The 72089-nt window shown below is 32.4% G+C and overlaps 1 protein-coding gene and 2 long non-coding RNA genes across 3 annotated transcripts in view; all 3 read right to left on the bottom strand.

The window, feature by feature from the left end:
- Positions 1 to 15040, bottom strand: part of LOC127872559 (neurotrypsin-like) — an 18181-nt gene extending 3141 nt beyond the window's left edge. Inside the window, exons 1-4 of the mRNA XM_052415885.1 lie at positions 14866 to 15040; positions 10949 to 11093; positions 5268 to 5443; positions 1 to 78 (exon numbers count right to left, since the gene is read on the bottom strand). The exon at positions 1 to 78 is cut by the window's left edge and continues 73 nt beyond it. Of these exons, the coding sequence (XP_052271845.1) occupies positions 1 to 78; positions 5268 to 5443; positions 10949 to 11093; positions 14866 to 15040 (574 nt within the window). The remainder of the gene's footprint in view (positions 79 to 5267; positions 5444 to 10948; positions 11094 to 14865) is intronic.
- A 23813-nt stretch (positions 15041 to 38853) lies between these two features.
- Positions 38854 to 68598, bottom strand: LOC127871262 (uncharacterized). Its single transcript, XR_008045244.1, has 3 exons — positions 68047 to 68598; positions 39681 to 39932; positions 38854 to 39061 (listed from the first exon to the last, which is right to left on the bottom strand). It is a non-coding gene; the product is annotated as an uncharacterized LOC127871262 (long non-coding RNA).
- Positions 53588 to 57050, bottom strand: LOC127871263 (uncharacterized). Its single transcript, XR_008045245.1, has 2 exons — positions 56931 to 57050; positions 53588 to 55159 (listed from the first exon to the last, which is right to left on the bottom strand). It is a non-coding gene; the product is annotated as an uncharacterized LOC127871263 (long non-coding RNA).
- Positions 68599 to 72089: the final 3491 nt, after the last annotated feature.

Genomic DNA, 72089 nt, shown 5'->3' with positions numbered 1-72089 from the left:
AAATGTTGTTGTTGAAGACCTCGAGACGCCCCTCGCTTGGTCGGGATCCATTTACTAGTCGAATATTGATTTCTGAAACTAGACAAAACAGCAAACAAACTCAGCACCAGGCGGACATGGCCAGGGGAATCGAGAAAGAAACATGCAATAATTAAGGTATATATGATTAAGATTAACACTACCGACGCCATTTATGGATTCGGAAGTGTGTTTTGTATGTCAAATAATCACAAATTCAGGCCTTATATAGCCATCATGGTATAAAGTCAGTGACTATAACTTTATAAACCAACAATAAATTGGTATACGAGTACTAGATCACTTACTGCGTTTTTGATGTTGACATAACAGTTTCATCAAATTCCTTGCTTTAACTATCGAGATCTGTTACTGAAGGGATTTGATGCAACGAATAAATGTTTCAGTTATTGCGCAACCTAAACAACAATAACAATATACATCACTGACTAGTGCGGTACTTTTGAATCAATTTAATATTTTCAAGGTCATGTGACATAATATGTTATACTTAAGGAATTGTATGGAGAATTACTATTTTTACATGTAACTGTATAAAGTACGCACTTGACAATGGTCCATTATCACAACACAGTTCCGTGAAATATGATGATAATTGAGATACATTTTGAATGCCAAAGATTTGATATATCACTAAAACAAATATTTATGACATACAACAACTTTTAAAACAAATTATATATAAGTTTAACAGCAGTTCAATGTAAACTTATCAACTTGCTTGTTGAAGACAATCCTTTCTTTTTAAAGTTTTATAAAAATATAAGGGAATAAAGAAAACATATAAGAAGTTTATACTAATAAATTAGAATCCTGTTCAGAAGATGAAAAATACTCGAATATTGACTTCAACCATGTTGTTATTGTATTTGAATTATGCATGTATTAAAACAACTCTCCCGTAGATCTGTTATGGCGTAAGTGTAAGTTTCATAAGACGCATGAAGAAATTTATGTTTCCGCAAAAAATTATATTACTATTCACAAAAACCCAAACCTATTATTTTTAAGTACACAATATACTTTATTTGTCCTAGGGATACTTTGACTAAGTTTTGATCGTGTAGAAACAAGGGGATTTAATTAAGTACATGAAGTACTGTTCATCATTGTTATCTAAAAAAAATTGTGTGGGAAAAACGTCTTTTTTAATTACTATATACTGAATCCTTTAAGCAAATTCAACCCCAACAGACAAAAGACCTAATCATACCTCGGTTAATTATGTTCGTACGCGGTAAAAATGTTCGAAATAAGTATTTGAACAAAGCATTACATGTTAATTAAGTTATAGCTTGACTGTTTAAATAATTAATACTTTTTCAGATTGGGATTCATATTTTTGTGCAAGAACGTCGTTCATTTAATAACTTGTATCAATATGTTGTATTGTTTGGAACCAACTCATATTGAGTGCATTTGTGACTATAGTGACTAAAAATACTAAATACTAAATACTAAGTTAGCAAAGAGAACAAAAGAAGACACATTATATATTAACGTACCTTTTATGCCGTTGTTTTTTGTTTGCGCTTTTGCTAACAACGGAGCTCAAACATCACAAAAATAGGCTGAACGTTTTTGTGTTATGGTTTAAATAACCCTTGGCTTATATAACAATGAAAACAGTAGGGCAGAGTTGGCTATTGTCAATTTTCGGATAAAATTCATGATTTTGATCCAAGTAAGTTTTTCTTAGTTTTTCAATAGTTTTTATTCAGCCAATATCAAAGTTTGTCTGTGTGGATGGACTTTAATGTAAACATAATCCATTGAAGAAATCACAATGTCTGCATGAGTCCTTTTTAGCTGTCAAAATGAAGATTTAAGACAATATTTTACCCGAAAGTTGTCAAAATTTAACAACGTATCGTGTTATCTTTTGTTGCTGAACTTTTCTGTAATTACAGTAATAACATATCGCTAAGAATGTTTTGTGCATGTATTCTTATTTCTATTCTATTTTCACTTTATATATTTAAGATGATTGTATAATAGTGGATCAGTTGACAGCAGACACTGGAACTGAATAGAGTTAAAATTTAAGTTGCAAATTTCGGTGCAATCTCTCGCTGGTATGTAAGCAGTTATATTTACATTGGTAGTGACAACACAATAGTAAAACATTCTATTGGATGATGTTTATGAGTATAAATTTAAATGTTTCTATTCCTGTCAGAATTTTAAGCTGTGCATGTCAATATAAATGGTTTTGTTCATGATGAACTAGAATATATTTACCGATAAATTGATTGTTTTCTAAAGCTGCATCCTATCGGTCATGTGTTTCAGCCAAAAATACAGATCAAGCGAAACAACAAAGTGCGAACACGAAAACAAGTGCTCATTAATATCATGTATAATATGACTTAAACCATGTATTGTTTACCTTATATGTGTTTAACATTTAAACAGTATTTTCCTATGCAAAGTTGTTATTATGTTTCGTTTAAAAGAAAGAATTATGTATTTAAAGAAAATTGAATTATGTTACAGGATGGGCAACAGTTTAGGCTCTTGATGAAGTAGTGATGCCAATGAAGCGATAAGCTTGTTACCAAATTAGTTTATCATTTTTTTGAACATTTTGATGACACCAATAAATACATGTATGATCAATTTATTAAAAAGCAATATACATTATATTAATGTTTTATTTAGCACAGTGACTATGCTCTGGTCTCTGTGCATATCTGGAGGGTTCAGAGTGAATTATGAACGAATAAGAATATTTTTATTTTGATAATATAAATTGATTAATAATTAGTTGCATTATCTACACAATTATCAAGTTTGAAAATAATAAATAACACTGAAGAAAAAGATAGCATAGCATATTGATTGTAATTGCAATAAATTGTGGACAAATAAACGGTCTCCATTGTGTGATGTATTTTGTATGTGTTTGTAGAAGGTTACTTATAAGTAGTCAGTCATTTATATATTTTTTATTATTTCAGATCTTCATATATGATTTTTTTCAAGCCTGGTGCAACCTAAGCTTACCAGGTTTACATCTTACTCTCAGTTTGGACAGTGTGTGCAAGATAATATTGGCAATATATTGTGTTCATAATGTGTTGTGATTGACATTTTGTTAACAGATTTTATTCCAGACTTAACCGGTCATTTTTCATCAAGAATTAACAAAAATACATTTTGATTGATATGCATGAAATTTGGTACATAAATCAACTATGTGTATCTTGAATTATTTGTAAAATCACTCTTCATCCATAAGTCAACATGGTAAGCATGTTAAAGTATGTTAATCATAACGGAATATCATGTACCCTGTATTCATTTTTTGTTTTTTCGGAACGCTATACAATCGGATACAATTTTGACTATTATTTAATGAGTAATGATGATAAACTAACTCAGTGATATTCAAGGTAAAATATTATGTACAGCATAATAAATACACTGTATTATATTTCTGGTATGTTTTCTAATAATAATATCATTAGTACTGTTGTAGCTGATATTTGCATCCTTCAATAAATGTGATGTAAGTGTATGTGTTCATTTCATGTGTATCAGTATATTATTTTTTACCGGTAAACAAACATTTTATTGTGCTAATTTCAATATATGGTGATGTCTGTCATTTAGAATGTAGTGCTGATTGATTTAATTGTGTTTTAGTTGAAAAGCATGTTTTTGAACCTTAACGTATACAATTAGTGAATTTCATTTTCTATCTACCTTTTGGCTAAGATTAATACTTGATTGACTATAAATACATTGTCTATAACAAATATCATGTATATGCAATTGAACAATTACTGCTTCCGTAGCAACTGTTAATTAATTTTGTCTCATTAATTAAATATATTGTTGAACAAAAACAAAACAAAAATGTTAAATAATGAAACATATGGCAGTATAGATGCACAACACAAATTGTATTATGAGCAGTAATTGTTTTTCGTGTCAAGTTGGTAGATATACAAAATGTTCAATTTCTGAAAACACGCCTTTTTTAGTAGATGCGCATGCATGTTTATTATTATAAATATGTTAACGCTGTTTCATATTTTTCTATAACTTATTTTGTTGATACTGCCGTTATTTTTTGTCTTAAATACTTTAAAATTGTAATAAATATGAAAAAAGAAGAGTTTTCTTTCCATAGCAACCATTGGTATTTAATGATAAATAATACAACAACTAATTATGTACTTTGTAATAAATTATGTTCATCGACGTACGCGAACAATTGAGTTATGATAAAACAAACAGATCAGCATAGCATGTTATTATACTCATTAAATTAAAACGTCATTTCATACAATATAGCGCCATTTGGCGTTTGTTACATGATACACACATATGGCATAATTTCGTCAATTTTAGGAATCGGACGCTCAAATTTCAAATTTGTATTATTAAGATGTAGCACTTTCATATTATATGCTTAACTGAAAAAAGTAACTTTTGTACCCGACTGGTCAAAATCTCGTTCCCAGCTACAATTGATTTGTTTTAAAGGTACCCGTCAACCTTGAATGACTAAAAATAAAAACTGAAAATATGATTGTTTTTCAAGTAATGTTATATACCAGTCGTGATATTTCAATCAATACAAACTAATAATTGTAAAACAAAATACGGTATTTCACAACGTTTCTTTTCTTCGTAGTCGTGGTTGACGGTACCTTTAATACACAAATGTATCATTCCTTGCAAAATCGGTTATTCATTTTGAAAGTGATGGTATCATAGCTTTGTCATCACATTTCTCTGACTTATGCTATCGCCTGTTATTGTCTAAGTATTATAACAAGGAACGCATATCCATTAACCATTCAATTTACACAAACATATCAATGAACAAAGTGATTACTAAAATGATAATAATCTGGGTGAGTTTAGTTTTGAAATGGCTCTAATGAATTTCTTATATGTAATATGTGTGAGTAAATTGTGGTGGACAGGAGAAATTTTGAGACAAGCATAATGACACTATTACAATTGTACGAGTGTTATCCACGATATCAGTTTTCATCAAAAATTTAATATCTGGTTTCTGGTCACAAATTTAACGTATAACAATGATTCATATAATTAAATGTATGCTCTAATAACAAAGAAATTTGAAGAGTTAAATCAAAACTGCAATCCAACAAGGACAGTTCCAAAGATTCAATTAAATAAACATGATTTGTCTTCATGTTTGTGCTGGATAAATACAAACATAATCATACTGTATTGAATAAACTCACTACAATCCACTCCCACATCTCTGCTATGTTGACAGCTGTGATCAACGCCCCAGCGACTTGCTCTACAGTGAAAGAAACTCGACTCGGTACCGTTGCACCCCACGTGTGTTAGCCATATTGGTCCGGTACCCTGTCCATAAATGGTCGAACTCAAGGCTGCGGGAACAAATAGGTTCCTACCGAGAGAGCAGATATTAAAATAAGAACATCGACAACCTTCCAATACATTTTTACAGGCCGGCCTATATGTATCTATAAGACGGAAAGAACATTATTTTCTGTCACGTAACCAGCATAACAACAAAACATTTGATAACATAGTCAATTAAAATACAAATATAAATAACTCAATGTATGTTAAGAACGCAAAAGTTCTGTCTAGAGGGTGAGGAAATATATTAAACGGTATAATAAAGGATGTTATTTATTATAACTAAAGTTTCTGATATATAATAATTTTATATATGTACATACATTAAAGATTATTAATTTATCACATGAAAAAAAAACCTGTGGTAGTTATATACAGATGGGTTAATACAAAATAACGGCTGATTTTGTTTTCTTAAATAAGTGTTACAGCGGCATATACAATGATATGTATCTTCTAAATCAAGCTGAATTACCAACCATATGGTATTGATTAAATTAAACCTTCAAGTATAACTAAACACAATGCCTAATCTCAACAACTGCAATAGCATGACTTTTATTCATTATCTTTTAATCCTCTTCTATTCCGAAACACCATTATTTTCGTCTTTACAGTTTTAAAATTAAGTAAACAAGAGTTGCAGTATAAATATATTTCATCTATATAAGACTGGACTTCTGCAGTTAAATTGCCTAAAATAGCCATGTCTTCAGCAAATAATATTAAAATAACCACAATATCACCTAATCTCAAACAAGAGTTTATGCTATCTTGTACGTCAACAAATACAGAAAATATATTCGGCGTTACTATCTCCCCTTGCCCCAGTCCATAGGCATAATTAAAATAATCTGCATAAGATGAACATGGTTTTACACGTGACTTAACATTCGCATACATGGCATTCATTATTCTAAGCAATTTGCCTTGTATTCTAGACTTAAACAATTTCAAGCATAACTCATTGCGGAATATACTATCAAAACATGATAACACATAAACCATACAGGCGTTTATTTTCGTGTAAATATTTTTGTACAATCCACATCAATATATAAATAGCACCGCCAGTTGAAAAAGCTTTCCTTAATCCGAACTGCGCATCCGAAATAATATTACGTTCACTGCAAACATTTACAATACGTTTGTTTAAAATCGTGGTAAATAATTTGACGAGCAACTCACTAAAGTTATCACTTTTTAGTTATAAACGTCATTAACAGAACCTTGTTTATGCAATAGGATTATAATCCCTTTTTTCCATTATCGGGAAAACGATACAAAAATAGCGTTAAACATATCGCACAAGTTCAAGAAAATATTCATGCAAAATACAATCACTACCCGATTAAATATTGCGTTTTAAATGTTAACTTCTTTAATATATATAGTTAGCCCAAGTTCTTGAAATGCAGAATTGCCAATATCAAAAGCATTATGTAAACCAAACTCTTCGGCTTCATGATAACCATATAAGGCATATTGCTACTAAGTTTTTCAAAAAAGTGTAAATGATTATAAATGTATAATAATGTCTTTTTGGGATTATTTTATATTTGTAAACCGCCAAAAATTTATATTTTATCATTTTCGTTAATGTTCGATCTTAAGCAATGTGTTATCCTATAACAACAGGCTTTCTTCTTTTGTATAAAACCCTTATCCCTTATGATACCTCTTATTAATACATAAACATTCTCTGTTCATAACGTAAAGCATCATGGTAAAAATGTAGTGCTTTATTGCACCCATGATTGAACAATTGTGCATACTTGACACATTTATTTACAAGGAAATTAGGCTTTATTTTAAAAACAACAACAGCAACAACCTTTATTAGCATATACGCATAATACAATGCCTTTTTGCCACAAAACAGAAAGTTACGTAATGTGTATAATAATATCAATAAATTGATTCAATAAGAGAAGTTTACAAAAAAATATTAATACAGCAGTAATCGATATAATCATATCTATAACTGTAACACGAGCAAATTGTAGTATTATTAAAATTATACAAACATAGTCAATGAAAAAATCAATTAACATGGCTATAGTCTTGTAATAGTTAACAGTTATAACTGATTGTCTATATAATTACGCATTTCATTAGCATTAAAAATATATTTAGCAAGGTTTTTATTGTGGGTTTTTTGCCGACTGCATTAGAATGCAAATGTATTTAACGATGGTTTAAAATGTTCCTTTCTAATTTCTATATATAGAGGACAAACAAGCAGAAAGTGATACTCGTTTTACACATGGTTTAAAAAAATAACGGGTCAGCAAAACTGCGAAATGGTTTAAGTAAATCAAGTAAACACGTTATTAATTTACGTTCTACTTGAGAAACCAATGTGTTGAACAATGTAACCCGCCAGTCTACGCAGTCGTTGATTATTATACTATTCAATTAGATCCATGATACGTTTTCGGTGAAAGCGGTAGAACAGAAAATCATTCAAAATTTGTATTTACTGTTGTTTGGATTAAATATTACATAATTAACTATTTGCAAATCCCAACTGAATAAATATGCTATGGTCAGTCAGAACGCTCCGTTATAATAAAATTAACGCTTGGTCCTTAGGAGTTGACACTTGCTGGAGTTGGGAATGATTATAAAAAATCGTTGTTATCAGGAAATAACGGTTAATGAAGAGTTTAGTGTAATTGTGTGTCTATTATTTAGAGTACATGTCAGCTCAGTTTATATTCGTGCACACTTACGCTTATGTTTTATGCAATGTTTAACACATTATATAAATAGAATTTCAGTGCCGAGAAAATCATCTCACATAGGGGTAACCCGTTGACATATGGCTTTAACATGCTGTGACTAAACAGCTTTTTTTAATAATCGGATATTAGATAAATACAACATTTGGACTTGTCTTGACTTTTGTGCAGCACATACTTTGCTTTTGTTTAAATTGTTTTTTGAATGTAATGGTTACATATTAAAACAAGTTATCGGGGTTCATAATTGTGCGCCACTAAAAGCTGATCTAGTTTTATATTGTTATGAAAACGATTTTATGTTAGAATTATCGAAATTAAACAACTAGATTTGATTTAACGTTTTAACCTAACGTATAGATACATTGATGGCATACTAAATTTAGATAACCCATACTTTGAACAATATATTCTCAAAATCTACCCGGACAACTAGTCTTATATAGATCGTGTCATTCCAACACATATGCCGCGTATTTAGAAATACATCTTACTATTACTAATTATATTATTAAGATACGTTTATACGACAAACGGGATGACTTTGAGTTAGAAATTGTGAATTTTCAGGTCCTATATGGTAACATCCCTTAAGTTCCATCCTATGGTATTTACACTTCGCAGTTGGTACGTTACGCCAGAGCATGTTCATGTATTGGCGATTTTAATGATCGTAATCGTATGTTAACGATGGAATTGCTAAAACAATTTGTTTGTATCATAACCTATGAAGTAAATTCGCTAAATTTCACTCAGAGTATGGTGATTTAATTTCAAAATATAATGTTTCATAAACATTGCATTTAACTAATGGAAATCCCACCCATCATTTTATGGAGTTGTTTTTGAAGTGTGGTCGCAAATTAAAATATCTTCAAGAAAATGCTTATATTAAACTTTTCAATTTAAATAACCTTTTTTATCAATAGGATATGATGTTTACGTTAATAAAACACATGTTTGTTGGGTTTTTTTTCGATTCACTATATCTTTCTTTTCTTAAAATTTTGGATTATTAGTGGAATAACCATTTTATATGTTTCATTCTATAATATTTAATTTACAAAGCTGCATGTATTGGTAATTCTATTTAACAGTTCTGCCCCTTTCATTTTTTTTTTTATTTTACAGTTCTGTTGTTTGACGTCTTCGTGTCATCGCTTCTAAATAACGTCGTCCGAAACACTTTCACTGTGTTGGGCTACATGCATAGGCCATCGGGTTTATATCTTTTAACTTTATAAATATTTTTTCTCTGACGGGCGTTTCTTGTTTGATATATTATTTTAGCAGTCACATAAACAACAACCAAGCTATGTAATATAGATCTTTAACACCCATTGTTGCTGCTTCTTCACGATGATGATCTTAAATATTAACTATACGTTGCTATATGCTTAAACCTTTTTCTAAAAAGAAGGGATGTTTTTGACACTTGTTCATAATTTCATTTTATCGTTCCTGAACAAATTGTAACTCTGTTGCTTTGGTCCCCTTCCTACCTTTGAGTAATTAAATGGTAATTACACTGAATGCTTTTAAATTCCCTTTTATTTTTGTTTAATTTGAGTTGCAATGCTTTGAGGTTGAATTTTATGTACACTTATAATTTTTATGTAACATGGAATATTGCCGGGCCAAGTGTGAGGTTGAGCGCTCTAAAACCGGTTTTAAATACCCAATGCTTTGCATTGACCGCTACAAGGCGTTGACCCCATCTTTATTCTTCTATGTATGTATTTTGTTTCGTATTGTGCTGTTTCGTACTGTTTTGGCAATTGGTCACTTGCCTTAAATAAAGGACCAACTAATTGTATATAATGCGAATGCTATGCTGCTCCAGCAGCTGGAGTTTCACTTCTTTATATATTTAGGCATGTGACAGCATTTCACAGAATAGAATCAAAGAAGCAATGAGCGTCAATCTAGTACTGGCAACATGTTTGTTCTGTCTACGCTATCAATATTTAAGTAAAAACTGCATAATACTTAACCAAACAAATGCTAATAGCACTTGTTTATTACAACACGTGATAGTATTTTTACTTGTAAAAATTATAATCTCATTAAAAGAATCTTGCAAACAAGAACAAATGGGCCGTTATGATTTGACTGATTTGAACAAAGTGAGAACACGAACATCCTAGTTATTAAAAACCATATACAAACGTTTGGGTCGTTTGAATAAAACCATAAAATAACAATAAGTAACCACAAGACGGAATCGCTTGTGATCTTAGTGGCATGATTTAAACAAACTTAGTAGAGGCCTAGAGCATCGTGTTGCATAAAAAATACCATCACTTTGACATTTACCGTTGAAGAGGAGTACATTTTTCATGTTTCCACTATATAAATATAACGTTTTTGTTTTAAATAAGCCTTCCTTGTCATAGTTGTCTTAATATGTATTATATATATTAAGACAACTATGACAAGGAAGGCTTATTTAAAACAAAAACTTTGAAGATGACTAACATATATGGCTACATACTAACGTGTCGAATTTGCGTCGCAATTCCAAAGTAGATTTTGTTTTACTTGTACGTTTAAAAACTATGTTAAGCTCTAGTGACCTGTCAACAAGATTTAAACAATTATTAAACCGTACGCGGTAAAGAAGAATATGTTGTTTTTGGAAAACTGTTGATGCTACCAAACAAATAACAAACGTAGATGCCTATCGGGGAACAAACCACCATACTAACCCACCATGATTAATTCGTACTAAGAAGCAAAACAATATAATCATATGGAATATATTAACCCCATAATATGTTACAAACCCGGTGAATCCTAGCATGCGACAGACAACTTTTGCCGCCGATCCGTTAAACTGGCCATCACAGAGTGTACCCCAGTTGTTGTTATAGAAGACTTCGAGACGCCCCTGGCTAGGCCTGGATCCATTTGTTAGTCGAATTTCGGTGCCTGAAACAGGAACACCTCTATTTCAAGGAGGTAACGTGGGAAATAGCAAGGGCAATTGTACTGATAAAAGCAAGAGATAGTGATTCAAATTCTGAGTTAGTTTTGCATGTGGCATAAACTACAATGCAGATTAGCATTGTAACAAAGGCTAGTGAGTGTACACTTTTAAAACACTTGACTTAGATATTCCAAATCACCCATTGAATCCTCGGTGTGACTAAATATACATGAACATATTAAAAATGTATTAATTATTGTGTAATAAGGTGATCAGCTACTTTAAGGACTAGATGCTATCACGTTTAATTTTTTGTAACACGGAGACGTTTATAATGAGCATAAGGGATAGAGATTATATAATTCAATATAATAGAAAGCACTACAACAATAGTTTATGATGCCCTTACACGTCAGTTCGAACTGTCAACTGTTAATTAATTTTAAGAATGAACAGTATGTACTGAATGAAAGGAGTTACTTAGATATTGGGTCTCATACTATTGTTATTGCGTCTTCATAAGCTTTAAAACATTTTCATCCCTGGACGACAATAGTTCATCGGGTACTTTGGTATTGAGTACTGCACTTACAAGAATATATTAACATTATCTATGTTTGTCATTTTGGAAAATGACAAGATGTATACAACAGTTGCATCCATTTCTTGTTGTAATTGTGTATACACAATTATCATTCAACACTAGTCAAAAACGATCCTCTAAATATACCAAGTAAATTCTTCTGGATTGAAGAGTTTCTTTAGCAAAATGGTTCTATATCAATCTGAATACATTGAATATTTATTATTTATAACAACAGACCTGGCTTGGAAATCGTTTTGTCGTTGTATACGGTGTACGACTTATTTGCTAACTATATACTTATCGATTCGATATAAAAATATATAAAATGCACGGAGAAGATCCGAAATAACCAAATCAAACTGCACTAGAATTTTCATCATTATACCTTGTAAAAATGCTTATTTACACCTAACAAACAAAGTTCGATTTAAATAAAAATCATTTACATGACAAAATACAAAAACACCTGACATTGATGTTTTATTTAGTTTCATATTAACGAATTATCAAGTGATCGCCTTCGCTATATAACTCGCTTCTTAGAAGAAAAAATGCTTTGCAATTATTGCTGTAAATATAACGTAATGCGACAGGTTCAACGTGTGAAAGTTTGGACCGATTTCTATAACGTTTTCAAGTAAATAGTACTTATTGTCCTTTTATTGGTGAGGCACATTTTTTATGGAAAAACCCACTTCTAACATTAGAAAGTTACATCATCCAATTCTTTAAAAAAAATAGTTAATCACGGGACTAACCTATCGATACTGTCCAAGGTCTCCTGAAGTTTGATAAGCTTGCCCAGTACTTTCAAAGTTTTAGGGTTGCCTTATTTGTGACGCAATTGTAGTATTTGCCATGACGGTTAACCATGTAAAATCAGCTCAATTGTAAAATCCAAGAAAACGGTAAGCTATGTGCAACTGATTTACATAGGAGGCTTTGAAGAATATAACCAAATGTTTATGATTTGGGCAATCCTGAATATTCGTGACACAGTTAGTACATAGATTGATTTACTTTGAAAAAAAAACTTTATTTAAGTTCTCGAACCGTATTTTGTGAACTTTGATTATTAATATACTCCAATTATACCCAAGATACGGAACTCCGTTAAAGTCTGTAACATTTATTTTACTTGATTCAAATTGGCACTTCTATATTGATCTGATACATTTTGTTAGCAAACAGTTCCAACAATCTTTCATTGTTTATGTTTTTTTCTTAAAAGAAATACCCATGTACCCCTCAAAATAATATTAATATCGACACATTGATGTACCTTAATAATGAAAAACACAAATAATTGGATTATATAGATGTGATGGTTGGACTTTAGAGAACTCAATTATATATCGGTGATATACATTAAATAACAATCTGACCTGAAAGCATCAGAACGATTATTTCTTGTACGTATGCGATACTAGTCAATATATCAAATATTATGTAGGTTCCAATACACGAAAAAATAGCAATTGAGTCTCCAGACGTGTACAGCGAGGAACATCTGGTTTCATACTAGCCACTAAAACATTCCCAAAATAACGGGATAATATTGAAATTGTATTTTAATTACAAGACATATAGATTGAAGTGAGTAAAAAATATAACTAGTAGTTGAATCACTAATTAGAAACGTTCACGGGATAGGACAGGTTTACATGCTTCATGATGAGCAAACAAGCATAAACAAGTATCCCAATGTAAGTAAATGGATAATTGTTCGTATCTTGGTATCTGCCATCATTGTCTTAATAAGTGCAGTGTTTAGCCATTATGTGCATATTGTCCATACTCTACAGATTATTTGATGTCAAACACTGTAACAGATGTATACACATCATATCACAATATCAACTCAAGTCTCAGATTTTGTGAGTGATTTCAATCTACTAGACAAATCCCTAACAAGTGTCATATTGCAATTTTGTTTATAATCTATCAAATATTAATTTTGGCACTTTCAGCCGCGTACTTTCCAAGTTAACCGAACAAGTGCATGGTGTTCTTAATATTCGTATAATGAAGAAATGGCACACACGTAGAGAATTTGTTTTGCACGCAACGGAGCTGATAAGCACTTTATCCGTTAAAATATTCAATATTCACTTTAAGCAGAATCGGTTTAATGCGCAAATAGGAAAAAACTATGCATCCATGGTTAACAAGACACAGAAACAATACACGCTTTTTAAAACAATAAAGAAAAACATGGCAACATTTTGTCAGTACTAATAAAGTGCTTCATGGAATTTCCTCTTTTAATACCACGAAGTTACACAAGGACGCACTGCCAATGATTACAAGATATTGTGTATTAAAACGTTACCAGTGTTCTTGTTTGACATTCGTATAACTTAAAAATTAAAGAACTTTTTTCAACTTATAGGTGTATGAACTGTCGGAAAATTACACTTAATTTTAATACACGTATATGGAGACCAAGACAATATGCTCCATTACATTAAGTTTTAAGTTTAGTGGTCTTTCAATTGGAAAAACTGTATACTTTGAAAGACTATCAGAATTCATCGTTGACGCAAAAATGAAAACAGGTTTACGTATTTTGAAAAATATACCAAATGCGAGCCATTCCATGAACAATCGTGATTACTTATATAAATGATTGCTTTATGACAATTTAACTTAAGCATCGTTTTTTTGATGAATGGTTGTACAATCTGTTATCTTATTAACAACCTTTAGTATGAAGCAAATTTACATCGGTTCACCATTTTAGTAAAAAAAGACATGCGCAATAATGAAAAATATGCACAAATAAATATTGATTTTTGGCAGGTTGTTTCATGCAATGGCGCTCATGTACTGTTTATCTGCAAGGTATGGAAATAATGAGTGATGGAAAGGAAACAGTTTTGGAGAAATATAATTAAAATATAAATTTCAGCTTAAAAGATGTTTTGTCAAAGAGTGCTGCTGTCGTAAGTTCTTATCTTATTAATAAATTTTCAGTTACTTATCCTTGGTAATAGTTATAATTTTTGGTTATATAATAGTCCCTTATAATTTTATACATGTATATAAATGCCATAGGCAGTAAAAGATGTATATATATTTATATTGCAAAAACGTGAGGGGTTCCCCATTATTCAATGATTTGTTTATTTAATATATTGTGTGCTGGATATAGAAAACATCATAATAATACACCGTAGAATGCTCACTAAAGTTACAGTCAACTCCGACATCTTCGCCATGATTACAGTTTCCCTCGCCCCAGTTGTTGGCCTGGCAGTTGAACAAACTCGACTCGGTACCGATGCACTTCACGTCATCCAGCCATATCTTACCGGTACCTTGTCCATACGTAGCCGAACTCAAGGCTGCGGGTGCGAACATGTTCCTACCAAGAGAGAAGTAATTGCTGTAAGACGTTCGATCAAACGGGTCTTACATGTTCAATAATAACTAGTTATGTCAACGTTATAAGCCGATCTTTATGTAAGTGATCATCTGAGCAAGTCTGGCTTGAAATTTAGCAAGTCTTGCGGGACTGTTTTCCTGTTAACCATCGAGTGGAAAATAATCTCGAAATAAAATGAACTCTCGTCTTTCCGCTTGTTTTCAATTTGACTTATTCGAGGATATGGTGCGGTCATTAAAGACAAATCGGATTAAAATTCGGTTTCGGGGAAATCACGTTCGTTGCTAACAGTTGTTATTTGGAAGTTATTTGTACGTTTTCCTTTAACTATTTTATATATTTAGAAATAATATGCTATATTACAAAATCACTTTTTAATCATTAACGTGTTATTTCCCATCTGGAAACAAAACAAGTAAAATACCAAGAACACTAATAATAAGTGTTATTGTACTTAAAGACTTGTTGTTTTTAGATGGTCGCTTTTGCGACGGTCTAAAGAGCTTAGTGTAAAATTCAGGTCGGTACGGCCTAGGTATGATTAGCCCAATTCCCGCTTACTACGCGCGAAGAAAGAGTTGTATAATTTATGCAAGAGGTTTGAGTTCTCCATTTATGTGTATTCAAAAATGGAAACATTATTATAATATCGTGTTAAATGCAATAGTTTCGAATGGTGTTTTATAGAAAAGAATAAAAAAAACAATGATCGTATTGTACGTGTCGCGGAGGAGATTGTTTATGAATGATTAAAATAGTCCACTTTCTGCTGCGTCTGCGTGACGTAGTATTTTCGCTCATCTCATTCATAAATCTGAGGCTGGCGATAAACAAAGGGGAGTCCGGGTGAGAATAACGCACTAGTGTAAGGTTACGCTTGTTTATATTCACAGGTCTCAATTAATAATACGTTGACCACGAGTTCAACAACTATTACAGGGATACGATAGACAACATAAAAAAATGTTTCATTATCGCTGAAACTGTTAAAAAACATTTAACTATAACAAGAATATTCTCTAAAAAATGTAGTCTTGCTGTTTTGAAATAAGGTTTGGAATTTGGGTTTCTAAATAACTTAATTCAAAACAAAAGTTTAATTATAGTGTTTTTTACTTTTTAGTCGCATATTTACCGCATTATAATGTGTGTTATAATAGGCAAACCATACATTAGTAAAATTCAATCTGCCTTCGCACATAGAAGGAATGGGTCAATTAGGTGCTGCGTTTCCTTTGCTTACTTCAGTAAGAGGTCAATTCTTTACGTAGTAGCAATCACAAGGCCCCGGCTTCAAAGGAATTGCGGAGCGTTCTTACATAATAAAAGTCGTAGTCGCATAGTATTTGCGTTTAGCGTCCTATTTGGTCACGTGGTTCTTTTTCGCGGGTGTTTTGGCATTCATGATATGAGGCTTTTAATAGATGCGCCTGTCGATAAACAAAGGAAAGTTTACGGGCGATAACAACGCAATAGGTTACGCTCTCACATACAACTCAATGACGTAGTACACGTCGTAAATTGAGAGATTTAGGAAAAAGTTGACGCTTATTTATATTCTCAATTTATAAAACGTTGAACATAAGTTCAACAATAACTTCAGCGATACGATAGACAAAAACAAAAAAAATGTTTCATAATCGCTAAACCCGAATATAACAAACAATTTATAATAATAATACGAATGACCTGTTTCATAACCTCGTTCATTCTACTACAGCGGGTATTTCTGGAAAACGTTCTTTGGTTCTCAACAGATCAGCGGCGATCTTTTGTATTTACGGGTGCTAGCAACGCAATAGTAGAAGGTTAGTAGAAGGTTTAGCTTGTTTATATTCACAGTTCTCAATACATAGACAGTTGGATATGAGTTCATCAATTTATACAGGCATACTATAGGCAACCTCGGACATGCTTTATAATCGCTTTAACCGAAAACAACTAAATATATTATATTAAATATATTTATAACAATAAATGTCTTTTAAAAATGTAGTCGGCGTATACGCTGACTTTGAAATAAAGTTAGCAATTTACTTTTCTAAATAATTAAATACAATTAAACAAAACTTAAACTATTGTGTTGTGTTTTTCACTTGTAAGCTGCATATTCACCGCATGAAATGTGTGTTTGCATTGTCAAACCACACATTAGTGTGAGTAAATAAAAAATATACTACGGGAGAGCACTTCATATGTGTCCTCATATGACTTGTTATGAGTATCTTTCTTCACTATCGAAATATATCGTATGTTTATATTTGATTTAAACGCAGTTTTCTTTCGACACAATTAAATCACACGTCAATAGCGCCGTCATGCGAAAATGGGTCTTATGCGTTTCGGCAAGTGTTTGTTTAACCCAACATGTGCTCTTGCGCAGGCAGGCCATAGGCGATGCTGTTCGCTTTAAAATCACTCAATATGTTATGTTTCTCCTTACCAGAAGGAGGGATAGCTGAGTGGGCTATCTATATGATGGGCGCATCTGGAATAAGACCCATTTTCGCATGACGACGGTCATTACAAATCTCATTGCGAATTGAAAATGCCACATTTAAGAACAACGCTTTTTGATACAAAATTGAATTAAAAATAGCACACTTGTTAATAGTGGCAGCTATCCACACATTAAGGAATGATTTCCAGACGTGCTGACCAAGTACGGCAAACATTGTGGTATGAAAATTAAACGATTTTCTCTTATCGTGACACTATACTATTTCGCTTATGATTGTTTTCTCATCTTGGAGGCGAAAGTGAAATTCTGCAAGATGGATTATAACGCGTAATTGTAACAGAGCCACAATTTGTGTCGTTTGAGCATACAGAGAGTAGACCGGAATTCCTTACACTGAACAGTGGTACATCCTTTGAATTGAGCACATACGCAGTGATGTAGCAAAAATTCAGAGGTTGTATCTCGAATCAGCTTATTAAATATTCGAAAATACTCATGCGTGTCTGTTGGCGTTATGTAAAAGTCACTAAGATGAAAGCTGAAACAGCTTCGCCTAAAAGCGCATTAGTGCTCTATACCTATGTTTATGTTAGCGTTGTTGACACCGTGTGAACTGCTCGGGTAACAAGAAAAGCATAAACAGCAATGTTTATGTACTTTTATTCCTCCATATACAAGATACGAAGATTAGTGTATATTTTGAATTTGTATATGGTGTCAAACATCAAAAGTTTTGTACACGGAACATTCATTATGAATTTATATTCTTGGTGAGATAGTCATTTGATATTAGAAAAAATATTCCTTAAATATGATGGTGACTGCAAATTTTCTTTATATTAAGTTCTCATTACCATTTTCATCATACTTTCTATGCTTTCAGAACTTCCAAAAAAGCATGCTGTTGTTATTTTGTCTTAGTTATTTCTATGAAATAATAAGGATGATAAAAAGTGCACACAAAACTCGACCCGTGCGCTATGACACACACTTTATAAAGTTAAATGGCGTGTGTTCATTTCAAGCTTGCGATTGATTTTGAAAAATGAATTGCGTGTTAAATTATGCAATAGCGAACATCTTCAGTGCCTTCAGCGCTTTGATTTATCATATTGATCGTCAATCTTCTACAAATAAAATATCACCACGCACATTCAAGCACGAAGATTTTCAAAGTCAGTATTTCTATTGATGTTGTGCATTTCTGTGTTACCCCTGTGGGTGTATTGCAAGTTTCGACCACAGGAACATACTTTGTTTGAATACTTTGTATAAACTTACAACGACGGGACCAACCTATCGATACTGGATATCAGGACTCTTACCAATACCTATGCGTTAAATTTTTTAATTAACGGGAAGTTATACTTAATTTTTTTATTAAAAGAGAGACATTTTATTCCAGGAAAAGAAACATTTCACCCTAATCAATTATTGGAACAAACTTAATAGAGGAAAATCCTATGATATAACATAAAATACTCTTTTTCTAGGCATTTCGGTTTCAGAGTAGAATTATACAGTTTATAAGTTTTGCATTTGAAGAAAACAGTCTATCCAAGGGTAAGGCCAACTTTGCCCGTAAGATGGGATTTAAAAAAGAAACTTGGTAGATATATATTGTTTTAAATAAAGGTTTGGTCTCATGATAGCGATAACTACATTTAAATAAGTATGTTATTGTATCCATGGAACAAGGGTTCAGCCGAAAACAGCTGACCAACGCTGTATAGCTACGTAAAAGGTCGCGGTACGAATTTAAATGGTGTAGAAAAGATTGTTTGTAATCTTAATAATACGATATTGATATCAAATGCAGTAAATAAAGCATCGCTCAAAAAAAAAAAAAAATACCGGACTCAACATTTTCGGCTTTTTAAACGTTTTAATATCCCAAATTCTATAATGTTCGTAAATGAACACAACTTTAAAAATATGTTACTGACATTATTTACGACATTTTATTGATTGATTTATATCTTTATTTCTTGTATAAGTTCGACAAATATCATAAGATTGTTAAATTAGGATTGTCAAAATGTATGAATATGTACGTACACTGACTTCTGGTCCCATACATGAGATGTGGGTGTTCAAACCGATACCACCATGTCAATAATACTTTAAAACGCGTGTAATTTCAAAGCAATTGTAAGTTTTAAATAGACCTTCTTAATACAATTATTATCTCCGTAAATGGCACTTTTTAAAGTTTCTCCCACGTTTTTATTTCAATGCAACAATGAATCAATTATGAAAATCTGAACAGAATAATTGCAAGCATGTCAAATATACTTAATAACTGTGTTCAAATGACTAAACCAAGGAGTGGGAAACTATGACAAATTCAAAGCGTTACCGTCTTCGATTATATTTCAGCAATGATATGTCAGTCAGTTACATTAAACAAATATTGTGTTTTCTGTGGAATTTAAACAAACTTTATTTTTTGTGATTTGCACAGTATGTGATGTTGCAGTTTTAATAAAGCCTACTTTTCAGCGTTAAGTTAATCTACTTATATTGTTATGGAAAACTTAGTCATGATAAATAAATGTTGTTAGGTACCAAAAAAACAACGAACTCTTTCATAATTTCATGTTTTAAAACTTCTTGGAACAAAATTGTGACGGCACTTGTCCAAAGCGGTATCCACAGTTTTAAGTAGTGCTGTTAGTTTTTTGGCAAGTTTGATTGCTTTCTGTCTAATTAAATGGCACTTGCATTGACCTCAATGTCTGGTAGTGGTGATGACCACTGTATTATGCTCTAATTTCTTTGTTTTTGAATGCCGCAATGTTTGTTTTGTGCATTATGGTTGCATATGTTCATATCTCCGTAAATGGCACTTTTTAAATATTCCAGTCTTAGAGGCTTTAAGCACTAGAATATCTTCGTATTATAATACTGAGACCTTAAATAATGTATGGGCATATATGCATAGAAAACAAAACAACTAAATACATTAAAAATATTTTTTTGGGCGCACAATTGAGATTGTCAAACCACCCGATTTTAGCTGTAATTATGGTTTAATATAATACACAACTATTTATGTTTTCAAGTCATGAGATTAACAGTTTTGTCTCATGTTTATCTTATAACAATATGGATCTTTGAATAATTACAAAAAAGATGTTCAGTACAGATCGCCCATTTTTTGTTGTTCTAATGCGCCTGTTGTTTAACTTGTCCTGGATATAATATATATCTATATAAATCTCATTTGATCTACACGTATTCATTATATGTGGAAGGAAAATGCATATGCTTTATTTTGAAATATTTTTGGTAATGTACTTGCTTAACGTTTAAAGATATAGTAACATTTTAATGTTGAAATATTAATTGTGCAATCATTTTACCGTTAAACTAATTGCAAGGGGATGAAGCAAAACGAAAGTGGTATCTGTAATGTCATTGTCAAATTTTATTTATTCATGTGATTTTTTCGCGAAATGGATTGAAGACTACAGGGCGGATCATTTCTGACAATAAAGGCATACTTTTAACCGACTTGAGGGAGTATCGCCATATCATATAACAAATACCAAGCTTATTTGGAACATTTTTACCCATTGAGCAAGGAAAAATACATTAAATAACACATACCTCTGGACCAAACGTGTTCAGATGCGAAGATTTTTACAGGTTTAACAATTTACTTTTAAGTCATAAACATTATCTTACGGGTGGATCATGTTGACCGCAGTGACATGAGTAGACTAAACTTAGTTTATGAATCTTTATAATGTTGAAACAATAACAAGCCTCTGGATAGTGTGATTTCAAAAGAGCGTATTGTTACGCGTATAAGAACAAAATAATTGCAGACACTTGTTGAAACAAACCGGCTATACAATACTCCATGAAACCAATGGGCATTGAGGTTTAAGAAAATAAGATTTGTTATTTAGAGTGTTCACTTTACATAAAACAGTAACACGTTACCCCTTGGGACAGCTCATTTGACCATAGGGAATTATTTGAACGCACTTGATAATCACTGTTCACTGTTAAATAAACATATACAACTTCCGTGCCTTGCGGTTTAAGTAAAATATATTGTCTGAATTTACACTACACAAATAAAAAATTACCCGATGGCAAAGCAATGTAAACTCCCAAATTAACAAATTTGACGAAATTTGATAGGTTGCCACAATGTGATGTTATATATAAACAGTACACCTCTGAGCTGTTGGGTTAAGTAGAAGAGGATCGTTTAAAGTTGTCACTTCACTCATATAAGGAATATAAGTTTTCCCTAGGGAGGGACCACGTTTTAACCCAATGTGCATAATGTAAAAAGTCTTGTTGAAGACCCTCTTTACAGTGTAAGATTAAAATTACATATTCAATCGGTGTTCGTGTTTAAAATTTGAACTCTGCTGTAGAATGTGTGACTTTCAACATTATCAACGCCTCTGCAAGAAAATTACCTACCACAATTGATCACCATTAATACATTCGTTTCTTGTGAGGTAAAGTAAGATTATCAGATGCCGGATAGAACTCAAAAATCATTTAACAAACCCGGTAAATCCCAGCATACGACAAACAACTGTTGCCGTCGATCCGTTAAAGAAGTCATCACAGACTGTACCCCAGGTGTTGTTGTAGAAGACTTCGAGACGCCCCTGGCTAGGCCTGTTTCCGTTTACTAGTCGAATATTGAAGCCTGAAACTGTTGAAGACGACGTATTTCAATAATGTCGGAAGTGGAATCGCTAGGATAATATAACTGATGAGAGCATTGGTAACACAGATGGTGGGTTCTTAGCATTGTTTTGGATGTGGCAAAATCAACACTGGCTACCAACATTTTAGATGAAAGTCAGTGACTCAACATTAAACATGTTCTCCTGATTTAAGAATTTGAAATCATTAACTGTATGCCGGCTGTTACTAAACGTGCATGATGATATTTTCAAATGTATTGATTATTATGTTATTATCAGATGAGCAGTTACTTACGGAACTTATTGCTATCACAATTTAATTGTTGTCACACAACACACACAGTTGTATCTTTACAATGAACATAAGTGCTACTATATTTAGTAGAATTTCATTATAAGAAGCAGTCACTTAAATGAGCATCAAAGACTTGTTCTTTATAAAAAAAAAATTTATCCTAGCGTCAGTAATAAACAATGAAATGATTTTGTATTTGTTTAAAGTGTTTTATTACTGAAAAAAAAATCGGCAGCATTCCTAAACATTGACATGTAAGATTAGTTTAAAGTATTTTTGCTTGAAAATGTATATTGTCCATCTGTTTTATGGTCCATTGTGAAAACCCAGTGAGTTAAAGTACGTAAACTACTTTTTAAATATTCAATATAAAAACGAAAATGTTTGGTCATTGAATTAATTAAATTTCTTCTAATAGGCCCGGGCAAATTATTTGCATCATACACTTATGCATTATAATGGTATGCATATTCTATAACTAAAGAACGTTAAAGGTAAACGCAACAATTGAAATCTAACGAGTAGTTTCAATAGATTCAATGGCAAAAGCAGATTTTCCATCATTTTTGCGCTCCATCAATAAAATATGTTAAAAAATATCAGAGGGGGTAATCAAGTGATATTCTAAACGGATTCAAGATGGCGACGACCTTGCCGAAATCTGTATTTTTGCTGTTTTCTACCCTTTGTTGACGGAATTTAATTTTTTAAGGCTGCCCACTTTACAGCCACATTGCTAAGAAAGGTATTAGCGTTTATTTTGTGTTGAAAATCGATCTAAAACTCGACTTTACTCGGTGCAAATTTTTTAAGCGAGGACTGTTCGCCATGTATTATGTGATCTTTGCTGGGTTTCACAATGTAAAATTCGCACTCGTGATGAAAATATAGCAATTTCAAAATGAAAACCTTGTTTTGAGTGTTTAGTTAATGTTAATTTATGTGTATGATTAGTTTGGGGCATTTAAAAATCGTTTTTAAATGTATGCACGCTTAAAATAATTTATGATCTAAAGGGGTCCCGTATATTTCATGATCTAAGAGGGGTCCCGTTGTTTTATAAGTCGAACATAAACGGAAATGAATAAGGTATCAAAACGGTTAAACTTGCATACCTTGCGGACCAGTTGTTGGAACCATGATGATAATGCGCGAACAAACATATTTTTGTCATATCTTGATAATTTGTCGTTCAAAACATTCAGCGATTAAAACCATACGGTTACTTATGTGCTTATAAATGATTAGACAAAGACACGATTTAAAAATGTGAATTTTGCGCGATAGTACTATTTACACAAATATTTACAGAAACATGACTTAATTGTCCTTTTATTTATACAAAGTGAAATCGATACAATATTTCGAATGGACTTGTAGTATTTAATTATAGCATGGCTTTTAATTACACCAATAAGGGTACTTCTCGTAACAATTAAATCGTATCGTTTACAATACACCAAACATTCACGATTCACGATTAATTACCGGTGAATTTATAAATCAAACTGAATTGAGCATATACCTTGAACAAAAATGCCATGCATTATCGTGTACTATAGACCATTAATAAGACATTTATTAAGTTTAAGTTTTACAAATACACACAAATATGCGTTTATTAAAGGTTTTCACATACTAAGTATATCAAACTATTGTTGCTGTAAAGTCGTGTGGGTGGTCCATATAGTTCGAACATCTGGTCCGTATTGCAATATTTTCAAGTGAATATTAAAAAGAAAAAGTTATGTGGATATTACTCACAACAAATTGTTATGAGAATTAGAAGCTTTCCTTAATACAACCCATCAGACACTATATATTTGTTGTATCGTGTTAAGAAATTTTTTATTTTTTTTTTCAGCATTCTCCAGAATAACATATGAGGAATGAATTCCAAAGGAAAGAACGTTTTACAGACTTACGGTATAAATAATTCTATGTTGTTTTTGTGTTGTATATGTTCTATGAATTAGATATACAAACGTTGTTCATAAAATATATGCCTAAGCTATTAATTTTGTTTTTATTCTTTACTTTCCTCAACACGGCATTTTAATGTTGTTGATTTTAAATGCGGCACTTATACATTACTTAATTTTACAGCGCCCACGCTTTCGATTTGCCTGGAAGGAGGCGACTGCCAGGTCGGAAGAAGGTTGACCACGTCGCCACGGAAATACACGGATGTACAGACAATGGCGCTTGAGGTGCGGTGGGAAAAGGCACGGACAAACTACAGCAAAATGCTACAACCAAACGAATGGGCATTGAGTTGTAACGTTCTGGACAGTATACTTTTAATTCTGATTGAAAGTCTTGATAATAAGGTTGGTCTATTACTTATATATTGCTTGCATGTTATATTTAAAATTTGATTTAAAAAGCAATTTGATCGATCTTTATTTTATGTAAACATATAAATTGTGGTTTTGTAAACTAAAAAGCTATTGATGTAATGTATAGCGTGTATTTCAAACGAATATGTGATGCGTGCCTATGCTTTATCTATGACATATACCTGTTTATTAAGGAGTAAAAAATACTTAAGGGTTGTTTATTAATGTGTTTGTTCATATCGCCCGCCTGATTTTAAGCAACTCTGTAAAAAACATTCTGCTTTTTTTCGGTTGCTCTGTCCAATATGTATTTTTTTCAATGAGATATGAACAATACCTAATTTGTTAAATACAACCGTAATACTACCAAAGGTATTTGTAAGATATTCTTGTAAGGTAAGAAATATGCAACACTATGTATCAATTCGTCACCAGGAAACAAAGACTAATTTGAATTTTGACACTAATTTTGACATTGCGACCTGTTTACTACATAATGTGAACTACTTGTAAATTAAAATTTAAAAAAAGACCTTGTGCGAGTTATATATTTTATCTTCAAACATATAAAACAATATAGCTCAGGGTAAGTATTTCAAAAATATTTTTACATTATTTGAGAATAATACTGAAATTAAAATTGGAGAAAATATTTAATTGTTTTATATCCAGTTTGAGAGTTTGTTTTAATAGCAGCAGTAAATTGCAATCGCAATAGCCGAAAAAAGATAAGGTCAGCGCATGATTACCTTTTACACTCTAATTTCAATGCTTTGAGTATCGCAGAACTTTATACTTATTGTTTTCATTACGACGCCGAAACTAAAACTGTGTCTTATCATTTGACAATTGCATAATTAAACGTTAAATCACAGTTTCTAATCTGAAATATATATATATATATATATATATATATATATATATATATATATATATATATATATATATATATATATATATGAGATAGCAAGATAGCAAGAAATTGATACTAAAAATTAAATTACGACGAGGATTACAAGTCAATCGCAAGTCCAAAGTTAATGTTTGGATGATTTTTGTGTCTCTTAGGATTTGTAGCGCGCATGTAAGTCTTGCCACAGTGACAGGCGTACACTTTGAAAAAAATTGCGCATAAACTATATTATATGTTTAAACTATACTATAAAACTAGCATGGAGCAATTATCGGGAATACGTTTTAATTTTGCCTTACCATGTATAAAACCTTAATAATAATTGGGTTAACGCATAAACGTAATTGGTTTCAGGCTAAATGACATCACATGTACATTTTGACGGCATGATGTTATACAGCCACAATTATTTACATGTACTAGGTAAAAACGGATGTTAACGAAGTAGTGTACAAAATAAAAACAACACAAACCAATGACGTAATAATCCGACGTTACGTAACAGTAGCTTTACGTTAATGTTACATATTGACCACCACATTTAAACCGAAAAGTATTTTGTTTTGGCTTTAATATGTGACGTAAAAATATAAACCCGGTTGCTTAAGCAGAAACCACATACGATACCTATCCCTACTTACAAGCGTTTTAGATAGGTCAAAAATTTCCAAACCATTACTGCACAAAACAAACGATGACGGTACAGTTTATAAACAAAAAATACAGGCGAGTATCAATTTTATTATACAATATAATTTAATAAGAAAGAAATTACCAATCGAATATCAACAAGAATATGTGACTTTATTATATATGAGTCATATACTTTTGAAAAGATAGGAATTCTAAAATTTTCAGTCGATGATTAATATCTGGCATATTATCAACATTTGAACTAACACGTTTCACAACAGTTTCATATTGCATAAAAGCATTGAAAACACTCTAATATGCATAAACGGAAACTATATATATTGTGATAAAATATGACTCTAAAAATAGTGTATTATCTATATTATCTACTATAAAATAAATACATAATTGGTATTTCTTTGTGCTTACGTGAAACGACAATTGTTTAACTTTGTACGCGTCCTCCATGGAGAATCTGTTTTAATATAAAACGGGACCCGTCTTAGATCATGAAAATGCGGGACCCCTTTAGATCGTATATTATTTTAAGCGTGCATACATTTAAAAACGATTTTCAAATGCCCCAAACTAGCCATACGCATAAATAAATATTAACTAAACACTCGAAACAAGATTTTTATTTTGCAATTGCTATATTTTCATCACGAGGGCGAATTTTCCATTGTGAAATCCAGCAAAGATCACAAAATACATGGCGAACAGTCCTCGCTTAAAATTTTGCACCGAGTTGATTCGAGTTTTAGATTGATTTTCAACACAAAATAAACGCTAATACCCTTCTTAGCAATGTGGCTGGAAGGTGGGCAGCCTTAAAAAAATAAATTCCGTCAACAAAGGGTAGAAAACAGCAAAAAATTCCTGTTTCGGCACGGTCGTCGCCATTTTGATTCCGTTTAGATCATCACGTAATTACCCCCCTCTGAATATTGTAAAAGCTAACCACAATCCACGCCGACATCTTCGCTATGAGCACAGTCGTGAATTCCCCAGTTGGCCCGGCAGTAGGACAAACTCGACTCGGTACCGTTGCACATCACATGGCTGTGATCAAGTTTCTACAAAAAGCGTGGTCTTTTAATTGAGTAAATTGACACAGCAGGCTTAGGTTGTCTTATAATTACTTAATTTCAAGTAAATAGTACAAGCCGGCCACTATGTAAATGAAATCATTAGCGAGCCTTCTTTAAATGTTTTAAGTGCAGGTCTTGCGGACTTGCGCTTTTAAAGGTTACTGAGGTGAAAGAAACTAGTAGACACAATTATATGACTACACTGTTCGGTTATTGTTTGAAAGTTTTTCAGATACTCGATTGGATAATGCAGCCACCCACTTTGTTAACCTATACCATATGGGCTTGAAATTCGTGTACACATTCATTGATTTTAATACTCATTGGTTACATTAAAGTCGTGTTTTTGATTAAATCGTAGAAAAAAATTAAACCACCGACGTTAGTATTTACTGCAATGTAATATTAATAAATCAGTTCTTTTCTAAACGCACTTAAAAAAAACACTTAATTTCAGTATCAAAAGTTATCTTTATCAAACAATGAACGTATGGTCCTTTAGAAATAGAACCTTTATCGTACATCTAAATGATTTAATAAAACAACATACGACTAATTGATAAAGATAAGGTTTATTCCACACCTTGTTTTATAAAATGGCTAGTACATGTACATATGGACTACTTTTCTGGCCTTTCACCTCTCGTTAATTTGTTCTTAAATTTTGATATGAACATAAATTCAATATTTAATTTTCAAATATGCCGTTTATAAATAAAAGTCGTAATGTATCAATTCAAATGCACGGTTTCTTTTAAATTCGTTTACCTAAACAAAATCCTGAATCAAACGGGGGATTGGATAAATGTCTCTCGTGTGGTAACCAGACACTCGCACAGCGACGCTTAGAAGCTTACTCAATTCCTCATGTGTTAGAAAAGAGCTTATTTTACTACACGGCTAGACATTATTTTACTACACAGCTAACGAAATCACTTGATTGCGTCATTCAGGTCAATGACGCTTGTGTCAGCATTTGGTTTGATTGTGTGTATTAATGGGTTGTTATAAACAATGTGAACAACAGTGTTGTAATATATTACTCGAATGAAACCATCGATTTCTTTAAATGACGAATGTACTCAAATAACGCGATGTTTTGTTGAACAATTGACGGATTAAGAAAGTGCTCTAAAATGGAAAAAAATGATGTCGATGAAGAAATGTTCATTTTTATGTGTGCAAAATTTTCATGGAATTTTCTCGTCATGGAAGCAAAAAAAACTTGAAAACAACGAGCATGGTTGTTACACCATTTTGGTGAGTAGAACAAGGACCAGTAGATGTTTTACATTTTTATCACATTAAGTAAAAGTGCGTGTAACAAGAAGAGTTGATTAGAGAATAAGATTAACTGTATCAGCCGGGATAAATACTGCATCATGTTTGACGAGTTAATTCAAAATGGTAGCATTTTTTTATTTTGCATATGTGAAACTAGAATTGTAGTTTGAACAAAAACATTTGTGTCCTACTTGAGTGGGTAACATTTAGAGTGCTGATTACATTTGAATCGAGGCATATGGCGATATTTTGTCTTATTACTATGCTTTTGCGTGGATTTTTTTTTTCGGGACTAATTCGAGTTGCGTTAACGGGAACGACCACTAACAATTTAGATATTACTATGCAAGGTTAAATTCAGTTAGTTTAATTTGTTGGTGTTTTTTGCTTTTTTAGCAATTAAAGACTGTTGTATTGCATCGATAACATATTAAAAATATTGTAGGATAAATAGAATACTATGTTAGTGTGATTGTGAACTTTAATTTATCCGACTCGTCTTAAAAAGGAAAATGCGGCTCGGCAAGCCTTACCATGTAAAACTTATTCAACTTGTCGGATAAACACAATCACACTAGCATATTTTTCTCTATATACAAGGAGCGCAGGTGATCAGAAAATAATCTAACTGTAATTTGTATATCTGGAAATGATTTAAATTCAGGACTGTTGTAATTGTGATTTGGTGCTTTTTAATCTATATTTTCTGTCAGTCAAATATATGTGTGTACAATCAACAAACATACTGCTATTGATATTGCTTTAATTAAATATTGATTCACGTTATTCAGCTGGCGTGTTATTGCTGATACAATGATCTGCTTAAGAGGATGACCATTGACAAAACATAAAATGTTGTTTCGTGTATTGTCAGGCGTCGGCAGCATTACCTTGACAAGAAGCATAGAAGCAGAAACAACAATTAGTGGCCATCAAGTGCTGGTATATTTTTGTCTATGTTATCAATACTTAAATGCAAAAAAAAATAAACTTTACCAAACAAATGATAAAATCACCTGATGGTATAAACAAAAATACTATTGTTAACACGAACAAGAGGACCATGATAATTTCCCTAATCGCTCACATGAATTCATATTTATGTGTTAAAAAAATCTATTCCAGTACATTATTTTTATTAAGTGAAAAAGTAACCCCTAGGCTGGGCTAATCTACCCCACAACTCTAAGGTTAAAATTAAGTTAGTAGAAGATCACCATATGATTGTATACTGCTCTAGTGTGTTAAAAGCTTCGATCCCAGGTACATTATTAAAAAACAAACGTGTACATAAACTTAGCATGATACTCTCTGACAAGCATCAAGCTCTAACTGCTATAATTAAGGACAATACTAGATTTTAATTGTGTACATACATGTAGGGGGCATAATTCCCTCATAGCAGAGCAATGTTTTACCATCGTATGATTTTAAATAACATATACTAATATGATGACCATTCCAATATAAACATATAACGACAATAATTTACCACTAGGACAGGGCCAAGTTTGATCATGAAAACATTATTTGAAGTTAATTGGTAGATGACTACAGAAACATGGTGCATAACAAATAGTAATTTTTTAATTTGCCGTTTCAGAGATGTAGATGTTGTCGCTTTATACATATTATGAACACTTAGGCCTCACAAGGATGATTTCAACAAACGTTGAAGAGGACTACCATACGTGGCTTCATGCAAAATATTACATGTATGGGCCTTTCGGTTCCAGAGTTACAACTTTTTAATATCTACTTTTAAATTCTATTTTAAGGTATGATAACCAACCGAAACGATTTTAATCACTGTTAAAGCCGCCCAAGTTGATGTTGGTATCTGTTCCCATGTTTGTTATGTGTCGCAAAGAAAGTAATTATGAGTCAAAATGTGTTTGTATTTATGTCAGATGTGCAAAACAATTTGGTCAAAATCGGTCAAGAAATGCCAAAGGTCAGTACAAAGATAGGCTTTTCTGATGCACAAAATAATCGAAACTCTAACACGCGCGGGTCACATGTATAACCACGAGAGCATGGCGTTATTGTTTACAACGCCATTTGCATGAATGATGATTAATCATGTAATTACCCGTTTACAATGGGACAAGCCAACAGACAGGACATAGCAGCGTACTGTTTTTTGCAGCGTGATTTTTGTCAATATCTATGCATATCACTCGACAAATTTCAATAACTCTCATCAAGCTTAATAATAACTCCTTTTGCTTTCAATCCACAAATCGGCCTTATTGAATTCGCTCTGATCTGAGAAATCGTTTTTATGCAATCAGCTTGCATTCTGACTTTTTACGAACATGATATCTATTCAATACACAATGATCCTCGGTTATCCATTAAGACAAAAACATGTTTTATAATCACTTTGCTAGGGCTATCCGAAGCCATAATTTGTTTTTTAATTGCATGTGTTATTTGGTAGTTCTTCTATGTTTTGAAATGCGCGGCATTGGAAACACGTGAAATTGGCGCTCACGTGACGCAAAGCGTGCATACGTCAAAGGTTAATAATAGTTTTGAGGATTCCGTTATGGACATGATTAGGTTTCGTTTGTTTGATGCTTTTGGCTTTTTTGGCACTATTTTTGCGAATATCAGTATGGAAGAGTTACACTTAAGAATTTATCTGAAGAATACTGATCAATTCTGGTCAGTTGAGATAACCGAATTATTGTGAGAAATATCAACTCTGGCGGCTCTAAAGACTGCATGCGGTTAAGAAGAATATGTTGTTTAAAACAAACTGTTGACAACACATGACACAGGGGAACGCATGCCGGAGAGACCCCAACTATCATAACTCAGTATAAACCATTTATGCTTAGGTGAGCTTACATAAAGATTATCATATGCGAGTTTCAACTAAAAGTTATATTACACACCCGTTGAATCCGAGCATGCGACAAACAACTTTTGCTGAATTATCGAAGAAGTCGTCATCACAGACTGTTCCCCATGCGTTATTGTAGAAAACCTCAAGACGCCCCTCGCTTGGTCTTGATCCATTTACTAGTCGAATATGCTGGCCTGAAACATGAGAAAACATATAACAATTATTTCGCAAGAAGGATAGTGTGTCTAAAAAACCTGATAGGAACAGTCGTGATTCTAATGGTGGGTTGTGATCTTTGTTTCTTATGTGGCATCCTCGAAAGTGCATATAGCTATTATAAAAGACAGTTATTGACTATACAATTATAAAATATGTTATGATTGCTTCAGGAAACCGATTCTCTGGCTGCATTCTCAGTGTGACTAAATGTACATATTTAAAAATTTAGTGTCTACAGTATAATCAGAAAATAAGCTACTTAAGAAACAAGTCGCTATCATGATTGTTGTTTTTTTCTGCTTTTGCACAATCACAACACATAGCACTTTTCACGAGTCACATTGATTTTTTTTATTAAAAAGACGGAACACTGGGTCATGAAAATACACACATTATTAAATACGTAATGCAAGATTTGTGTTGTTTACCAATGACTCTGTATAATGAACATAAATGCTAATATATCAGCATAAGTCCTTTAATTTTCAGAAGCATTCACTTTCTCAAAATAACATGTTCTTTATTATGTTTATTTTAGTTAAGAGCGTTACAAAGTGAAGGGATTGGTCTCTTTGTTTAATAGGTTTTTTTTATAAATTTTGTTTCTAATGTGTGATTTTTCTTAATAACTAAGTGGATGGTAAATTTATATTATGTTCTTGTAATGGTCTACTTTATATCTATGAAAATGACCCATTTTGAAAATACACAACGTAAAAAGTACGATAGAAGATTTGTAAGAATTAAATTTTGAAAGTATTTACATATAACAAGAAAATAAATGTTATTACACAAAAAACAATTAAACATTAGATTAACAACAGTAACTAATTCTGATTAGCTACGATTCATATTTACATTGATTCCTACATTGCGTTCAGTTGTATAAAAAATATGTAAAGAATTCCGAATCATTCCTTGGGTGTGTCACGTCAAATGAAATAAAATACATCAAAATGTTTGTTTCATTTTTTTTAATACCCAGAAATATCATTGTCTAATATTCATAAGCAAAAACATGTTAGCCATTCAATATACTATTACTAAAGCACTGCAACAGCAGTAATAAAACAAAACAATATATAACGGATATCACGTCAGCTTTACTTAATTAAACACTATTTTTAATTTCAGAGAACTTGATGTTGATGTTCTTGAGTTCCATTTCGGAATATCAAAGAAATACACCCTAGCAGCACAAACTCATGTTTGAAAAATAGAGCTTTTGCTTTCTCTCTTAGCCCCTTAACTTACACGTTACAACATTATATAAAGCATAGAGTTTATGCAAAACACGATATGAAAATGAAGAGCTCGCTTTATTTTTTGCAAAATAAATAACCAATGACTAGATATCAGCATAATTGGCTCATAAAGATATTGCAGGTGGCTAAATTTTTTAACAATAACGCTTATAACAATAATCACACTACAAAGGAATTTTGACAACATAAGTTAGCTTTTGCTACAAATCATCCGTAGCGTCGGTACGCCTATATAATATAAATAGTTATATGATACGTGTTAACATACAAATATATAGATGATATATGTTGGTTTCGGTAGCATTATCTAATTTAATTCCCGAGTATCTTAGACATTTATATTTTCACGAGTTAAGCCACTCGTGAAAATATGTGTTTTTTTCTATTATTACGAGTGAATTACAGTCAATATGCTACCGAAACAAACACATTTTCTTTTTATTTTATACAACAGTTTGATGTGTGCTGCGTGGATGCAGTAGCGTGTATCCCCGTACATATCTTCGGTGTTGTTATATTTTCAGCCTTCAGAGGCTGGTAGCGGTATTGTGTTTTTATTATTATTTTAAGAAACCTTGTTTAAGACCTTTCTTATACTCAGATTCTTATACATTCCCTGTACTTATAAAGTAAACGTGTATGTTCATCAATTGAGAGTTCTGCAGGTTATACTGATTTTTTACAGACCATTATCTGACAAGCTGCCTTTTACTCTTTTATGTATGTTGACTTGGCAATGTGTATTAATGTAACTATAAGATTGGTGATTTCGCCAAATAAATAACCTATGGACAGATTGATAACAAAAAACCCGAAAGTTGTTCTCTCACCATTGAGAATTCCGATTGCACGTAGTATTCATTTGCCGTTAAATTATAGACAATTACTTTTTTCTAAACCTACAGTCAAATTAAGTTTACTTCGAACATCTTTCATTGAAGATACAATGCGGCAGGGTTCTAGTTCGCAGCGTAATCAAGCTCCGTGTAATCGGTATCCTACAATAAGTGCAACTCATAATGTTTATGTTGCAAGTTTTTAAATATGTCCTCTTTTATTCTTTCATCTGTTAAAGGGGCCTTTTCACAGATTTTGGCATATTTTTAAGTTTGTCATTTAATGCTTTATATTGATGAATGTAATCATTGGATCTTAAAAGCTCCAGTAAAAAATCAAGAATAAAATTAAAAAAAGGAAAAAAAAGTAGCCGGTACCAGGGCTCGAACCAGTGACCCCCGGAGTCCTGGAGTTAGTCTGAAGTAAAAAACGCATTAGCCCTCTCGGCTATTCCGCCGGGTATACACAGTGCAAGTATTTTATACCTAATATAAGCAATCTTCGTAGTTTCGTAAATTTAAACGACAACAACAGAACTATCCAAATTATTCAATCGTTTCGCGTTGCAACGCTTTATAATTTTTAGGTTTTCAAATCGTCAAAAGATACATATAATGGCTATATTGGACTATGGTAAATGTTCAGTAATACTGTTTCCTCACAAATATCATAACTAAAACGAAAATTTGCTAATCTGAAACAACTTTTTTCAATTTTGTCAATTTACCAAATCGTGAAAAGATCCCTTTAATAACCGCAAATTTTCAGTTAACATTAAATCTGATGTCTCGTGAAATTCTATGCATGTGGCGTACGTCATTACTTGAAATGTACCCTGTTGTGGTGCGCAATACGTTGGGCAGACTGGTAGATCACTTAAAACACGTTTTAGGGAACTTTTTTTTTAAATTAAAAATAACAATACATTTTACAACTTCATTTACCAGCACTTTAATAAAACGAGTCATAGCGTAACAAATTTTTCAATTAAACCTGTAGAGCAACTTATTTTTAATAATAGTACTTCAAATCAGTGCCAATTAAAAGCAAGGTGCATGTCAGAATTTGAATGGATTAAACGTTTGCAATCAGCTTACCCACTTGGATTAAATGATAATATTATAAATGTTGGAACAATTTCTAAAAATAAATCGATTAATTCATTTTCTCTGTTTAGTAAACGTCTTAGAAATAAACGTTCGCACGGCATTAGGAAAAATGGTAACTTAAGGCGTAAATTTAAACGTCTGCTTTCTTTAAATGACTGCTACACATTATTACAAAATGGGGATAAACATAAATTACTAAGTGCATTTTGCTCTCTTTCTGTTTCTTCGTTGGTGCATATTGATAAGGAATGTAAACTTATTTTACTTCAATCTGACCCTCTATATGAATGTGCTTGTATTATTGAATCTTTCACTGACTACTATCTTAAACCTTTTATTGAAAATGCACTTAACAAAACTAGAAATCGTATCATAATTGAGTTTTGTAACACAGGTCTTGATTTAATTGACCTTCCAAAAATATTCAATGATAAAAATGTACGTTGGTTGATTCCCCCTTATTTCCGCAATGCTGAATCACCACTTATAAGCTACAAATATAGTAAACCTGTAAGAAGTATCGTTTTTAATTATAATTCTATTTCCACAGATATAAATGTAATTAGAAATTGTCCTACATTATGTAACTGTTCTAGTTCCAAATATATATATGGTCCAGTTGGACATGTTATTACTGGGGACCTTAATTTCATTCAAAATAAAAACCTTAGAAATTTACTACGCAGAGGCCCTAAGTACAGACTGCCTATTCCTGTTGATTTTGATGACTTCATTAAGAAAATCGTAATATCCTTACAGGATTATTGCACTAAATGGTGCAGAAAGGAAAATGCTGAAATTACTGCACACAATGATTGGAAAACAAAAAAATGTAGTATGGCCATGAATAAAATATGTTTTTATGATACAAATCCTTTGGCCCTACCACATTCACCTAAATTTAATAAACACAATCTCTGTTAATTGCTTGAAGACTTAAAATCTAAATTCGTCATAGTTCCTGCTGATAAGGCTGCTAATAATGTTATAATAATATGACGAGTGTTTTATGTTCAAATTTTTTCACAAGAACTTTCACAAACTACATCATATTGTGAGTACAATAAGCAACCTAATGAAATTATTGACGACCATATTGCCCAATGCAAAAAATTAAATGTAATAGTCAATATTACTGACAAGAAATTGCCATCAATTTACTGGATACCTAAATTACATAAGACGCTATATAAAAGTCGCTTTATCGCTAATTCAGTGTCTTGTACACCAAACAATTATCAGTGTATCTTACATCTGTATTGAGTGCTATTAGATATCATATAGCTAAATTTTGTAATAAAGTTTATGAAAATAGTAATATTAACCTATTTTGGTCAATAAAAAAACTCCTTAGAAGTTATTGATACAATTGAAAAGAAAAAATATAAGGTGTCACAGGTAAGTACTTATGATTTTTCTACACTATATACAACGCTTCCTCACGCTTTAATAAAATCCAAACTTATTTCTTTGATTGAAAAAAACTTTTGCTAGAGAGAAGTGTTTGTATCTAGCTTTAAACACTAAAACAGTTTTTTTTCTAATCAGATATTAGATAATATCATCATTTGGACTGGTATTGACTTTTGTGCAGCACTTACTTTTCTTCTGGATAACTTGTTTGTTGAATTTAATGGTAAAATATTTAAACAAATTATTGGCGTTCCTATGGGTACTAATTGTGCGCCACTTATAGCTGACCTTTTTTTATATTGTAATGAAAGCGAATTTATGTTAGATTATTTAAAACTAAGCAAGTAGATTTGATTCATAGTTTTAACCTTACTAGTAGGTACATTGATGACATACTTAATTTAGATAATCCATTATTTGAACAATATTTTCACAAAATCTACCAAAACGAACTAGTCTTAAAAAAGATCGTGTCTATCCAATACAGACGCTGCGTATTTAGACATTTAACTATAAATAATAATTTGATCAAAACTAGTTTATACAATGAACGGGACGACTTTAACATTGAACTTGTGAATTTTCCGTTGTTAGATGGCAACATCCCTAAAGGAACTTTCTATGGTATTTACATTTCGCAGTTGGTACGTTATGACAGAGCATGTTCATGTACTAAAGATTTTAATGATCGTAATCTAATATTAACAAAAAATTGCTAAAACAAGGCTTTTTGTATCATAATCTAAGAAGTAAATTCGCTTAATTTTACTCTAAGTCTGGTGATTTAATCTCAAAATATAATGTTTCTTTAAAATGGCATTCAAATAATGGAATTTCCCATCCATCATTTTATGGAGACGTTTTGAAGCGTGTCCGCAAATTAAAATATTTTAAACCAAATGTTCTTATTAAACTTTTCAATTTAATTAACTTGTTTTTGTCAAAAGGAAAGATGCTTATGTACTTAAAAACACGTGCTTGATGGTTTTCGAATCACTATATCTTTCTTCTTTTAAAATTTGGAATCATTAGTGATATTATAGGCATTTTTCACTATTGAACAAATATGTGTCTTTGTGTCGTATGCACAAATCTGCATGAACACTACATTTGGACTCACATCGTACATCAAATCATTTCTGTCGTCAGTTGTCAAAACACCTATATACTGTTTGATTCCAATAATGTCGCTTAAATGGAATTACTATTTTTATACACTTGATTCTTAATATTTAATCAACTAAACTTGTTTTATTAGAATTTCAATATTGCAGTAGCCCCCCATTAATAGTTTTATTATTACTTTACAGTACTGCCCCTGGATTTTGTTCACGTCATTGTGTCTTCGGTTGTCAATTACGTCATTACTCTTTCTCTGTTCCTGGGTACATGGATTTTTTGACGTCATACGATCAACTTTCCAGTTGTTATCTTAATGCATAGGTCATTGGGTTTATAACGTTCAATTGTATTTATATTTTCTCTCAGATAGGCGTTTCTTATTTGATTTAATTATTTTTTTTTTTATTTTTTTAAGCAGTCACATAAACAACCAAGCAATGTAATATGGAATTTTTACACCCATTATTGCTGCTTCTTCCTGTATTTGCGCGATGATTATCTGAAATATTAACTGAATGACGCTATATTCTTAAATCTTTTTCTATAAAGAAGAAATGTAGTGGACACTTGTTTGTAGTTTCATTTGATCGTTCGTCAAAAAGTTGTAACTCTGTTGCTCTGGTATCTTCAATACCATTGGGTAATTAAATTGTAATTAAATTGAATGCATTTTAGTTCCCTTTTATCATTGTTTAATTTGAGTAACAATGGTATGACGTTAAATTTTATTTACACTTAAATGTATTATGAATATTGCTTGGCCAAGTGTGAGGATGAGCGCTCTATAACCGGTTTAAACCCCCAATGCTTTGCATTGACCGTTCCAAGGCGATGACCCCAGCTTTATTCATATTTTATGTTTATGTTGGTTTGTATTGTGCTGTATTGTGCTGTTTTGTACTGTTTGGGCAATCGGTCACGTGCCTTAAATAAAGGACCAACTAATTGTTTATAATGAGAATTCAATACTGCTCCAGCAGCTGGAGTTTCACTTCTTTTTATTATTGTAGTTTGGTAAATGTTCCCAATTTGCCTCATAAAGTTTCCCAGTGGGTGCCCCAATTTTGAAAATGAACAAATAACTTACAACACAAGAAAATAGTTCAAATCTGAAAGAAATGTAAATGTGTATCAACATTAATGTTTTAATCAACATAATATCTATTTCAAATTAAATACTGTAAACATGCAATATTAGAACAAAAAATAGTTCAATTTAAATTATTAAACTCAAAGTTACTAACTTAAAACTTAATAACACATAACTGGATACAACTAGGAACGCAAACATATTTCAATAGTGGTCTTGCGCTAAAAGGTTTCGATATCAATCACTGTCACTGTCTGCAATAAGGCGGATTCGTTTGTAGCGTCGCTGTACAGGAGGAATCTACGGTTACCGCCGGTGCACGGGATGGAGATTGCCTCTGGTGAGTGACTACGTTCTGTTTCTGGGAAAGGCCCATGTGAGAATCAGACCTGTGAAAATTAAATGTTACATTGCCCTGGAAATGTGAGTTGACAAAAAATCCTCGAGCCATCGGAAAATCACTTGAGGCAGGTGTGGCTGACGCAGTGGCAGTGCGGTTGTGCTTTTCAACAGACTGGTTTGAATGAGAAAGTATTTTTTAAATATATTTTGACTCTTCGTTGTTCAAACTGCTGCAATTATTTAAGCTAATAATATGTCTGTGCCCTGAAATCTGTATTATTTGATGAGCTGGAACATTCTCGTCATTCAGCTTCTGAATCAAGTGCTTACTTGCACTGAAAAAACATGTATTTCTATGGTAAAAATAAAATCATATTTCAACTGTACACATAAAATATAACACAAGATATGAGTTGTACTTGTTTTGTGTGCTCTTGAAAAGCTTTAATAAATACATTGTGATATGTCAAGTACTGGATGTAATGGAACCGGAACGTAGAGGAGTAGTAGAGTACAGGGGATTTTATTAAATACGATTTTGAGAGTTTTGTAGCATGTAAAATGGGTTAACAAAACCTATTTAATAAACTCGATATGGAAGCCAAGGTAAGTGGCGCATATTATATATTTTAGTATTGTTATACCAGTAGTATATATGGTTTTAACCTGTATAGGGTGATTCTTGGCTCTTGAATACCAGCATCTGTTTTCATCTCAGTAATTAATTTGTACAACTTGTTTATTCCCAGGGCTGAGTTCCTTAACCAGCATTGCTTTCTCTTGTTGCCAGGAGTCAATAAGAAATAGCTGTCTTCTGCCATCATGTCGAAGGGGCGTTGGTCGGCATATAGCTTGTAGAGATGCACCGGGTTTCTGCTAGGTTGTTCGGAAACTGCAAATGCGCTTGGCTTGACTTTCCTATGAATAGTAAAAATGTGTGTTGCATATGGAATGAGTGATGTATTGGACGTCATCATTGATGACGTTCATTCGAACGAATGATAAAGGGGGCTAAGTTTCATTAAGTTGGTGCATATAGCCGCGATTTGAGGCGCTTGAAAACTGGTCGGCAACTTTTGCTGAAATTTGACATGTACATGAAGAAGAATGCGATCTACCTGTTGGCGTAGGCGTTATACCTGGGAAAAATATAGTTTTTGATTAAATCACGAAAAAGTTTCGCAAGTTTTACATAACCGGAATTACAAAATGCGGTATGTGGATATACCGAAGTCCTACCGAAATCCCCGAAATCAAACTTTGATAAAACAATGTTTCATTAGTGATTTCAGTGTATTTCGCAACGATCTATATTAAAATACGCAGTTTTTCAATACACAATCAATATTAATGGGGATTTCGTGGGATCTCGTGGATTTCTGGGGATTTTGGTAATTACGGGAAATTCGGTATTTCTTCACACCCGTCAAAATGGTCGACTTCGTCAGAATGAGCGCTTAGAAAGTATTTACAAAAAAACATCATCTCAAACGATGTAAAGTGAACGCTACTTATCTGTTTTGTAGATAAGTATACGATCCATTGGAAAACACTAACATTTGACATAAAAAAAACGCCAGTGGATATGGAAATCTTCATCGTTTGAAATAGCAGACGGCGTCGACCAAAGGCGAAAAGATCGCGAGAAAGTATTCACAAAATAACATAATTAAAAATGATGTCAAGTGAACGCTAATTCGCTGTTTTGTAGATAAGTATACGATCTATTGAAAAACCATAACATTTGACATAAAACACCCGTGGATATGCAAATCTTCTGCGTACCAAATAGCAGACATCATGCGGCGTCTAATCTGAGTCTACGCTGTTTGCCAAGGCCGATAGTATAATGAATGGAAATGCACAAACTCAGCAACTGGCAAGCATATATGCATTAGTAGATTGTTTCGTGATTATTTAGAAACGACTACATAATTCTTTTGGTTCAGCCAGTGCAACTTAACAGAAATAAGTATAATAGTTTCTACACCTGACAACAATGTGCCAACTTTATACAAGGTAAGTTGTTTACATTATTTAAAATATTTCAAGCTTACAGTATACAACAATAAACAGCTGGTACAATGTAATGTCATCGTTTTAATTTTAATAAGCCCGTGGTTAATTACCCTTTTTAATCTTATGGTTCAATGCATCTCTAACACCTTCAATTGACATTCTCGGCTCGGGTACTACTTACCGGTACATGTACCCCGGGTACTCTTAACTTTACTTACATGTAGCCCGGGTACGGTAAAGAAACTTAAACATACCCGCAAATATTAGATTGTATCCGATGTCGTTAAACATGCTAGCGATTAAAGTAAAACAATATTGTTTACCTTAAAGAAACTTCTCTTTAAAAAAAATCTGCATCAACATGCTTTTTAGTATGAGTGTTGAGAGGACGCCATAGGAATAATCAAGTAATCAAGAATACGTCTCTGTTTCTGCTTTTATTTCCTTCATGTATAATGACGATAAGGATTGACGACTAACATTGACGGCAATGCTAACAAGCATTGAAAACTAACACTAACGACAAGGATTGGCGACTAGATGTAACATTGACGATTCTCTACAATAAATGAAATTAACAATAAAGAATGAATAATACGATTATAGTACAACAGATCTGCTATTCGAAGTATAATATGATAGCATACACTCATTAGAATAAAAGGTTTCATAAATAACAATTTGAAACATTTTCAATAAATATCGAAATATCTTATACAATATTTATTACACAGCATGAATTATTTGTTAAAACATAATATAAATACCAAATATGGTGTTCCCCATTTAACGGACCTCGCAAACCAAAAAATGTTTCTTTAAAAAAATCTATGATGGTAAAAAGTGAACGTGCGACATCGCGGAAAATATACTTGACAACGTCATACAATGACGCGACTTTAAACAATTTAAGATTTTAAATTGAATCACATTAATGATTGTAAAAATGAGTTTTGATAATACATTGTATAAATGCCATTTAACAGAAAATTGACATAAATGTAAACATAATTAATTTTTACAAAATAGCCGACAACAACCGATTTAGTGTTAAAATTCCCGGGTATGTTTTAGTATATTTACCGTACCCAGGGTACGAGCCTTACTAACTGTATTATTATTATATCTCACCGACTACCTTTACCTTGTTGTGTTTCAACCTGAAATTTATGTAAAATCCGGCTTTCTTTACTTTAATTTTTCATTCATTTGATTACGCAATTGTTGACGTATCTCGTGGAAAATTATTTGAATCTTTGGATTTTAGTGACGACAAGCTGGAAGTGTCAATTTATTTTTTACAATGAATCTAAGATGTATTTAATTTTTGTGTGTTTGTCATGCATAGTTCAGTGTTTTCCAGAAAAATTTGAGTAGCCAGTTATATGGCCGGTAACTATGCAGTAAAACCAAAGCATTTGTGACATTTACTTGATATATTTGGGAAAAGTAGCCGGCATCAAGAGTTAATGTAACCGGCAAGATCGCTAGCAGCCGGTATTTAAAGAGAACACTGATAATAGTAAACTAAATCTCTACGACGGGATTACAGCTTTGTAAAATTGTTTTTTGGGTGATAATGGTTAGTAATTCATACTAATGTTATTAAAAAATATCGGCTTTAAATTTAATTTTGAGAATGCGATGGAAGAACAGAAAATGAAGAGCATACAGGGATGGAAATAAGTGGTTTACCGTGAACCCGGGGCAAGTAGATTTTGGCCTGGGCAACTCAATTTCAAAAGTTGGTAAACTTCTTTTTTTTAAAGCTTAAAACAATTCACTGCAATAAAAATTGAAAAACAATTGATCACCATGGATCAATACTAGTTAAATAACATTCATTATTTAGGAATAGGACATGATTCAATTCAGGCTCATAATAAAACATCATGCATTGAACATGTGTTGTCAGCAAATGTATTTAATTATCTATTATTTTATTAAAAGAATGTATAATATTCACATGTTCATATTTCTGGGCTCGTTATTCTTTATCTGGGCAACCAAAATACTAAAGATGGTTGCCCACAATAGTAAACAGTTAGTTTCAATCCCTGGCATATCATTGTATCTCTATTGTTATAAGCATTGCATTAAAGTTGTGATTGAGGTTAGCCTGTTGTTTATGGTATATTTACATTTTAGCTTGACTGTTATATATGAAATATATATAGTCGAGCTATCCTACTCAACCCGGCGTCGGCTTGCGCATTGGAATGTTTCATACCACCTCAAATATATTTCCTATGTCCATTGACATATTGCTTTTATATTTTGCATGCTTCATTACCGACATAAACCCAATCTATAAACAAGAGCAGACAACTCATTTACTGTATCAAGCATTTTAACAGAATTAGGCCCTTTTTCACTTAGAATAATATGCATGTCCCTTGACATATTGCGTTCATACACCATGTATTTTGCTTATTAACCAACATGACCCCAATGTATAAACAAGAGCAGATAACTGTATCAAGCATTTTGTAACAATTATGGCCTTTTTAACCAGGTTTTCGGAAGGAAAAAACTGGTTATTAGATTGGCGAATGCGGGCGGGCTGGCTGGCGGGCTGGCGGAATAAGCTTGTCCGGGCCATAACTATGTCGTTCATTGTCAGATTTTAAAATAATTTGGCACATTTGTTCACCATCATTGGACGGTGTGTCGCGCGAAATAATTACGTCGATATCTCCAAGGTCAAGGTCACACTTTGAGTTCAAAGGTCAAAAATGGCCATAAATGAGCTTGTCTGAGCCATAACTATGTCGTTCATCGTCAGATTTTAAAATCATTTGGCACATTTGTTCACCATCATTGGAGGGTGTGTCGCGCGAAATAATTACGTCGATATCTCCAAGGTCAAGGTCACACTTTGAGTTCAAAGGTCAAAAATGGCCATAAATGAGCTTGTCCTGGCCATAACTATGTCATTCATTGTGAGATTTTAAAATCATTTGGCACATTTGTTCACCATCATGGGACGGTGTGTCCCACGAAAGAATCACGTCAATATCTCCAATGTCAAGGCCGCCACGACTAAAAATAGATTTAAAAAAAAAAAAAAACTTTCAAAGGGGGTTAATTTTTTTTGGTCATTTCAAAAGTTCAGTTTGAGTTTTCTCCCTTTATCAGATTTTTTTTCACAATGAAAACCTGGTTTTGTGACAATTTTGTCCCTTGTTTTCACTTAGAATAAGCATATAATTGATAAATCTATTATTAAGTTTGCGTACCACCTTTAAATTGCCATAACTTGTTTATTATGCTCCCCCCCCAAATTTTTTAGGGGGAGCATATAGTCGCCGCTTCGTCTGTCCGTCGGTGCACAAATTTGTTTCGTACCCAATTTTTTTTGTACCCAAATTTATATATGTACCCTTTTTTTTCGTACCCAAATAGTTTTTTGTACCCTAATTTTTTCGTTCCCTATAGGTTTTCATAACCAAATTTTTTTTCGTACCCAATTTTTTTTTACACAAATTTGTTCGAACCCAAATTTCTTTGAACCCATTTGTTCGTACTCAAATTTTTTTCGTACCCAAATTCGTTTTGTTCCCAATTTTTTTTGTACCCAAATTTTTATTTGAACCTTTTTTTCGTACCCAAATAGTTTTTCGTACCCTAATTTTTTTTCATAACCAATTTTTTTTTCGTACCCACATTTTTTTGTACCCAATTTTTTCGTACACAAATTTGTTCGTACCCAAATTTCTTCGTACCCATTTGTTCGTACTCATTTTTTTTTCGTACACAAATTTTTTCGTACCTTATTTTTTATTTGTACCCATTTTTTTCGTACCAAAATAGTTTTTTCGTTCCCTTATTTTGTCTGTACCCTTTTTATCGTACTCAAATTTGTTTTCGTACCCAAATTTGTTTTTTTTCCTACCCGCATATTTTTTCGTACCATTTTTTTTTAGAAATAATCGATTTTCAATTTGATTTCATCTCTCCACTCATTCCATCCCGCGAAACCCTTAAGGTGTCGCAAGTCTAGTAAAATGTTTTGTATGGAATGAGTGATGTATTGGACGTCATCATTGATGACGTTCATTCGAACGAATGATAAAGGGGGCTAAGTTTCGTTAAGTTGGTGCATATAGTCGCGATTTGGGCGCCTTGAAAACTGGCCGAACACGTTTGCTGAAATTTGACATGTATATGGACAAGAATGCGATCTACCTGTTGGCGTAGGCGTTATACCTGGGAAAAATCAAGTTTTCGAGTATTTTGTGTTTAAATACTTTTATGGGAAAGGGCACGCGCACAGATAAACATTGTGACGTCACTTCACAAACAGCGTTAGACATCCGCCATCTTGTAACGCGACAAAGAAACTCAGTGTTATTAATTCAATAAACACAGAAAATATGATTGTGTTTAATTATCATTAATACAAATGTCTATATTTTGTGCAGCGGATGTTTATTCAGACGGATACGACAGAATTACGTAAGTATCATTGTGTACTTTACAGTAGATTTTACTACGGAAGAAATTTATTATATCTCACTCAGTCACTGACAAAATGAGCTTGACACATAAAAAACAACCGGATCGGATTTACATCCACATAATATTGTGCGAATCCGATGCAATTCAAATTACTAATGTTTGATAACGTTTGATGAATTCGTTATATCAATATGCATTAACTGCAAGGGGAATAATTATAATTGAAATGTGCGATTCAATGACAGTGTTATATTGGGATAATTAGTCGTTTAGCCGTAACAGATAAGTATTTAGTTTGTTGTGTTTCATTTTCAACATAGTTTTACCGTTTTTTGCTTAAAGTAAAACAGTTCAGTCGTCATTATATCTTGAATTTTAAATATTGAAATACATGTCGGATATTTCATATTTTCGGACGTTGCTACGTAAGCTAGTTGTCAACATAATTATTAAGATACATATTTACCTTTTACCATACAGTTGTGCAGCTGTTGTCTACTTAATGACGCGCTGTTTAATGTCTATAATGTTTTTCTGCCCGTGATGATAATAAGTCTTTAAATCAACAAACCCCAGCAATATCAATGGTCTGTCAACATTAGAAAAATATTAGCTAAAGAAACTTCAGCGTACAATTGATATGGTATTGACATACCTGTACTCTGAAGCCAACTCTGTATCGAAAGTCAACCAGAGTCGTAACATATTTATGTCACGCTATAAATCAAAGAATACTCATTTTCTTGGATACATTTCTACATATATTGGTGAATGAATATAAATTACTGCATCGAGGAATATTTTAAGGTTTAAATGTTTCAAATGCATCTAACAATAGATGAAAATAACTCTCATCAGTCTGAAATTCACAATTTTGAAGCCATTGTCGCTTTGTCCAAGACTAGTTTTCATTTGGATACTGTCGAATCATCCTTGACATCTTTTGCTGATATTGTAAACATTACCTTTGTTTTCTGAAATCTATTATTTGTGATTAACAACATACGTCTGGTGGATTATAAAACTGATTCAGTGTGAATCGGGTAGTTTTAAATATTTACTTTGAGTTTGTATTTACACTACAATTTGTTAACAAAACAAGCCAGAATATTCTAAAATACCGGGAAATGTCATTCTGAATTTGAAAACACTTGAGCACATGGTATACAAATACAAATTTTATTTTAGTTTGTACATAACAAGTATAACATTAACGATGTATCGCTATTGACCGACATATGGTATGTTACTAAAAGTAGAAATACCGTGAAATCTCGGGAGATTCGCATTTCAAGAAAGTTTGTCACATCGCTGTTTTTCTCGATATGAAAGAGCAGAATAGATAAATTTTAAATGTTTATGATAGTATTTTGTGAAAGAATGTATCGGTTAAATGTGAAAAATGTCAATCTTTCCAATCAAGTGATTGATTTGGGCCAATAACTGCATTTAAAACCTGTTTTGGACCGGTCTTTGTTAACTGTCAACTTTTCGGGATTTTCTGGTTGACTTTTCTAATGGGGTTGGTCCATAACTATTAAGTCGCGCCAGTCAAAAATCATAAAAAGCGACATTTAAAGTTATGGTAGCCAGAATTAGAAAAATATGTACAACTGATCAATATCAATCATGACAGACTGATGTCTCAGGTTAGTGCAGTGATTTTTCCACCAGATTCTCACAAAGGTGATCCCGGTTGATTTCTCCACAATTGAATATATGTCAGTACACAAATAAATTATACAGCAGGTAATGACAATCGATAAATGTCTAAGTTTTAATTTAATTGTTTGCACAAATTTGGACACTCTTTGTGGGAGAGCATCCCGAATCCCACATACTATGTGACAGTCTGCAACAGATGTTTCCTGGTCGAGTGGTAGGTAAGTTTCATCGTTATACATGCATATTACACATTTTACATTATTTGTGCTATTTTTGACACCCATTTTTCATGCTGATGAACCAACGGTCAGTGCCAGTAGTCCTACTGTCATTGGTCTGTGTGATTGTTGAAAGTACATGTAGAAAGGGTTGTTTAGCTCCAATAAGCCATGTTGCTATTTTTTGGATAAAATTTATGGCAGTGGGCTTTTTTATCTTGGTGCAGCAACCTCTGCCGCCTCATTTTGTGAAAACATTAGGCGCACACTGTTCATATTGTGGTAAAAGGAGTCGCGCAATGTTCAAAGTGAGAAAAATTGGTGGTGACTATTCAACATTGTGAAAAAATTTGTCGCGCATTGTTTAAAATTCATAAATATCAGTAGCAAACTTTTAAAAATTGTGAAAACAAGTGTCTCGCAATGTTGAAAATTGTGAAATATGAGTCGTGCAATGTTGAAGATTTTAAAAAATGAGCCTCGCAATCTTGACAATTATGGAAAAATAAGTTGCACACTTTTCAAAATTGTGAACAACTGAGTTGTGACTGTTGAACATTGTGAAAATAATTAATTGAGCATTGTTCAAATTTGTGAAAATATGAGTCTCAGTAACGACATCAGAAACCATATGCCACTCAGCGTAACAACATCAGCATTAGTTGCTAACTGTTGAGAAATGTGAAAAAATAAGTTGCACGCTTTTTAAAACATTGACCATTTGCATCGCGAATTCCTATAATTTGTGCAAAAACAGCTATCACTATTAATAATTTAGGGAAAAAAAGTCTATTATAAAAAAGGTTTTCAGTTAAAAGAAATTCGTAATTATTTTTTATTTGAAGTTGTTTACGGCCATTTCATATGACTATCATATTTTTTTATAATGATATTGTGTGCCTGTCTAATTTGTAATTTGTTCAAGTTGTGCTATAAAGATGTTATTTTAATAATCTTTATTTGACATTTTGTCTCATGTTGGATTATTTGTTATATTTTATTATTATATAAAAATGGCATCGCATGAACCAGTAGTCATAGTATAAGCAACATTGAAGCCTAATATACATTCATCTATTATTATTTGGGCACAAATAATTTTACCGTGTGAAGACCCTACATAAAAATGCTGATTTTTTTCTTACTTGGTACCTGGCGACACACATTTTCAAGTCTATTTCATTAAATTTGGCTTAGATATTTATAAAAATGGCATCATATGAACCATTAGTCATAGTATAACCAACATTGAAGCCTAATATGTATTCATCTATTATTATTTGGGCACAAATAATTTTACTGTGTGAAGACCCTACATAAAAATGCTGATTTTTTTCTTACTTGGTTCCTGGCGACACACATTTTCAAGTCTATTGCATTAAATTTGGCATAGATATTTATAAAATTGGCATCGTATAAACCAGTAGTCATAGTATAAGCAACATTGAAGCCTAATATGCATTCATCTGTTATAATTTGGGCACAAATAATTTTACCATGTAAAGACCCTACATAAAAATGCTGATTTTTTTCTTACTTGGTACCTGGCGACACACATTTTCAAGTCTATTTCATTAAATTTGGCATAGATATTTATAAAAATGGCATCGTATGAACCATTAGTCAAATTATAAGCAACATTGAAGCCTAATATGCATTCATCTATTATTATTTGGGCACAAATAATTTAACCGTGTGAAGACCCTAGATAAAAATGCTGATTTTTTTCTTACTTGGTACCTGGTGACACACATTTTCAAGTCTATTTCATTAAATTTGACATAGGTCTTTATGGGCACAAATAATTTAACCGTGTGAAGACCCTAGATAAAAATGCTGATTTTTTTCTTACTTGGTACCTGGTGACACACATTTTCAAGTCTATTTCATTAAATTTGACATAGGTCTTTATAAAAATGGCATCGTATGAACCAGTAGTCATAGTATAAGCAACATTGAAGCCTAATATGCATTCATCTATTATTATTTTGGGCACAAATAATTTTACCTGATTTTTTTCTTACTTGGTATCTTGCAACACACATTTTCAAGACTTTTTCATTAAATTTGGCATATACATGTATATTAATAAAAATGGCATTGTATGAACATGTCGTCATAGTATAAGCAGAGGAGCATAATACGCATTCATCTATTATAATTTGGGCTCATGAAATTTTACTGTGTTAATCAAGTTGCAGATTTTTTAAATATTCGCCACATACCCACAGGCATTTTCATTAATATCTCAGAAAAATAGACCTATATATTAATACACATGGCATCTAAAGAACATTTTATCATAGTTAAACATGGTTCCCAGCCAACCTGGAAATCAGGGAAAACCTGGAAAAAGACTTTCACTTTTTCCAGTCAGGGAAAAGTCAGGGAATTTGGGAAAAGTTTCTGAAATCAGGGAAAAATCAGGGAATTTTGTTTGGGCAGACTTTCCCAACTTGTCTCGAGAAGTCCATACAATTAAAACAGCAAATTATTTCCTCTGCATGGCTATGGTGACTTTGTAGTATACATGTAGCTTTAAAAATAAGTTATGTCTGCAACTGCTATTTATTTAGGGTGTCTAAAACAAGAAATAGGTTGAAATTATGATCCTGGACGTTATATTTTCCATCAAAAAGCTGGGAACCCTGTAATAAAGCAATCTAGAGGCATGAAATGCATTTTTCTATTATGATATGTCCACAAATTATTTCACTAAGTGATGACCCATCTTTAATATGAGGATTTGTTGAATATTTCATGCTAACCAACATACTTTTTTAGTCGTATATCAGGATTCAATACCTATTCCTTAGTGAAAATGGCATCGGAAGAACATTTGTTCATTGTACTAGATGGAATGAAACATTATATCTATCCATTTTATAGTTTATTGCAGTTTCAGTAATATTCTGTGTATAAATGATTTCAACATGATATAATTATAAATCATTGCTAGCAAATGTGTATATATGAAACAAAAATTAAAAAATAGACGGTTTATTTTTTCCCCATTTATGTATATATATCTATGTATACATCTTTTGTTGTAAACAGTTATGCGACATGTGTCAGAAACGCCCAGTACAAATATATGAACAGAATGATTTTTATGCCCCCCTTCGAAGAAGAGGGGGTATATTGCTTTGCTCATGTCGGTCGGTCGGTAGGTCGGTCGGTCCGTCCACCAGATGGTTGTCAGAAGATAACTCAAGAACGATTGGGCCTAGGATCATGAAACTTCATAGGTACATTGATCATGACTCGCAGATGATCCCTATTGATTTTGAGGTCACTAGGTCAAAGGTCAAGGTCACGGTGACCCGAAATAGTAAAATGGTTTCCAGATGATAACTCAAGAACGCATACGCCTAGGATCATGAAAATTCATGGGTAGATTGATCATGACTTGCAGATGACCCCTATTGAATTTGAGATCACTAGGTCAAAGGTCAAGGTCACGATGATTCGAAATAGTAAAATGGTTTCCGGATGATAACTCAAGAACGCATACGCCTAGTTTCACTTACCGGTATGTGGGTGTATGTTGGCTCCACTTCACAATATACAGTCATTGTAGTTTAATTGAAAAACGCATCTTACAATGTGAGATGAGTTCTGGGTTCAAGCCCCAGCAGTGGCCTATCATGTGTGATATACAGAGCCATTATGATTAAATATACAGTTATCTTTTTAAACAATACAATTAAATATAAGGAATAATGTTAAAGGGGTATATCTGCTTAGCCATTTTTGGGATTGTATTGTGATTTTTGGCCAAATTTGTCACTGAATAACAGGGTTTATATACATCCCAAGCATAAATGCTTCTAAATTTGTAAAAAAAACAAAACAAGTCGAAGTGTGCAGAATATTAAAAATTTGCAACTTTCTGATGTCTTAAGGTCATTAAATGCCACTTAAAGTTTACATGTTTTGTACAAAATGACCCATTTTGTGCTGTCCATTATTGGTTAATGTTTTACGCTGTCAGGTCCAAAAACGCTCATTCTGTAGCTTGTTTGGACTATAATCTATAATGTGGCCACGTTTCAGCAGATTTGGCCCAGTGGTTCTGATTTTATACGCCGTGCCTAGCTTTTATTAGTCCACTACCGGTTTCACCGGAGGGGACTTATGGTTTGCGCTCTGTGTGTCCGTCAGTTACCGGTAGTCAGTCAGTCAGTCTGTCACACTTTTCTGAATCCTGCGATAACTTTAAAAGTTCTTAATATTTTTTCATGAAACTTAAAACATGGATAGATATAAAGACATTATGCACGTGATTTCATTTTGTTCCTACGTCAAAATTGCTGGTTTCTATGGCAATAAATAAAAACATAAAATTATGACAATGGTGGAGCCGGTAGTGGACAAATTTGCTTGACAAACGTCTTGTGAGTATTACTCACTGACTTATGCATATGCCCTCGGCTGTTTTCGGAGAATACCTGAGGTATTGCCATAGCCAGCTCATCGTGTCGTGTCTTTTCGCCGTCCGGCGTCCGCCATGCTAAAACCTTAACATTGACCCATTGTACCCACAATTTTCGTACCAACATTTTTTTTTCGTATGGAATGAGTGATGTATTGGACGTCATCATTGATGACGTTCATTCGAACGAATGATAAAGGGGGCTAAGTTTCATTAAGTTGAGGCATATAGTCGCGATTTGTGGCGCTTGAAAACTGGTCGGTTAATTTTGCTGAAATTTGCAAGTATATGGAGAAGAATGCGATCTACCTGTTGGCGTAGGCGTTATACCTGGGAAAAATCAAGTTTTCGAGTATTTTGCGTTTAAATATTTTTATGGGAAAGGGCACGCGCGCGTGACGTCATGAAAAGCGCTTAGGCTAGCTTCCATCTTGCTACGAAACAAAGAAACTGACGTTACGCGTTATTAATTCAGTTAGGCGTTTAATCGATAAACAAAGGCGTAATAATTGTGTTTGAATATCAATCGGTAGTACACATGCATGTCTTTTGTGCACATTGTGGTTTTTTAATGAACATGACATAAATCTATGTGTTATTCAACGTATTGAGTGCGACGAGTTAAAGAAAGGTTTACACGGCTAGGCTTTCCGAGATAAATGTAAGTACACACTGGTATTAGAATGGTATTCTGTTTATCCGATAATATCTTGAATATAAATGATATTCAGACAATTACATTATTAGGGTTTAATAATTTATTATTTAATCAATAAAAAACGCAAGCAGCAAATCAATTAATTTCGTTTGTAGTGGAAACCGAAAGTAAACAAAGCAACCGTCAAAATGGCTGACGACATAGCAACGTAGGAATTAACGCTCAGAAATTATTTACAAAATAAGATCATCAGAAATGATGTAAAGTGAATGCTCATTCGCTGTTTTGTAGATAAGTATACGATCTATTGAAAAACCATAACATTTGACATAAAAACACCCGCGGATATGAAAATCTTCAGTGTAACGAAATAGCAGACATCACACGGCGTCTCTGATTCTACGCTGTTTGCCAAGGCCGATAATGAATGGAAATGCACAAACTCAGTAACTGGCAAGCATATATGCATTAGTAGGTTGTTTCGTGATTATTTAGAAACGACTACATAACTCTTTTGGTTCAGCCAGTGCAACTAAACAGAAATAAGTATAAAAAGTTTCTACACCTGACAACAATGTGCCAACTTAATACAAGGTAAGTTGTTTACATTATTTAAAATATTGCAAGCTTACAGTATACAACAATAAACAGCCGGTACAATGTAATGTCATCATTTTAATTTTAATAAGCCCGTGGTTAATTACCCTTTTAAATCTTATGGATCAATGCATCTCTAACACCTTCAATTGACTTGTTCGTGAAAAATATACACCCTCAGTGCATGTTATCCCATACACCATCACTCACTTACTAAGGCTCGATTGATCATTCTCGGCTCGGGTACTACTTACCGGTACATGTACCCCGGGTACTCTTAATTTTACTTACATGTACCCTGGGTACGGTAAATAAACTTAAACATACCCGCAAATATTAGATTGTATCCGAGTTGTATATCCGCCAAAAATCCGATGTCGTTAAACATGCTACCGATTAACGTAAAACAATATTGTTTACCTTAAACAAACTTCTCTTTTAAAAAATCTGCATCAACATGCTTTTTAGTATGAGTGTTGAGAGGACGCCGTAGGAATAAGCAAGTAATCAAGAATACGTCTCTGTTTCTGCTTTTATTTCCTTCATGTATAATGACGATAAGGATTGACGACTAACATCGACGACAATGATCACAAGCATTTAAGACTAACACTGACAACAAGCATTGGCGACTAGATGTAACATTGACGATTCTCTACAATAAATGAAATTAACAGTAATAAATGAATAATAAGATTATAGTACAACAGATATGCTTTTCAAAGTATAATATAATAGCATACACTCATTAGAATAAGATGTTTCATAAATAACATTTTGAAACATTTTCAATAAATATAGAAATATCTTAAACAATATTTATTACACAGCATTAATTAATTGTTAAAACATAATATAAATACCGAATATGGTGTTCCCCATTTAACGGACCTTGGTAACCAAATAATGTTTCTTTAAAAAAATCTATGACGGTAAAAAGTGAACGTGCGATGTCGCGGAAAATATTATACTTGACGACGTCATACAATGACGCGACTTTAAACAATTTAAGATTTAAAATTAAATCACATTATTGATTTTAACAATGAGTTTTGATAATATAAATGCCATTTAACAGAAAATTGACATAAATGTAAACATAATTAATTTTTACAAAATAGCCGACAACAACCGATTTAGTGTTAAAATTTCCGCGTACGTTTTAGTATATTTACCGTACCCAGGGTACGAGCCTTACTAACTGTATTATTATTATATCTCACCGACTACAAGGTACCTTTACCTTGTTGTGTTTATCAACCTGGAATTTATGTAAAATCCGGCTAATTAGTAACAGATGTGATACACTGAGATAAAGATATTGCCTTAGTCCTTATGTATTTGAGGCTGTTTCCATAAATAATTAAGAAGTAACTTTTAACAGCTTTAAAGATTTTTTTAAAAATAAATAACTCAGAAAAAAGTTTATCAATTACAGAATAATTATTGATTTTATATAAAATGGCTCCTTTGTAATGTTTAAATGCTACAATTTTCAATCGACCAGTAATGACCAGTATTGACCGGTTTTAACCAGGTATTGACCGCCGGCCCGGTCAATACTCAATTGACCGGTCAATATGCCAACCCTGCATTGAAGCCTAATATGCATTTATCTATTATTATTTGGGCACAAATAATTTTACTGTGTGAAGACCCTACATAAAAATGCTGATTTTTTTCTTACTTGGTACCTGGCGACACACATTTTCAAGTCTATTTCATTAAATTTGGCATAGATATTTATAAAATTGGCATCGTATGAACCAGTAGTCATAGTATAAGCAACATTGAAGCCTAATATGCATTCATCTATTATTAATTGGGCACAAATAATTTTACTGTGTGAAGACCCTACATAAAAATGCTGATTTTTTTCTTACTTGGTACCTGGCGACACACATTTTCAAGTCTTTTTCATTAAATTTGGCATAGATATTTTAAAAAATGGCATCGTATGAACAAGTAGTCATAGTATAAGCAACATTGAAGCCTAATATGCATTCATCTACATGTATTATTATTTGGGCACAAACAATTTTACCGTGTGAAGATCCTACATAAAAATGCTGATTTTTTTCTTATTTGGTACCTGGCGACACACATTTTCAAGTCTATTTCATTAAATTTGGCATAGATATTTATAAAACTGGCATCGTATGAACCAGTAGTCATAGTATAAGCAACATTGAAGCCTAATATGCATTCATCTATTATTATTTGGGCACAAATAATTTTACCGTGTGATGACCCTACATAAAAATGCTGATTTTTTCTTACTTGGTACCTGGCGACACACATTTTCAAGTCTATTTCATTAAATTTGGCATAGATATTTGTAAAAATGGCATTGTATGAACCAGTAGTCATAGTATAAGCAACATTGAAGCCTAATATGCATTCATCTGTTATTATTTTTGGCACAAATAATTTTACCATGTGAAGACCCTACATATAAATGCTGATTTTTTTCTTACTTGGTACCTGGCGACACACATTTTTAATTCTATTTCATTAAATTTGGCATAGATATTTTTAAAAATGGCATTGTATGAACATATCGTCATAGTATAAGCAACATTGAAGCCTAATATGCATTCATCTATTATTATTTGGGAACAAATAATTTTACCGTGTAAAGACCCTACATAAAAATGCGTTTTTTTTTTCTTACTTGGTACCTGGCGAATCACATTTTCAAGTCTATTTCATTAAATTTGGCATAGATATTTATAAAAATGGTATCGTATGAACCATAAGTCATAGTATAAGCAACATTGAAGCCTAATATGCATTTATCTATTCTTATTTGGGCACAAATAATTTTACTGTGTGAAGACCCTACATAAAAATGCTAATTTTTTTCTGACTTGGTACCTTGCGACACACATTTTCAATTCTATTTCATTAAATTTGGCATAGATATTTATGAAATTGGCATCGTATGAACCAGTAGTCATAGTATAAGCAACATTGAAGCCTAATATGCATTCATCTATTATTACTTGGGCACAAATAATTCTACTGTGTGAAGACCCTATATAAAAATGCTGATTTTTTTCTTATTTGGTACCTGGTAACACACATTTTCAAGTCTATTTCATTAGATTTGGCATAGATATTTATAAAAATGGTATCGTATGAACCATTAGTCATAGTATAAGCAACATTGAAGCCTAATATGCATTCATCTATTATTATTTGGGCACAAATAATTTTACTGTGTGAAGACCCTACATAAAAATGCTGATTTTTTTCTTACTTGGTACCTGGCGACACACATTTTCAAGTCTATTTCATTAAATTTGGCATAGATATTTATAAAAATGGCATCGTATGAACCAGTAGTCATACTATAAGCAACATTGAAGCCTATAATATGCATTCATCTATTATTATTTTGGGCACAAATAATTTTACTGTGTGAAGACCCTACATAAAAATGCTGATTTTTTTCTTACTTCAATGGCGACACACATTTTCAAGTCTATTTCATTAAATTTGGCACAGATATTTATAAAATTGGCATCGTATGAACCAGTAGTCATAGTATAAGCAACATTGAAGCCTAATATGCATTCATCTATTATTACTTGGGCACAAATAATTTTACTGTGTGAAGACCCTACATAAAAATGCTGATTTTTTTCTTACTTGGTACCTGGCGACACACATTTTCAAGTCTTTTTCATTAAATTTGGCATAGATATTTTAAAAAATGGCATCGTATGAACCAGTAGTCATAGTATAAGCAACATTGAAGCCTAATATGCATTCATCTACATGTATTATTATTTGGGCACAAACAATTTTACCGTGTGAAGATCCTACATAAAATTGCTGATTTTTTTCTTATTTGGTACCTGGCGACACACATTTTCAAGTCGATTTCATTAAATTTGGCATAGATATTTATAAAAATGGCATCGTATGAACCATTAGTCATAGTATAAGCAACATTGAAGCCTAATATGCATTCATCTATTATTATTTTGGGCACAAATAATTTTACCATGTGTGAAGACCCTACATAAAAATGCTGAATTTTTTCTTAATTGGTACCTGGCGACACACATTTTCAATTCTATTTCATTAAATTTGGCATATATATTAATAAAAATGGCATTGTATGAACATGTCTTCATAGTATAAGCAACATTGAAGCCTAATATGCATTCATCTATTATTATTTGGGAACAAATAATTTTACCCTGTGAAGACCCTACATAAAAATGCTGATTTTTTTCTTACTTGGTACCTGGCGACACACATTTTCAAGTCTATTTCATTAAATTTGGCATAGATATTTATAAAAATGGTATTGTATTAACCATTAGTCATAGTATAAGCAATATTGAAGCCTAATATGCATTAATCTATTATTATTTGGGCACAAATAATTTTACTGTGTGAAGACCCTACATAAAAATGCAGATTTTTTTCTTACTTGGTACCTGGCGACACACATTTTCAAGTCTATTTCATTAAATTTGGCATAGATATTTATAAAATTGGCATCGTATGGACCAGTAGTCATAGAATAAGCAACATTGAAGCCTAATATGCATTCATCTATTATTATTTGGGCACAAATAATTTTACTGTGTGAAGACCGTACATAAAAATGCTGATTTTTTTCTTAATTGGTACCTGGCGACACACATTTTCAAGTCTATTTCATTAAATTTGGCATAGATATTTATAAAATTGGCATCGTATGAACCAGTAGTCATAGTATAAGCAACATTGAAGCCTAATATGCATTCATCTATTTTTATTTGGCCACAAATAATTTTACAGTGTGAAGACCCTACATAAAAATGCTGATTTCATCTATTATTATTTGGCCACAAATAATTTTACAGTGTGAAGACCCTACATAAAAATGCTGATTTTTTTTCTTACTTGGTATCTGGCGACACACATTTTCAAGTCTATTTCATTAAATTTGGCATATATATTAATAAAAATGGTATCGTATGAACTAGTCGTCATAGTATATTAGCAACATTGAAGCCTAATATACATTCATCTATTATTATTTGGGCACAAATAATTTTACCGTATGAAGACCCTACATAAAAATGCTGATTTTGTCTTACTTGGTACCTTGCGACACACAATGTCATATTCATCTACACAAATGTATCACATGTGTCAGAAAACACCCAGGACAAATATATGGACGGAATGATTTTTTCACTTATGTGGGTGTATGTTGGCTCCACTTCACACGATACAGTCATTGTAGTTTAATTGAAAAACGCATCTTACAATGTGAGATGAGTTCTGGGTTCAGGCCCCAGCAGTGGCCTATCATGTGTGATATACAGAGCCATTATGATTAAATATACACAGTTATCTTTTTAAACAATACAATTAAATATAAGGAATAATGTTAAAGGGCATTGCTGCTTAGCCATTTTTGGTATTGTATTGTGATTTTTGGCCAAATTTGGCACTGAATAACAGGGTTTATATACATCCCAAGCATAAATGCTTCTAAATTTGTAAAAAAAAAACAAGTCGAAGTGTGCAGAATATTAAAAATTTGCAACTTTCTGATGTCTAAAGGTCATTAAATGCCACTTAAAGTTTACATTTTTTTGTACAAAATGACCCATTTTGTGCTGTCCATTATTGGTTAATGTTTTACGCCGTCAGGTCCAAAAACGCTCATTCTGTAGCTTGTTTGGACTTTAATCTATAATTTGGCCAAGTTTCAGCAGATTCGGCCCAGTGGTTCTGATTTTATACGCAGTGACTAGCTTTTATTAGTCCACTACCGGTTTCACCGGAGGGGACTTATGGTTTGTGCTCTGTGTGTCCGTCAGTCAGTCAGTTAGTCTGTCACACTTTTCTGAATCCTGCGATAACTTTAAAAGTTCTTAATATTTTTTCATGAAACTTGAAACATGGATAGATGGCAATAAGGGCATTATGCACGTAATTTCATTTTGTTCCTACGTCAAAAATTCTGGTTTCTATGGCAATAAATAAAAAAATAAAATAAATTCTGACAATGGTGGAGCCGGTAGGGGACAAATTTGCTTGACAATAGTATTGTTGAGTATTACTCACTTACTTATGCATATGCGCTCGGCTGTTTTCGGAGAATACCTGAGGTATTGTCATAGCCAGCTCATCGTGTCGTGTCGTGTCTTTTCGCCGTCCGGCGTCCGCCATGCTAAAACCTTAACATTGACCCATTGTACCCACAATTTTCGTACCCAAATTTTTTTTCGTAACCAAAATGTTCGTACCCACATTTGTTTAGTACCCAAAATTTGTGTTCCCACATTTTCTTACCCAAATTTTCGAACCCACATTTTTTTAGTTCCCACTCATTCCATCCCGCGAAACCCTTAAGGTGTCGCAACTCTAGTTTAAATTAAATAAGTATCCACCAAAAGTGAAGTCAACTGTAGATAAATACAAATAAGAATTATATTGTAAAATATCCTGATTAATTAATATCCTTAATTAAAATATTAATTCACTTGTGATCATAGAAAATATTTTTTATCTATGATCACTCGTGAAATAAAATCGATATTCTACAGAAACCAACAAATATCCTCCATTTTTGAATTATTATGACTACAGAATATATAATTGATCAATTCAGATTTTTGTATTCCAATATATTAATAGTAGGAAAATCACCTTATATCCCTAAGATTTTCACCAGTACGGGTTTTTGTCTGACGCTCAGTGTCGAAGGTGATGACACATTCTTTAGTTTCAAAAGTCACTCCTAGGCTGACATCACCAAGGCCAAGAGTGTGAATTTTCTTGCCGGCTCTAATCCGAAAATGGGTTGTACATATAAGCCGCAGTGAGTGTAATAGAGCTCTTGGGCTCGATTCTCCCAGAGTGTTAGCTGCGTACATAGCTTCGATATGTTCATTTGTTTATGCCTTCGCTTGATGCAGTTTATTTCCATAACCTTGTTGTTTCCGAGCTTTTTGCTCACTTTTTTATACTTCCCCAACTTGGCAAATGCAGGGTCATTTATCAAAGGGTGCTTGTAGTGTATTGGCCTTAAATGCCTGTCTGTTGAGCTTTAAAATGCCCTTAAAGACGTAGGTTCATACTCTGATCCATCTTGTTTAGTCACACCCAACAAAAACTCGCAGACCAAAGGGTTAAATGCCCGAGGAGGTATATTCTCAATATTTCTTTCCTCATTTTTGTGATGTTTAGAAAAGTTTTGAAAAGTGTGATGTAATTGTCGGTTTTCTTTCTTGTATTTAAATTTTTGTTTTCAAGAAGAAAGCTATCCTCACTTACAGATCTGAAATTCCGTGTTGGTTTTGATGTTGTGTTTGTTCTTTTTCTTCCTGTGTTGATGTTAGTGCTAGTGGTGCTGATGTTGCTGCTCCTGCTGTTGGTGCTGCTTATGTGATATCTTGTGAGTTTGAAGCGCTGTGATTATCTTGTTCATTATTTGTATTAGAGCAGTCATCTAAGTTGAAGATATTTGAGAAAATAATATTTATTTCATTGTTTTCCTATGCATTTATTGTTGTTGTTTAGAGTTTAGCAGACAAAATAATTATGTATAAGGGAGGTAAATGTGTGTTTCAGGTTCCAGTATAGTAGTCTCCCTTGAATGAAAATTGAAAATTGAGGTTCACCATGTGGTTATTGGGGAAGAAGTTCCAGTATCTAACTAAAACAGTGTAAAATATCAATATTTTCACTGTTATTTAGCACTGTTTAAAACAGTGAAATATCACCTCCAAGGCTTGTTATTTTAGAGGATTCACAAGTAATTTTACTATATAATAGACTTGCTTGATAAGTCTATATAAATAACCTAAGTCCAGTGTCTCGGTAATATTTGACCCCATATGTATCGGTTTTGTTGATAACCTCTGGCTGTTGATACGTCTTAAATATCAATCAGGGCTTGCTGTTTCAGAAATTTTACAATTATTCTGCTGGATGTTCGTATAGTTTATTTCAACCCTGGACATCTAAATGATGCTACATTTAAAGGAAAAGGGACATTGTAATTTGAACACAATAATATTTTCTGACATTTTGCCTTTAAAGGGATCTTTTCACGCTTTGGTAAATTGACAAAATTGAAAAAAGTTGTTTCAGATTCGCGAATTTTCGTTTTAGTTATGATATTTGTGAGGAAACAGTAATACTGAACATTTACAATGCTCTAATATAGCCAGTATACGCATCTTTTGACGATTTTAAAACCTAAAAATTATAAAGCGTTGCAACGCGAAACGATTGAATAATTTGGAGAGTTCTGTTTTTGTCGTTAAATTTTGTGAAACTACGAAGTTTGCTTATATAAGGTATAAAATACGTCGAGAATGTGTACACGGCGGAATAGCTCAGTAGGTTAAAGCGTTTTTACTTCAGGACTCTGGCAGGACTCCAGGGGTCTCTGGTTCGAAACCTGCTCCGGGCAATGTTCTTTTCCTTTTTTAAATTTTATTCTTGATTTTTTACTGGAGCTTTTACGATCCAATGTTTACATTTATCAATATAAAGCATTTAATGAATAAGTTTAAAAATGCCAAAATCTGTGAAAAGGCCCCTTTAAATAAATTAAAAAATTACTGACACCCTGGGCGAGGCCTTTGTTGACTCCAGTGGTTAAATATGAACACATTTCTTAGATGACACATGCAAAATAAGAAAGCAATTTATTTCATGATTCCAGACCTTAAATTAACATAAATATTTTAAATAAACGATTTCGTAAAATAAAGTAAACACATAAAAAATAAGTGCTCTTTATAGAAATATCCAAATTTTCAACGCTAGATGTGGTATAGTAACATAGATTTTACGAGATTCAAAATGCTCGTTTTTATTATTTGTGTCACAACATATTCCATTTTGGTTTCCCTCAACGTTATCTATTCATACGACACACGAACACTAAATTGGTACAGGAACATGTGTTGAATATATAGTCACACACAAAACAACAAGATAGCAGTTTGTATCTTGTTACCGGTCCACATTTAGCGTTAAAAGTCTGGCAATTGATATAAGGAACTTTGATTTTTTTATGTGTTTACTTTATTTTTCGGAATAGTTTACACGATATTCGTTCATTTTGAGTGTTAATGCTTTTGTAAGATTTTTGAAAAGGATTCTCTATATAAGAACAAAATACAAGTCTTCATACACAATATTGAACATTTGCTTCTTGCGGTTTAAGAGGATAATATTTGTTAATTTGTTATGTTAAACACTGCATTTTAGGACCCATAACCTTATCAATCAATAGACTGACACAATTTGAACAATTTAATAATGGGTCACGCAAAGGCCATTTCCGTTTAATTTCGTTAAAATCTACCAAGCGTTTTCGTTTGCAGAAAAAAGCTCAGGGACAGACTGACGGGCTCACTGAATCACGAATACACGCACAGACGAAGAACATTCCCAAAATTACCAATAGTTGAACGTACAAACGATTTGCTCAGGTAGCTTAAATTAAATAAGAGTAATATACAATACAAGTGCAACGTAGATCACACTTTACACTAAAGTAGTCCGTCTTTAAAAAATATTCCAATCAGACAATTTGTGCACAGGATAAAACACTACAGACTTTACTGACAACCGTTCGGTACGGAAAATATCATATCTTTAAAGGCTGAATTTATACTCTCCTCAATGTTGGTCCACTAAAGAAAAACAGTTGTAGCTTAACTTTAGTATTGAGTACCACGGGGGAATTCCTCTGTATAAAATGATGAACATTGATACATTTTCAAACAAAAAAGTCACAACTTCATGTACGACCTTATTACAGAATATGCACTCACTACACGAATAATTATATGCATCTCTTATTATGTGTTTAATTACACGAAAACTTACAAAAAATCGTATGCTTCGTAATGCTAAGCATAGTACATTTGCAACCGTTCTTTGTTCCAGTCCTGTTAATATACGCCACTAGATAAAATACCTAACGGATTGTGTTTTAGAGTTAAGTTCTCGAAGTATATAAGTACGTTTCTTAGATGTATCCCTCTGTAAAATGACACGAGTAAATGTACTGTCATATTTCTAACTCTCGGCATAGTGTGTTTTCAAATCTTTATTCTTAACCTTTACATTAGGTCCACTTAATACGAAAAATACGTAAAAAATAGGGTATAATATAATAATATAAAGAAGTGAAACTCCAGCTGCTGGAGCAGTATTGAATTCTCAATAAAAACAATTAGTTGGTCCTTTATTTAAGGCAAGTGACCGATTGCCCAAACAATTCAAAACAGCACAATAAAACACAATACAAACCAACATAAACACAAAATATTAATAAAGCTGGGGTCACCGCCTTGGAACGGTCAATGCAAAGCATCGGGGGTTTAAAACGGTTATAGAGCGCTCAACCTCACACTTGGCCCAACAATATTCATAATACATTTAAGTGTAAATACAAGTTAACGTCATAGCATTGTAACTCAAATCAAACAATAATAAAAGGGAATTAAAACGCATTCAATTTAATTACAATTTAATTACTCAATAATATTGAAGATACCAGAGCAACAGAGTTACAACTTTTTGACGAACGATCAAATGAAACTACAAACAAGTGTCAACTACATTCCTTCTTTATAGAAAAAGATTTAAAAATATAGCGTCATTAAGTTAATATTTCATATAATCATCGCGCAAATACAGGAAGAAGCAGCAATAATGGGTGTAAAAATTCCATATTACATTGCTTGGTTGTTTATGTGACTGCTAAAAATTAAATTAATAATAATTAAATAAAAAAGAAACGGCTATCAGAGAGAAAATATAAATAAAATTGAACGTTGTAAACCCAATGACCTATGCATGTAGCTTACAACTGGAACAGAGAAAGAGTTATGACGCAATTGACAGGCGAAGACACAATGACGTGAAAAAAATCCAGGGGCGGTACTGTAAAGTAATAATAAAAATATTAATGGGGGACTACTGCAAAATTGTACTACTAATAAAACAAGTTTAGTTGATTGATTATTAAGAATCAAATATATAAAAATAGTAATTCCATTAAAGCGACATTATTGGAATCAAACAGTATATAGGTAATTTGACAACTGACGACAGAAAAGTTTTGATGTACGATTTGAGTCCAAATGTAGTTTTCATGCAGATTTGTTCATACGACACAAAGACACAATTTTGTTCAACAGTGAAAAATGCCCTAATAAAACAAGTTTAGTTGATTAAATATTAAGAATCAAATATATAAAAATAGTAATTTCATTAAAGCGACATTATTGGAATCAAACAGTATATAGGTGTTTTGACAACTGACGACAGAAATGATTTGATGTACGATTTGAGTCCAAAAGCATCATTTAATCTTCAACTACTGCTCATTTACTTCCTCCCAAAAAGCATATTTTCACTAAGAATACACTAAATAAGTTTAGTCTTTGAATTAATATGTGCTTATTATCGTAATATATACATATGTCTCAGAGAGTGTAATTTTCATATAAAAACAACATTAATAAGAGGATTTATGTCTAAATCTGATACATTTGTATATTATCTCTCAAACAATTAAATTGGAATTTGCAGCCGCGGTTGTCCAAAGTTGACGGATCAAGTCGTTCATTTTATGATTTGCATCTATCTCTCACATTGTATGGATGGCAAAATTTAGTGTGATTAATATGCAAAAACTGACACAAAAAGGCACTCAAATGAGTGAACCAAGATAAAACATTAAAATAATAATAATAAATTTAATTTCCTTGGGAAAGTATTTTTGCTGTGATTCTCTGGGCACAATTTAGATGGCATGCCATTTACCTCTACCTGTTTCAAACCAGTTTGGATTCTTGAAAATAAAAGGAAAATTCAAAGTCTATACTTTGAACAGAACATTTTAATACACAAATGACAATTAAATGTTATTATTCGGTAAATGAGACACAGAAATAATGTAATATTTAACAAAAACGACAAAAGATACCAAATTATTAAAGTGTTTGACGGAAATAAAACATAATACCACGAACATGTACCGCCACTTAACTAGATGTTATGCGAATCAACTGGACTTTAATAGTTATATTAAATTTCAATTTATGTGTTCAACATCTTCGAAAAATATTGCCAGTGTAAAATATAAAGAGGACACTTTATAGTTCCTACAGTTATTACTTTGATCATCAAACTGTAATCATATATTACAGCTTCAACTATGTTCATAAAATGAAAGTCATATTAGGAGTTTGAGATTGTTGAGGGAAAACATTAGTTATCGCGACAGATATTTTTACAAACCAATTTACCCAGCGATCTTCACAGACATGTTAACTTTGATGTTATCACATATTCGAGGCCTGTATGAAAAGGTTATTTTCATACAGACCTTGAATATGTGATAACAAAAAAAACTAACATGCCTGTGAACATTGCTGGGTATATTGGTTTTTTGTAAATATCTGTCTTAATAACTGATGTTTTCACTCAACAATACCAAACACCTAATGTATTCTATATGTTTGATCGAGTAAAGCCACAACGACTAAACTTTCTAAAAAAAAATTATTTGAATTGAAAATGTGACGTTTGGCCCTTTTGTCAGTTGTTTTACTAAATATAAATCAGTGAAACTCCAGCTGCTAAAGCAGTAGTGCATTCTTATTATATTCAATTTGTTGGTCCTTTATTTAAGGCAAGTGACCAATTTCTAAAACAGTACGAAATAGAACAAAACGAAACAAAATTCACACAGATCTGAATAAAGCTGGGTTCACCGCTTTGGAACGGTCAATGCAAAGCATTGGGGGTTTAAACCGGTTTTAGAGCGCTAAACTTCACACTTGGGCCAGCAATATGTTCATGATACATATATATTTTAATAAAATTTAACCACATAGTATTGCAACTATTGGTAACAATAATAAAATTGGAATTAAAACGCATTCAGTTTAATTACCATTTAATTACTCAATTGTAGAAAGGAGACCAAGAGCAACAGTGTTACACATTTTTAAGGAACGATGGAATGAAATTACGAACAAGTTTCAACTGCATCCCATCTTTTGACATAATGATTTAATCATAAAGCATCATTTAGTTAATATTTCAGAGCGTTATCGTACAAATACTGGAAGAAGCAGCAATATTAGGTGTGAAAGATCCATATTACGTAGCTTGGTTGTTTATGTGACTGCTAAAAAATAAATCAAACAGAAAACGACAGTCAGAAAGAAAATATTAATACAGTTTAACGATATAAACCCGATGACATATGCATAAAGCCAACAAAGTTAAAGTGGATCGGATGACGTTATTAATAAGCGATGATACGATGACGTCAGCAGTAAAAATCCAATAATGAAAGGGGAAGTACTGTAAAATAAAAATAAATTGAAGGGGCAGTATTGTTAAATCGAATTACAAAAAAACTAGCTGTATTTATTGAATACTTTAGAATCAAACACATAAAATTGTCATTCCATTAATAATTCCAAATTTTAAGAGAAGAAAGATATAGTGAATCGAAAACAAACATGCATGTGTTTTTAAGTACCTCAGCATCATATCCTTTTGATAAAATGAGTAAATTAAATTGACAAGTTTAAAAGAAACATTTTCTTTAAGAAATTTAAATGTGCGTACACGTCACAAAACATCTCTATAAAATGATGGGTGGGAATTTCCATTAGTTAATGCCATTTAAAGCGACATTATGTTCGGAAATTAAATCACAATACTTTGAATGAAATTTAGCGAATTTAGGTCTTATGTTATGATACAAAAAGCCTTGTTTTAGCAATTTCTTCGTTAATATAAGATTACGATCATTAACATATTTAATTATATGAACATTCTCTGGCGTAACGTACCATTTGCGAAATGTAAAAACCATATGATGGACCTTTATGGATATTAACATCTAGGAAAGGAAAATTCACAATTTCAAAGTTAAAGTCGTCCCGTCTGTCGTATAAACTTTTCTTATTTTATTAGTAATGTTAGATGTAAGTCTAAATATGAAGCATCTGTATTGGATTGACACGATCTATTTAAGACTTTTTCTTTGGGGTAGATTTTGTGATTTTATTGTTTAAAGATGGGTTATCTAAATTTAGTATGTCATCAATGTACCTACTAGTAAGGTTAAAAAGTTAAATAAAATCTAGTTGTTCAGATTTCGATAATTCTAACATTATATCGCTTTCATAACAATATTAAAATAGATCAGTTACAAGTGGCGAACAAGTAGTACCCATAGGAACACCGATAATTTGTTTAAATATTTTACTATTAAATTCAACTAAAAACAATATCCACAAGAAAAGTAAGTGCTTCACAAAAGTCAAGACAAATCCAAACGTTCCAATTATCTAATATCTGATTAGTAAAAAAAGCTATTGTAGTATTTTAAGCAATATAAGAATTCTTCTCTCATGCAAATGTTTTTAAGCATTGAAAATGAAAATTCTTTGCATTTAAGCGGTGTTTGAACTGTTGGGAAATAATGCTTACTTTTCATACACGAATATCACCACGAAAACACTTTTAGCCACAACCCTTAAACTCATAAGTTTAAATATGCATACATTGTTTGTTAAACTTAAAAACAACTGTGATGACAGATAATCAAATCGGAATGCGTCGTTGATACGAAATGAAAACAGTTTAAATGACTCTCCTGTACTTCAGTTTGAAAAAATACAAAGAAGAGTTATTTAAGTGTGCTGCTGTTGTCCGATTACATCTAATACTTTTTCAGTTACTTTTTCTTCGTAATATTTTTTAGTTTGGCTACATTTACAATGCAATGACAATTCTATATATGCATAATGCATCTATGAAATAGGCAATTGATGGGGTATTATACATATTGCAAAAAAAAAAATGAGTGGTTTAAATTAGTTCACTTATATGGTTGCGTCATCATTTACATCATTTTAGTGCTGGATAAAGAAAATATATGATACTATATTGCAGAATTCTCACCTAGATCACAATCTATTCCGACTTCTTCTTCATGGGTGCATTGCTCGCTGTACAATCCGTAATCGTACTCGTTAAATATTTGACAGTCCAACAAACTCGATTCGGCTCCAGTACACATCAATATTGGACCGGTACCTTGTCCATAAGCGGTCCCATTATTGACTGCAAACTAACAAGAGAGCATCAATCGCAATAAGAAATTTGGTTAAGATAGCTTAGTTGTTAAATAATTACTTACAACCATGAGCAAGCCTATATGTTATTCAACATTTTAGGAATCCTGACTTCAAAATCTCCAGTGCAGCGCTGACAGGCTTGTGCTCATTTAGATCACCGAGAGAGAATTAAGCAGTATACAAAATATTTAGCCATGTCTTTTTGCTGGCAAATGGGTTAAAATATCATCGATTGGATTGCGCAGCCATACAATTTTGTCTACCTCTACTTATAGAAGTTACTAAACGATTTAACTATAGAATTTATACAACAAGAGCATTCTTCTTATTATCCACTTGTATATAAAAACACTGATTATAAAAAGGCACATATCAAAACTGGTATCAATGCCTTAATTTCAGATCAAACCAAATATAAGTTGCCAACAAAGAGCATTGCGTAACGGATATGGTATTCACCTAGCGACCGGGAGGTCACTGGTTCGATCCCCACTCGGGGAATTTTCTTAAGATTTAGCACAAAGACTCCATGTTCTGGTTCTAGGCCCAGGAAACGTACTAGAGGGCGTTAGAGAAAGCCTGTGGCGTTCGATGCAATCGAGCTAAAATAAATAAGTTAAAACTAACAAAGCGCACTTCTAGCACGTTCTAAATGATATACTGACAAAAGCATGTAATTAGCCAAGACAGTCAGTGGTTGATACGCTCGTTGATCTGAAGTATAGGTTTTCAGTTATAGAAAGACATTCAAATGTTCAGCAGTCGTATTTAATAATTCAATCATCGGGTATTCTCTTCTCTCAAATAATTAAATATGCTATGACTAGTCAAAGCACTCCACAATCAGAAATGCAACGAATATTCCTTCCGAATAAACTCTTTTATCCTGCCTCTGTTGCAAACATTGACCAAATAACGCAGGATCGAATAAATTTCCCTATCTCCTGTCAACAGGAAGTAGTGTATTCCTACGCACGCTGTGACGATTAACATTTTCTAATATAAGACCTTTGATATTTATTGGGACGCATCATGAATGTTATCGTTATATTATATATCATCTTTGTTTTTCTTCTTTAAACTTTATTACCGAACCAGCCTTCCGTATTTATTATTTTCATTTACTTGATATCGCAATTTATGACGTATCTGGTGTGACGTCATTTCTCAAACGAAACATACAATATAGTATTAGTTTCTCTCAGGATTTTTTAGGGACAACAATTTTGACATTGTTGTTTTAACAGTATTTTTAAAAAATATTTTTAAAGCATCGAACGAACCATAAACTTATTTCGGATTGTGTGTTTGTCATTCATAATTGTTAATTTCGATAGAAATAAAATAATTCGCTACAGCAGGATTATGATTTCGACATCGTAAACTGGGTTTTGGGTCAGAGTGGTAAGCATTCGATACAAACTACTGTATCAAATAATAGCGTGGTTTATAATACATATCCATAATAGGGATGGAAAAACAGAAAATGGATTTCGACAAAGGGATGGAAGAACAGAAAATTGATGTGTATTCCGTTGCAAATTTATTGTTATAAGCAATGGATTTAAGTTGTCATTAAGGTAAATAAAATTTAGTTTTTGTTTTGCTGATGCATTTTTTTATCAAGAAAAATATTTCATTCTCGATTTGTTTTTTATATCTTCTCATATTTTCAATAGAAAAGTATTCAAAGGAACAATTTAAAGTGGAACTATTTTTTACGCGACACAATCGTTAGTTATTCGATCGTCTGGAATGTTGTGTACATGTAGGAGGCTCGACAAGAATAATTATATTGTTATGTCAATTTATCATTTGTCCTTGATAAAATGTGTCAACGGCATCTAGCAGGATAAATAGAATACATGGTTGGTGCCGAAAAAAGCTCGCCCTATTTTCTTTTTCTAAGCCTCACCGGATAAACTTTCTCCATCTCGGCACCAACCATGTATTCTCTATATACGAAGATAGGGGCGGGGCATTAACAGAAAAATCGGATTAGACTTTTTCTTTTGAGGGGATACCCGGTCATTGTTGACAGTTTTTGAAAGTTAAGCTAAAGATGTAAATACTTATACACTTTAAACATATATTTTTATATTGATAACTTAAATATAAGAGCATTAATTATTATGACGTGGAATTGTGGTGTTTATTAAATAAACTTCTTTAAGAGAAGACAATTCAGTATATAATGTTTATGTGAAATCTTACGATTTGTCTGCACAAACAAATACAAATACATACACGATAATGATAATTTGTATTTTTCAACAGGTCTTATATTTGGGTGTCAATGCTGTACATTGTTAATGTACAAAACACATATTACCACACCAATATAAATCAAGAAAGTATTAATGTATTTATTTCTTACCGTATAGTCCCCTGGGTTGCAACCAGTGTTGATCACATGAGCACAATTTGAAAATAACTTTTATAAGACCGCTGTATGTCAAGGAAAATAATACCTAGGCTCTAACAAATTGCATGTCTATATACGATATTTTTAGCTATAAACATATGAGGGAGACACGTTCTTTCACTGTGGGCCAACTTTGACTCCAGGGACATTATAAGAACAAACATGTTAATGGACAATCCTATGATGTTACATAAACATAGTAATCAAATTGGCAATACGGTTTTTAAGACGAATCTTTCAAGTATTCACTTTATACATCTTAAGGAAACAGGCTTGGTGGACGGTCATCATTAAATATTACGTATGTATACAATACCCCTGGGACTTCAGGTTTCAGAAAAAAACATTGTTAAATTGTTCACTGTATACATATCACAGTGGCAACTATGGCGGGGCCTTTGGTCATCTGGGCATGATTTAAAAATAACTTTTTAAACGAATATTAGTCTTGAATAATAAATGCCAAACCACTTGGTCTTGCGGTTTCATAGAAGGTGTTTACAGATAGCATTACATATTATATAGAAATATATAATTCGATGCTTTTGGCAAAAAGACATCTTAGTATAGTATGCGTGTTGCTGAATCCTAGTTGCGTATGTTTCTTCCGTATGTAATAACCAAAACCCCATGCAACGGCCAAACATTATGGCAAAGATCAATCAGGTGCAATCTTAATAAATCTCAACTGTCGTTGTATATTTTTTTAGTTTTCCAGCTGATACAGCTAGATTTTTATTTTGTTTAAATTTGAATACCGCAAACGTTTGTTTTGTGCTGTATGGTTCATATCTCCGTAAATGCTGCAATCCACTAAGTATTTTGTGTATGTTAGCATAAAAATATGGAAACCTTGTTTAACACATGTCCTTCTTTCAAAGCGTAAACGCTTTCCGTATACATAATGCTTACTATTGACTGAATGTGAGTTCTGCGAAATGTGCTGGATATTGAATCATGTTTTATTAACATTTAGCAGGAGTTAATGTCAATTTAAAACACTTAAATTGCCAGCTTGGCGGTTTCGTTAACGTTTTATTACGTAAATTAAATGAAGAGTCTTGAAGTACTTATTTTAGCCCTAAAATACAAATTGAAAATAATGTTCGCTGTTAAATGTTTATAAGCAATAATGTTATTTAAATCCAAGACATTTAGATTACGTTTCCATATGCTATATAATTATATAAGTGAAGCTAATACATGTAATCAAATTTATTACAACGTAACATCGGTTTATTGCCATAACCGGATGCAACTGCAGCAAGTTCATATCGTGTACATATTTATAGTATACTTCACAATATATAATGTGAAAATAATTGAAAAGTTTGACCCAAGTGGCATAATTGTTAAACTTTTTTGGTGAGCGTTTACGTTGTTGCCAAAAATAATAAGCCTCTGGACACGTTTCTGATGAGGAGATTTTTTAAGTTTTGACA

The sequence above is a fragment of the Dreissena polymorpha genome, chromosome 3 (assembly GCF_020536995.1).
Source record: "Dreissena polymorpha isolate Duluth1 chromosome 3, UMN_Dpol_1.0, whole genome shotgun sequence".
Classification (NCBI taxonomy): Eukaryota; Metazoa; Mollusca; class Bivalvia; order Myida; family Dreissenidae; genus Dreissena; species Dreissena polymorpha.
The sequence above is the reverse complement of the archived record's forward strand: the minus strand, read 5'-3'. Positions and strand labels throughout refer to the sequence as shown.